Raw genomic sequence first — 61,051 nt, 5'->3', positions numbered from 1 at the left:
CTTTAGTGTTTTTTTTACTAGTAATAATAAGTACATGAAGAGACAAATAACTTCCATATTTTCCAATTTCTAAACATGTCCAATTTCTCAAATTTCTTTAGGTCCGAATTAGTTTCGATAAACTGAGAGAAACTAAAGTAACAGAGATTGACCAAGTTATATGCATACATCCCCAATATTTTGAATTTAAACTTAGTCAAATTGAAATACTCCATAAAAAACAGAGTAGTCTACGAGACAGGCAAACATGTGGTTAATCAATTAAAAGACCAATGCACAGTATCAGTCAACAATTTTTTATGGTGACCATAAAACTCTTGTATTGTCGATTTCTATGATATATATTTTTATTTGGAATAAATATAAAATGTTCTTCAAAGATTTTATAAATTGTGTTTTAATGAAATAGAATTATTCCTAATTGATGTTTCTGTATCTATTAACTGAGAAATTTTCAGGTGAAAATATTTGATATGACAATTTTGTCATTTATTATATCCAAAATATCGTGCATTTCATGTTTAATTTAGAATATATGCATTACCACATATTGTCTGTAAATTTGAAAAAAATATATAAAAAGACTGACCTTTAGTTGACTTTTTGTGTTTTTTTAATTTCAAAAGCATATCGCCGTCATATGTAGCATTGTTTAAATTAACGAACGGTAATGCATTATGTAGACTTTACAGATTTGAGTCTTAAACAACTTTTTGAAACATATTTTGATCTATCTTATTAGTTGTCAAAGGCCTACAATGTATTCGGGTGCCACATGTGCTTACCCTTCCGGAGCACCTGAGATCACCCAAGTCTTTTTTGTTTTTGTTGGGGTTCGTGCTGCTTAGTATTTAGTTTTCTATGTTGTGTCTTCTGTACTAATATTCGTCTGTTTATCTCTTTATTTTTAGCCATTATGTTGTCAGTTTATTTTCTATGTATGGGTTTGATTCTCTCTCTGGTAGCTTTCGTCTCTCTTAGATTACCTTAGCCATATTTGGCACAACTTTTTGGAGTTTTGGATCCTCAATGCTCTTCAACTTTGTATTTATTTGGCTTTTTAACTATTTTGATCTGAGCGTCACTGATGAGTCTTGTGTGGACGAAACGCGCGTCTGGCGTATAAAATTATAATCCTGGTACTATTTACACCACTGGGTCGATGCCACTGCTGGTGGACGTTTCGTCCCCGAGGGTATCACAAGCCCAGTAGTCAGCACTTCGGTGTTGACATGAATATCAATTATATGGTCATTTTTTTTAAATTTCTATTTACAAAACTTTGAATTTTTCGAAAAACTAAGGATTTTCTTACCCCAGGAGTAGATTACCTTAGCCATATTTGGCACAAATTTTTGGAGTTTTGGATCCTCAATGCTCTTCAACTTTGTATTTATTTGGCTTTTTAACTATTTTGATCTGAGCGTCACTGATGAGTCTTGTGTGGACGAAACGCGCGTCTGGCGTATAAAATTATAATCCTGGTACTTTTGATAACTATTAGTACGCCAGACGCGCGTTTTTTGTTTACATAAGACTCACTGATGAGTCTTATTTAGACGAAACGCGCGTCTAGCATACTAAATTATAATCCTAGTACCTTTGATAACTATTTACACCACTGGGTCGATGCAACTGCCACTGATTTTCTTATCCCAGCCATATATTACCTTAGCCATATTTGGCACAACTTTTTGGAATTTTTGATCCTCAATGCTCTTCAACTTTGTACTAGTTTGGCCTTATAAATATTTTGAAATGAGCGTCACTGATGAGTCTTATGTAAACGAAACGTGCGTCTGGCGTACTAAATTATAATCCTGGTACCTTTGATAACTATCAGCATTAATGTATATAAGCATTCCTCTATAAATTCAAAGATAACAAAAGACCTTTATCAAGGACGCCGTTTTATTTTTGGTTATGAGTCCTCAAGCTCCATTCTGAAGTAAAATCGAACTAGTGTATATATACTTATAGCCATGTAATTCTAACAGCCGCAGTAGTGCTAATGATTTCTTCATTGCAAAAGACAAATCAGCTGGAAATTAAAACAAGAACAGAAACTTGTATGTCATTTCTGTTTGGGAAATAAATACTTAGTAATAATGTACAGTTTAATTGTATTATAATAGACTGTTATGTTCAGAGCCAATAAATTGGTGTTATATCTTTATGTCATTGTCCCTGAAAGAAAACATAGTTTCCCACCGAATGTCTTACTTCTGTGTTATTTGGTCACTCGTGGTCAATTATCTCACTAGCAATCATACCATATCTCCTCATTTTTATATTGGCATGTTCATTCAGCAATTTTCTGTCGTTTATTATTAGTTATAATATATTGAGAAAGAACTCTATAATACAATTATTTACATAGTAAATTAGTTATCTAAAACGATATATACGAGGTCAGTAAATTACATATGGTGTGAGAGCGAACGGGGTCACTGACACACTATTTAACGAATTTATCTCACCGACTATCGTTATTTGTTGCATATAGACTATAGTTGTTTCATTTGCAATTATATCACATGTACATCTTCTAATTCCTATATTAAAGTTTTTAAGTGTTCAATTCTAAGAATCTACTTCCATTGGGTCTGCACACAAAAAAAGGAATATCAACAATAACAATTTATTATAAACAACCTTGATATAAGTTAATAATAATACAGAACTTTCAGTTCATTTAAATAATCAAATAGTGCCAAATTCGTAACTACACTACTAAGCGTGTATAGAATAAAGCCTCGCCCCCTACCAACCTAATATAGAATATACACGGTTCCACGCGGATGCTTTTAATTAGTTATATTCCTCGACATTTATAGGTGGTAAGATAATATAAAGTACGGTTATATCAGTATTAAAATCTTTCCTGGCCACATTACTTCATACTTGTTTTTGTAGGATATTTGATTTTTAAGTTTTCTTATGCTTCATTGACCATTAAACTGTTTTTATATTAATTTTGCTTTTACCATGTTTTTGAGCTGTATTTCTTAAAATTTCTCATTGTAATAATCTCCCTTTATCGTCACACTTTATTATTACTAATAAATCATAGAAATAATCTAGTGTTTAATATTTATTGAACACTATTGTGACAAATTCTTCCAGGAGTCGATCGAAAAGTACAATATGTGCTCTTATGATTAATTTCTTAGTGTGTTGCAGTGTGGTTTGTTGTTTTTGCACTTTATTGTTTTTGTTATTTCTTTGTGATCCTCTTGTGATTGATGTGTTAACCTCGGTTTTGGTTTCTGGCCCAGATTTAATTACTTTCAATCTTTTTGTGAATATTGAACAGCGGTATACTACTGTTACCTTTATTTATCAGTGATAAAGCCTATTAATATTTAAATCTGATTTTTAGTTAAATGATTTTTCTTTCACTTAAAGTTTTTTATTCCTCCCTGGTTGTCTCCTCCTTTTTATTTGTTTTTTATCTGTCCTACCAAAAATGACCGAAGAGCATTTTATATGGAAGACGAGTTTCATTTAAAAAACAACAACAATGGCAACGCTTTTACAACCTTATAATTCTGCTATAGAAAAAATCTTAAATTACCATCAATTCCATTAAGCACCAAACTACCAAAACCAATGAACTACGAGTGAAATCTAGATTTCTTTTTGTGTTTTGGTTTTAAAACATGCAAACACGTTGTTGTTAATTTGTTGTAGGAACGATGTTTTATCATTGGTAGAAACATAATTCATTCACATTTTGTTTACTATACTCTACCAAAAATATTTTGTTAAATCAATACCATACATAATTTTTTTTACATTAAAGTATTACTCAATATAAAGATTTGCAAATGAAGTATCTATTGTAATTGTTCACATTCCTAGTTGACGTTTCATTCCAGGGTATAACTAGCCCTCTTGTCAACACTCCTATGTCAGCATGCGACAACATTTATATGTTCACTTTCTGTAAATTTACTGTTTACAAATCTGTTGAATTTTTCAACCGATCATACCTTAAGGGATAGCACGACGGACACCGAACGGTTAACCTTTTTTCAATCCGTTCATGTCCGTAACACGTCTGTTCTTATCCGTCAATCGTATATTCGTTCCGTTTCATGTCCGTTTAGCGATCGTTTTATCCGTCAATGTCCATTCTGTCGGGTTGAAAAGTTTGAGCATGTTCAAAACTTTAAACGGAAGTTCAACGGATGAAGTGTACCATTATGTATATCAAACACGCTTCTGACGTACCAAATTATAAACCTAGCATTTTTTTACAAGGTTCAAACAAGACATGTTTACAGATTCAAGTCTCCCTTATTTGCATATCTTTACTAAAACACAAGCGAACTACTGAAGATATCAGCCTTACTTTCCAATAACAGTTTTACTATATTTGTCCATCTCCGCCATGTTTTACAACAAGAATGTCTACAAAGGATACGATATTTTTCATCAAAGTTGAGAATGACCACGTTCAGCATTGTTCGAGACCTTTGAACTGAAATAGATAAAGCCGTTTCATTTAATCTATTCGCAATATTACAATCAGCATTGAATTGTAAAAGATATTCAACGACTTTAATATGACCGTTAAAGCTTGCTATGAATAGAGGCGATTCGTTATCTTCATTACATATATTTGGATTAACGTTGCGTTCAAGTAATATCTTGACGATCTCTGAATGTCCTTTTCCTGCTGCTGCAAAAAGACACGATTCGTGATTTTTGTTACAAAAATTAACATCAGCTCCTTTTACTAATAACATGTCTACCACATCTTTGTAACCAATAGAACATGCAATGTATAAAGGGGTTACACACCCGATTGTGTGTTCTTCCATAATATCATAACTCTCAAAAGGCAGCCATAACATATCCCGAAAAGTGAATCTACTTAAAAATTCGGCTCTTCCAAATACATCACGAGCAGACATTCGCGTAAGACTGAACTGGGTGCGAATGTTTATACACAGATTTTTCTCTAAAAGCAACGGTAAAAGCTCAACGTCACCTTTCAAACATGCTATAAATAGTGGCGAATCATCGCGGTTTCCACACATATTAACGTCTGCCCTGAAATGAATAAGCAATTCAACGACGTTTTGGTTACTCCAGAAACACGCTATAAAAAGTGGCGAAATACCATCTACATTACAAAGATTAACATTTGCGTTGTGCTGCAAAAGAAGCTTAGCTATTTCCTCATTGCCATTTTTGGATGCGATGTACAATGGAGTTTCACCTTCTTTATTTTGACCGTTTATATCAACGTTTTTATTGATTAAATACTGAGTAATTTCAATATGTCCATAAAACACTGCTACATGGAGTGGGGTATATAGAAACAGATCACTGTCATAGGTTTTTGCTCCGTAGTCACACAATAACTTAACCATCTGAAGATTCCCGGTCGCAGCTGCTGCATACAATGGTGAGCTTGTTCCGAATTGGCAAAAGTTATCTGGATTGCAAAAATGTTTTAATAAAGTGCCTGTTCTTTCATTGTATACAGTAAACGACAAATCATAAAATCTAGATTGTTTACAGAATACATACTTGTCAGAAACGTTTACAGTATTACTTGGATGGTGATTATATAGCACGTCCATTATCTTTCTTGTCTCTTTAGATGCTATTTGAGTAAATTTGTTAACACATGTGTCATAAAATCCACAAATGCTACAGTTTTGCATAGGCTCATAATCTAAATCAAATAAAAATGTCTTTGAACGGAAATAAGTTAATTCTGTATTCGTTGGATTTGTATCTGATCCGTATTGCAGTAACATTTTCACAATCTCTATGTTTCCCTTAAATGACGAAACCAACAAAGGTGACAATGTATAGTAGCAACAATGATTAGAATCAGCCCCATGTTCTAATAATAGTCTCACAGTATCTTCATGTCCATTTTTACATGCCAAAAGTAATGGTGTTCTACACACAGGGTCAACACAATTAACACTTACACCGAGTTTTATTAAAACATCTACAACGTCCTCATAACCATCCCGTGCAACGAATAAAAGTGGACAATATATGTCATTGAACCAACGTTTCAAACTGACTATTTTCTCATTTGGGAGAACTGCAATATAATTCAACAGTTTGGTGCGATATGTTCTGTATTGTAACAGTTTGTTGTCGAAAACGATCATCGACCATTCTGTACATGTAACATCCTTAAACAAGAAGTCAAAGTAATCTCCTTCTTTATCAATTGGGACAATAATAGGACAATCCTCTTGGTTTGCATCTATTGACTGAAATTGAAACCGATTACGCAAAAAATCTAATCCACTATGTAAAAGAACCAAATCAAACATATGCTCCCCAAAAAATGATACCAGTATATCACAAATTTTATCATGTATTATTTTGTATGTGTCATTTGATTTTTCAACATAAGAATCTGTAAGCATGTCTAATTGTGATTTTACTACTTGAAGAGAAAACACATGACGTAAAGTACACCTATCAGCCAGTTCCTCTAGTATTTGTTTTATAATTGAGGAAGAAGAAAGCATATCGGTCTTTATGCAATTGTTACACAACACAAACAAAGCCAGAGTAGCGTAAGATGTTTGATCATCTGCGTCCATTAATGATTCCAAATCTTCTTTTATCACATCTATTGGTCTTGAAAAGAATGCGGTTAAGCTACCTGTGGGTTTTCTAGAGTAAAATCTACATAATAATGGAAACATGTCATACTTATCCAGTAATTTATGTCCTTTTAAAATATTTACGTCTTCTTTTTCTAGAAATTTTTCCGCTATCAAAATTCTTTCATTTGTAGTAAGGCTATTTTGATGTGAATGAAAATCGCACTGATTTTTCGAAAAGATCTTGATTCTTTCAAATTGTTTATTTCTTGAAATGTTAGAACGACATGTTGCTAAGACCCTAACACCATTAAGTGTCAACACTTTTAATATGTCAGGGGATAACTTTATCCAGTCATTAACTGTATGTATTTCAATCTCATATTTACCGCACACATCATCATAAACAAAGACCTGTTTCTGTTCTGGGTTTCTGTATTGCAAAATTTCGGCGGGATAATTAGCTGGAACTATATGATAACCGTGATTATTTTGAAGATACAAAGCAACACACTGACTAGCTGTACTTTTACCACAACCCGGTGGCCCCGTGATGTTAACGATGCTGTTTCTGTAAATTAAGTCTTTAAGGCTCATGATGGCTTTAGTTTCAACAATATTCGCACTGTTTTCCTCCCATTCCTGTATCTTGCTTCCATGGATACCTTTCATAATATAAAACCTTGCAATTATGAATTTATTACTTGAATAATAATTACTTTCAACAATATTTACTGCTGATATCTTTTTAGGTTTTAACTATATTGGTGTAGTTATTTTGATTTTCAATGATATATTTAAAAAAAAAAGATAAAAAATATTGCCCTATACATGTAATAACTTGATCAAACAAACAATAAATGACGTCACTTAATGATGTTCTTAGTTAATATTTTGCCCCATAACACCTTTATATCTTTTAACATAACACTAAATAACTCATAAAAGGTAATTTGACCAATTTTAAGCAAACTCTTGATTTTCTTTCTTTTGATTTGAGACTTGAATAATACCATTGCAGATATAAAGTCAAAGACTGAGTCAACATTTTCCCGAAATATTTTATAAATCAAAAATCTCTAAAAGATGCTCCATGATGTACCAATATTTTTAGCTAATATTGATCCTTAACCAATACTCTTCCGGCTTAAAGTATCACGTTTGAGTTCTTGATTCAATTTATTTAATGTTACCTTAGATCGCCTAAGTACATCCTTAATGATAAACTTAATTTGGGCAGATTTTACCATCATTTTACTTATTCTGTTTCTCAAAGAAAAGATATATGATATCCAATCATGAATCAAGGCATGTGTTTAGGACCTTCATATGTTTGTTCTAATAACCCGTTTAAATATCGAACCGATTAATCTTTGCTACAATATTTGATTTTTCATCTGAACAATAAAAACACAACAGACAATATCTACATGGTTTATTCTAAGTTCAATAATTCTAGTAAAAGTTGTTCAAGAAATCACAGATTGAAAAGGCCCTAGGGGACGTATATTTGTTAAGAGAAGTTGTAAGGAATACCTATGTGTATTTCTTATATTACAACACTTGCAGACTAAAGACCATAAATATTTCATTCATGTATGTACCCCACATCTCCCTTTTTTGTTTCAAAAATCCGTTCGTTATAACTACCGTGTGGCAAAAGCTAAAAGAGTCTAGCCTCGAACTAAAAATATGCACTACACAAAAAAAAACGTGTTAGTGATTTTATCAAATATATCTTCGTCACGCAGTACTATTATATTACTATATTTAAAAAAGATATATAAATTGTCAAAATGCAGAAAAATTGGTACCATTAATTTTACTACATTCTTGCAAGTAGAAATCCTTTCAGCAAGAAAGCAAGGGAACTATTTCTTAGTGCATATTCTAAGGTATTTGTTCACAACTATGTTAAGTTTAATAAATATCCGTTAAGCAGTAAAATAAGAGTTATGCCATTGAAAAACATTTGTCGCACATTGTAAAGATTGAGTAAACATATCTGCTGACTCCCTTTTTACGTGTGGGACCGGAACTATATTTATTGTATGTTGATTGTCAAGTAGATTTCTGCAATTGTTTTAAAGTTTCTTTATCGCTGCATCAAGCCGTCAATAATAGCTTGCATTTATAGATTACATAAGCGGTAATTGCAAAACTTTAAGGAATTTGTGGTCTTCTATGCTCTTCAACTTCGTACTGTAGTCGGCCTTTTTAACAATTTGTGATACCAGCGTCACTGATGCGTCTTTTTGGACGAAAAGCGCGTATTTCGCAAATATAAAATTTCAAGCCTGGTATCTTTGATGAGTTTATTTATTATATGACAAAAGGACTGGCAGACAGACGTTATTATTTCTGCGTTCCTCCAAAACTGTGTTTACTTGAAATATAAATGTGTGTGATTTATTTCTGACAAACTTTAGCAAAACATATTATTTTGGAAATATCATAGGAAATTTGTAATATATTTTTACCGAGGTGTTAGGAAAGAAGTAAATATAGTTGGTGATTTAATATCTATATACAACAGTTACCTAAAATAACTTTGGGAATTGTTTCCGTGTTCAAGTTTCTTATTTCTGTCAACATTTCTTTGTCATTTTGGTCAAGTTTACTCATTTTGACATCAACGCAGATCTGTTCATACATCGGTCCGCCAATTCGTATCAAAGCCTGTGTGTTAAATTGCAAAACAAAATTCATGTCAACCAGTATGATTTAGTGGGAGTACATGTATCATGTTGCCGAAGACTTGTTTTACTCTGTTGTAACACTGCTCTCTCTAAAGAAATGTAATATGTCCTATCAAAATAATTGTGTTTGCATCATAAAAAGTAGGACCACGTATTGCTATATTAAACATAGGTTTAATATATTGAAGAGGTTTCAGGAAACTGACCATTCGCATTGCAGTTTATCCCTGTCTACATCACATCTCATCAATCTCCTTGATTATTTGAATTATGGTAGAATCTTTCTATAAAATGGATTTAGTCGAACGAAATGGATCTCTCACTGCATTTACTTCCTACTTTTAGTATCAATATAATTTGGTGATTTTCTCCATCAGTATTCATTTTTCGGGATTTTTTTTTTTGAATACTTGAAGATTTGCATTCATGGTAAACACTATCCTTACTTGCATGCTATTAATTTTTGTATTTTACGTATTTCGTATGAATCACTTTTCATCATGCAAGAACAAATCTGAATTCTTCTGTTTTGTATTTTTTTTTTAAGTCGCATGCTTGCAGCCTATTAAGTATGTCGATTTGCATATAGGGTTAAAAGGAACTCAAAGGAACTCAAAATGGGCGAAATATATTTAATGATCATTTACAGCCTTGAAAGTCGAAAATTACCATCTCATTATTATGTGTGGCATATGATGAATATTTGAGGATAAATCAGTATAGGCAGTTTTGAATAAATTTGAGAGAATGATTACAAAAGTTTGCCGTTCCAGCTGCACATCAAAATTTTACGCACCTGACATATATCGCCCCAACATGTATGAAATGTTAGATCATCAAGGATGCCATCATCACAGTGAGCAATTTGGTTTCTATAGTACTTTATCCGAGATAAATCAGCCCCGAGAGTTGTGTCTTCTGGGAGAGGGAGGGCGTCACTTATCTGTACTGATGTGAGGTTCCGTATCAAACAAATCATCAAGGTGATATCGAATGTACTGGAAACTGGTATACCTATGTCAAAATAATATGTCAAACATTGATATATTATCAAGGTGATATCAGATATACTCGATACTGGTATACCTAAGACAATTAATGTCACGAAACAGCGATGTGGAAAAACAGTATTTTTGGGCGTTTCAAATTAAAACTATATGTCTCATGTGACAAATTTGTCTCACGATTTAATAATCACAATGGATATTTCATCAGAGTGTTACAAATCAGTTTAAATTTCTTGTCTTTATATATGTTCCGGACCATATGAGTATCTGGACCATACGCGTATGGTCATGACCATATGCGTATACTCATATGGTTCGACCATACGCGTATGGTCTGACCGTACGTGTATGGTCGGACCATATGAGTATATACTCGTTTGGTTATAAACGAGCCGGACCATATGAGTATTTGGACATACAGTTATTTTTTTCAATAATATGCATTAGAAAACTTTATAAAAAAAAACAATGATTATTACATGCAATTGTATTATTTACAATTCAGATAACATTAAATATCGATGCTAAAGTTAGTTTTCATGGCTAAGTTGTATTTCTGCATATATGCGTAGAGTGACATTAATTTCCACACGGTACATGTACCATAGCTGATCATAGCTTTTCTTGGGGACTGGGCATTTCCGATGTGTCTATGGTGATTTTAAAAACCTCTAGATCTCCAATATGGTAACATGAGTGAAGTACATCATATCACCAGACAACTTAAAAAATGAACTAGTGTCCTTGCCGTTGACGTCAGTCATTTTTTTTTTAAAACAAAACACTTATAAGTATAAAAATTATGAATATTGCACTTCTAATGCTATATAAGTTTCAAAAGTGAGCAAATTATCAGACTCTTTATCCTGTCGACTTTTACGTCAGGTTATAGTAAAAATGTGATTTCTATAGTTTTGACTAGTGATGAAATTTACTGTGTGAAACTGCTTATTTTATTCTGTTAATCTTGTCATTATTAATTTTTAATAGATCTATGATAAAATGACTTTTGGTAGTGTCTTTTTAATGACGTGACATCTAGAAGGGTTATCTGAAGAGTTAAGGATATAAAGAAAGTAAAAAAAAACAAAAAATACTAAACTCCGAGGAAAATTCAAAAAGGAAAATCAAACATCAAACGACAAAATCAAAAGTCCAAACACACCAAACGAATGGATAACAACTGTCATATTCCAGACTTGGTACAGGCATTTTCTAATGTAGAAAATGGTGGATTGAACCTGGTTTTATAGCTAGCTAAACCTCTCACTTTTATGACAGTCGCATCAAATTCCATTACATTGTCAACGATGAATGAACAAAACAAACATACTCAAAGAGTGAAAATGTCAAAAATAAGGGTACAGCAGTCAATAATGTGTTATCATCTTAATATCACTGTAAAAACAACAAATGTAACAAAGAAGCACAAAAAGGCATACATCAAATTTAACATATTAATTTAGTTTTTCTTATACGACTTAATTTATGTATGTAAAGTCTACCTGTAAAGGATAGAAGGTTTTCAGTACTGGTTTAAAATTGCGCGTTTGAAATTCGCACAGGTAGACATAAAACTAATTTTGTCGTTCAAAGTATGACGGCATGCATACATGCAGAGTCACGTAAATGTACCTGTTAATTACCCCGACCATACGCGTATGGTCGGACCATATGAGTATATAACCATATGGTCATGACCATACGCGTATGGTCCAAATACTCATATGGTCCGGAACATATACATTATTTGTGCTATAGCATAGTTTTAATTTATTTCCTTTCAACGCATATGAATACCCCCAACACATCTCTTTCTCTGTAATCTGTTACAAAATTTCAAAACATTCCTATGATAATGCGCTCGGTACTAAGATCTTTACAAATTAAGCTCCCTTGTTAAAATGAGCATAGAGTATTGCATTCAAAAATGGTTTATTAATCCAATAGAAGAAAACATACAGTTAAACATTCTGACATTTTTGCAGTTGAGTTTCTGTTTTTATGTGACGTATGCCCCGCATCGTGTTAACCGCGCATGTTATTTCTGTCTTTTGAAAACTTCAGATCTATCTCATTAGATTTAACGTAATTATCTACCTGTTCTCGGAAACAGCAAATCCCATTGTTTTGAGTTGATTATCCCTTTTTTTCTTAGTTTATCTAGTTTTTGTGTTCTACTTTGGTTTAGAGTTTTTTGCAGCATTACTGGATCAAATTCGCTGTCAAACTTGACCCTTACAGCAGTTGGTGCTTTTCTAAGTAGCAAGTTAGCTATCCGTAGATAGTTTGTTTCCTCTTTTGTTACTGTAATATCCATCTCAAGCATATCTTGAAGTACAAAACTTTACATTTTGATTATAATATATACATAATATACTCATGTTAAAATGTCTGATAGTAAATAATAATAATTTGATGGTAATACACTTTTTTACCGATAATAATGATGTGTTAAATTATTGACATTTCATATTTCAATAGAACCAGAAAATTTATAAAAAAATCAATTATGAATTTTAAGAAATAAACACATGTAAATTTCTATATTTTTTATATTTTACGGTCTTGTTTTTTTTGGCAGATCTCTTTCTCTTTTATCAATTAATAAAAACTTCAATTGTATTTGACACCCTTGTTTCCTTTCTTCATATCTTTATTACGTAGCGAAATCTGTATATGGATATATTGGAGAAATCTTAATGACACAACAATAAATCATGATTCAGTAATGAATCAATACTTTTTTATACATTTCAGATAAGTGCGTTTTACCTGTTAAACATGGGAATATTGATTACTAATAGCAACCATTTTTCTTCAATTCACAATAAATGAAAACATCATGTATAATTAAACTATTGTTTAAACATAAAAAATATAAAATGTTAACTAAATCATAATGTTTCTTACAACAACAAATATCAAGACCTCATTTTATGTTTACATGATATGATTTCAATATAAAGTAATAATGATAATGATAATAATACTTTAATATAAATTTAATACTTGAGTAAATTGTATAGAATATGTTTACGAATGTATTATAAGTACGGTCGTTATAATTCATCTAAGCACATGATTTTTCATTGACAACAATCGTTGTTCACTGAATACATTAAAGCTTTTCTATAGATGACTGTAGATATATTTTGATTTCGAATTTTCGATTTTCAATTCTCTTTAACCTTTCTATTGAGTTTGAGTTTCTACTGTTGTGAGTCGAGCTCACTCAGATATCGTATGTAGAAGTAATGTAGTTCTGCGGAACTAATTTAAAAGCCTTGTATTTTTAATGAGATGGATTCATCAAATACAACTTACATTTCAATATTAAAATAATAAACACAAGTGCGGCCACTTTCATTTATGACGGAAGCCGTCAAAATCTAAAACGCTAAAATATGAAGATTTCTGTAATTAAGCATGACTTAATGATTCTAGTACCCGATAAATGGGCATTGTATTGTTAGATATAGCCCATATTATGTAGCAGTAGCATTATACTTTCCAATAAATAATTTAAAGTTTAAATTTGAAATTTTTTGTAAAACTGTTATATTTTGGGACCAAAAAGGGATGTAACTGGATCTACTCCTGAAACATCAAGTATGCTTCTTCCGCTAGGTATAACTAGACTAATCCAGATAAGACACATCTCAACTTTTTTGTTTATGATAATTGTAATCTAAAAATTATATAATCATGGTTTTTTTTTCTTTACGAAATATTGTTTAACCGTTAACATTCGAAAATCAATGATGTACACGTACATATTATCTAAAGATGCTGGGTATAACAATATTTTTGTCGCGAACATATATAAAACAATAGATGTTCTTGGACGAAAGATAAAGAGTCCCAACCGATCATGAAAATAAAATACAAACGTTCATGGTAAACATTTATTCTTTCATTGCTAGTTGGATATAGAAATTGTATGATGGGTAGCACACGAGATTAACCCGTGGTTTCGTTGGGGTTTGTCATGTATTTATATTTTGATGTTGTGTTTTGTAAACTGTAAATTGTAATATAAGTCTGTTCTCTTGTAATTTGTAATGGCGATGTCAGATTGTCTTCGACTGATGATTTTAATACCCCTTTGGTATTTCCTTCTCTCATTACTAAACGAATAATAATAGTTGGTGTAATGAATATTTATGATCTATGAAAACTATATAAAAAAAATAACATTAAAGAGTTCGTTATATATACGATATTATTCTTACCGAATCTGTGATAAAAGCAGTGAAATTCCCAGTCAACAATAAATGCATACAATATTTATATGAATCAATAAACGGATTTGTTTTATCACACACTAGTCTCTGAGTCATCGTTTAAAAGTCTCGATTTAAAAGGACATATTTTGGTAGTGTTGCAATGGTTGAATTCAAATATCAATATCATACACTGTTTCTTTTCAAAGGTTGCACTGTATATACTTGACATATTGATTTTATACTATTTCGCAATAGTTTACAGAAAAACATTGATAATACTGCTTGCTGACCAATTTGTCTTCCTCCTAAATCTATAAGTCTTAAAGTAATATATTTTACATATTCGAGTGTCAAACTAAAAATGTATTGTCAAAACTTAATATAAAGTATCCTTTATCTCTAGTTCGATGGGATAGATGTTTAAAAAAGATATTGCTAAATTCTTGTCTTTTTTCTTAAGAAGTTTCTGCATGAAGTCAGCCTCAAAATAATAAAGAAACAAGTCGGCAAGTAGAGATGCACAGTTTGTTCCCATTCAGTCTGTTGAAAAACACCTCCTCCAAACAATCATATGGAATGTGGAGTACTTGTGTAAAGAGTAGAAAAGTCAAGTGTTTTAATACTGTTACAAGATGAAAGAAAGTTAGATTGTATGTACTCTTAAAGATCTTTGGATTTTTTAAGCATCCACATCTGATGCCACATTTACGACACCTCTAGAACAGGCAGTTTAACAATAACTTTGAAACCCGTCTTTGATTGCTGATAAATAAGATGTTAATAATTTCGAAAGAGGTTTCGTGGTGCACTTGGAAAACCCAGCAATATGCCGTTGTTTGTAAGGACACTTATGTATAAGTATGATTCTAATATGACGTCCTTCAAACGCTTTGAGTACACACCCGTGGTAAAATATGAATATATTGCCAGTGCTGTTCCGATCGTACTCCAACGTCATGTGCTTTTTTAAGAATGCGATACCCGACGTCATAGAACGATGACGTTAGAATAGAAGCATTTTACGGGAAAAAAACATGCTTGTGAATCCGAAAATCATCACAACAAGGAAACGTAAACAAACGATGGTAAATATGGTAAAAGTCCTTTTCTATACATCATATAAGACATATAAGTAAATTGTTATTTAAATTCATCCAAAATTGTCTAAATACGTTATTGTAAATAGTTCAAGCATGTCACTAATTCAGTTTGCTCTGTTCTTTTACGCCAGTTTATTAGTGCGATTATTTATGGGAACGGCAAATATTTGCCTCCACCTAGAGCGCTTCGATTCATAAGAATTGTCGATTTGTTCTATCAGAGTCGAAATAAATCATGGGGGGCTTGAATGTATCTAGATTTTACCACGGATTGTCCCTTTATGCTGATATTTTACCCCTCACTATCGGGTAAAATATTTTATATAAAGGGCCAACCCGTGGTAAAATCACGATATATTCAATTGATTTAACTTGATCGGTCATTCTGAGTCTAATCTAGAATTCGAATTTGACCAATTCCCAGAAGAAAGACTTTTAACTAAGGAAATATGTCCAAGTTGTCAACATGTAACGAGCATTATTACATTGGTTGTAATGAATTACATTGATTTCCCAATTAGATAAAAATCGATAATTTCACATGTGAAATCAACGTGGTTATTTCACTCTCTGACGTCATACAACAATAGGCGTTGTCAAGACGGCGGATCGAAACAAATTGTGAATGCGTAGGAAAAAAATATAGTTCCTTACATTTTCTACATAAATTTCGTAAAAGAAAGACATTTGCCAGTGTAATAAAAAGAATAAATTATTAAAGAATTCAAATATCGAAAAATATTCAACTCGTGACCAAACAAGACTGATAATTAAATCATGCGCTACGCGCATTCGTGAATTAATGTGTTGTTCGGTCACTCGTTGAATATTTTTCTCTATTTGACTTCTTCGATTAGTTATTCTATAATTAATTACGTTTAGAAATGAAACATCCGGAAACATTCCGCATTACTTGTGTTAAGAAATAAAATATATCAACTTGGAAAAGAATAACTACCGCTTGATAAACGACTGTACAGAAAAAGGTTTTAAAGAATCTACAGTTTTTGACCTAACGAACAATGAGGCAAATATTTGTACGTTTGGTAGATGATATTGTTATCTTCCTTTTATAGACCTGTTCTGTTATATCTACTAATACAATTTACTTTCAGTCGTTGAGTCAATGAAAAACGCTAATTTTTCTTATCCCAGCTTAATATGCAGCCACCGAAAATGAAATTTGACGAAAGAACGAATGTAAAGTCGCAATATATAACCACGACCTATACGAACATAGGACTTTGTGTGAAATGAATACTGATTTAATTTTTAAGTGTTTAGTATTAGCTAACTTGAATCATTGGGGTTGTATGAACAGCATGCGTAAAGTTAAAAAAAACATTATGATTGATACATGAAGACTTATGTCTTCTTATGTTATACTGTTATACCACTGTCCTAGGTTAGAGGATGGTAGGGATCCCGCTTACATGTTTAACCCTGCCACATTAGCTATGTATGTGCCTGTCCCAAGTCAGGAGCCTGTAATTCAATGGTTGTCGTTTGTTTATGTGTTACATATTTGTTTTTCGTTCATTTTTTTGCATAAAAAAGGTCGTTAGTTTTCTCCTTTGCATTGTTTTACATTGTCTTTTCGGGTTCTTTTATAGCTGACTATGCGGTATAGGCTTTGCTCATTGTTGAAGGCGTATGTCGGTGTCATTTTGTGGATAGTTGTCTCATTGGCAATCATACCACATCTTCTTTTATATATATACTACCTCAATTTTCACAATAAGACAATTGCCGATACACGTCTAGATAAAAACTTTTTATAAAATTAATAAAGCTTTATAAATAATGTATTTTAAATTACAAAACTGTTGCAATGAAATGATTCAAATGTGTGGTTTTCTTATCTGGATATATCGTAACCTTGAACACTTTCACCTACTTTCTTAACTTTATTCCGTGACAGATAAGTACCGTAAGCGTGATACTTTATCTTGAATCGCCTTTCGATATAATCTGTAGTATCCATACAATGAAAATACGACCTATATATGAGTTTGCGATAGAATTTCCAATACATGTTCCCCAAGATAATTCTTGATAAGGCATAAGTATCATTTAACCTTGTTTTTAGAGCTAAAGGCACATTTTCAAAAAAGGGGGCTTGCGGGTCTAAATGATTTTTTTTATTTAATATAGGATTTCGCTATACTTTTCTATAAATGAACTTTATCTTATGGAAAAATGAAATAAAAAAATGGGGTCACCGTTCATTTACGCCCACAATTTGCCTTCAAAAGAAGCATACATTTTGGGTAATGTCCTTTTTTTCTGTGGATCTAATAGAAGAAATAACGGTAAAATAAAAATAAAAAAAGAACTAAATTACAGAAATCGCTTAAATTTTACAATTATTTAGTGTATATACAGCTTATTCAAAAACAACAATAAAAAATATAGGTCACCGATGATTTAAAAAAGATATTTCAATTTTAATGCCAAAAAATGACATTTTTGCACCAAAGGGAGATAATTTGGAGCTTTTTCAATGATATCTACATTTTAAAAGTCACCTGGAGTCAACACGAATTGATTTTTTGGATTGATTTTTGTACCATATGATAAAGTAACAACTACTAAAGGTAATTTATAAAATTTATAATGAAAAATAAATGTTTAATTTTTTTTTTAAATCTTATACCCGCGAGCCTCCTTAACAACAAACATTTTTTAAATGACTAACTTAGCTTAATGAACGGGTGTTTTTCTCTTTTCATCTCAAACATGTGTATTCTCCTGATGCAGATCACGAATCATACTCCCAATTTCATGCCTACCTTCTATTACTTAAAAACTTTGAATTGAACTTGATTTGCACATAATTTTACAAAAACATTTCAAAAAGATGATATACTTAGGCACTGGAATTCGATATAAATTGGTCAACTTCACAAGTAAATAAAAAATACATATACTATAACATACAGTTTTCTGACAAGAATATATTGTATGAAATAAAAAATAACACTGAGTACTGATATTCCATCAACAGTCAATTATTCAATTAAAACGAAAAAGAATCCGTCCACTTGAATGTTTGTCCATCTGATGAGTTAAGCCTTTTCCAACTGATTTGTATAGTTCGTTCTGATGTTGTACTGTTATACAACTGTAGTGGTTGTCGATTGTTTATGTGTTACACATTTGTTTTTTGTTAATTTGTTTTTACATAATTAACATCGTAAGTTTTCTCGATTGTTTTACATTGTCATTTCGGGGACTTTTATAGCTGACTATACGGAACGGGCTTTCATCTTGTTGAAAGCTGCACGGTGAGCTATAGTTGTTAATTTCTGTGTCAGTGTGGTCTCTTGTGGAGAGTTGCCTCATTTGCAATCATACAACATATTCTTTTATTATATTAAATGTATACAAAAGAGGTAAAGAGCAACCCTTTTAACGGATGCTTTTAACACATAACACTCGACGTAATTACGAATGCAACGATTTTCCAAATTTTGATCGCATAAATCTTACCGTCATACATTCCGTTCAGTCTGTCAACATGTTCCTAGTTTGTGTGAGAAATTTGTGCTCTTTTCATCTTTTCAATGGACGTTCGTACCCTTCTTTCAAATATGTCAGCACATATGCTCCTATTCTTTTGTCCAACACCCGTCCATATGTTATTGTTCAAGTGTGTGTCATATGACTAAGGCCGTGTTCACATTGACCAAAATTCGGTGTTGTGTTAGTGTAACTCACACGTAAACTAAACACTATTGCGTTCCCATTGATAAAACTCAATGTTTACATGTAGTTTAAATCATGTTTTACCTACACACAGTCGATAGTCAATGTAGACCTTGTGTAGGTTAAGTGTACACAAAACTAGGCATTTAGGACATTAGTTTTATCGTGTATATATTTAAGGAGGAAACTATTTTTGAGTAAAATTGATATTTTTGATAATTATTATTTGTCGAAATATTACCGATTTTTTTTGTTAAAAAAAATTAACGTACTTTATTAACCCCTAATCAAGACTCAAAGCAGCATCATTGCCGAACCCATAAGGCAGCAAGCTTCATTGCCGAACCCATAAGGCAGGAAGCTATCATGGATTTTGTTTTGGCCCTGAAATTTTTTTTGTTTGTTTTACCCTCAGCGGCCACTATATATAATGCTAAAATTGATTTCGACTTGTCACACCCAAATTTGTCCGGGAAAAAATCAATAGCTCACGCCCCCCTCCCCCTCCACAAAAAATGAAGTAAATAGTTGCTGCCTAATTCATTTGAAAAGGTCTTCCCGAATCGACTTGACGTACACAGAAATATTCGCCACTGGTCTTTACTCAAAAAACGATTCACGCATAAATGCATGACTTAAAAAAGTGTGAGGTAAATGAAATGTTTGTCTAGTATCTCAGATCTGTTAAATAACACGTAAAATAAATTTAAAAAAACGTTACCCTATTCCTTTACCAAATACTCCTTGGAGAAGAAATACCATTTGAAACGAACAGAAAAAATAAAAATGTAGTGATCCCTAATACCTCAATCCTTTTTTTTCGGCTGTAAGCACGCTGTTGCAGCTAACGTTTTCTAATGCGTTATCGAGACATCTCTAGTATATTCAAACTACTGCAAATTATAAAAATGGCTTTCAAAAAGTAGCAACCGCTTAACTTAAAAAAAGGGGGTGGGTTATTTTTTTATCTGAGTCAGATTTATTTTCGCGCGTACGTTTTTATTCCTTTTTTTTATATGCTGGTGATCAAATACTTTTTTTTCAATATTTAACACTATAATGTATGGGGAAACTCTTGATTCAGAATGATTTTTTTTATCATCTGTATGACCATTTTTTTTTTTATCAAATTGGGGATCGGAATATTTCCATTCCCATCCCCCACCTCCCTTTTGAAGTCAAATGGTTGTTCCCTTACCGCTAGAAAAATTTCCAAAACTTTTGAATTCAGTAATACGCAATGAACATTTAAATGACATATAGTTTACAAGTGGGAACAAATCTTATGTACAGGTAGCTAAACAAGGTGTATAGATGTGAACAAATGTAATGTGAAACCAGTGTACACTACACTAAACTCATTGTAAACATGTTTACTCTACATGGCGTTTGGTGTGAACACGGCCTAACATGGTAATCATACATAGAATATTTATGTACAAGTTTCCACATATAAAATGCAAAGTAAAAAAACTACGCAAACGTTGTGAACAAAACGAAAGTAGTATAGAGCAATATAAAATATATATTAGTTTTCTGAAAAATCAAGGCTATAATCTGCTAGAAAAGTTATAGTATTAAGACAAATTTTGAATGTGAAAAAATTTTCTTTACAGCATAAGGAACATATCCGATATTATTTGTATAACGAATATACGATATGATGATTAAAACTTCATCATTTGGATCTCTTGGTTTGAAATTGAAAAGGTAAAAATTGACAATGAGGGTCGGTTGAAAACAAAACTTTACGACAAAAGACATGATTTCAGCTTTCCGATTGTGAACTTTCCATTTCTAAGTAGCAACATTCCAGCAGCACCTGCATACGGGGTATATATTTCCTAATTGATACGATATTCCCGTGCTTGTATTTCCTATCATTTTCTATGTCGTAAATCTTAATGTGGAGTTTCCCGTTTAAAACCGAAATATCTAAATCCACGAAAGGACAGTTATTACCGAATAAATTTCATTTATTTAAAGTAGGTTCTTTAGGGTAAATCTCAGCAGTATTTTGAGAAAATTCTTGATTATTTAACGAACAAATATCATATCAAAATAACGGTTAGTGTTGTTGAATTTATAAATTAAATATATAGCATATATACCTTTCTCATTACAGAAGAAGGCTTTAAATGAGTTGCAGCAAATAAATCTACATTCAGCTTTACCAAACGACGATTTAATTAAATAAACACTTTTGTTTAATAAGACATTGTGGAAGTGTAGTGTAAAGAGTAGAAAAAACTATTCACAGAATCAAAAGGACCATCAAAAGCCCGTTATTTATTTAAAACATCCATAGATTTTTTTACCCTCCAAAAATGGTGTTTGCCACTATGTTCATATATTTTATTACAGTAGTTTATGATAAGCTCTTTGAAGGTAGTTAATGTACTAGTTAAGAGCACTGACAGATTAGTTGTAGAACACTTAGTAGAGGCCGAGCTGAAACGATATTTAAATGTTTATTTGTGTAGTTTAGGTAGCCAATACATAGTAGGGACCTTCAAATGTCCAGAAGAAGCCTTAAGCTTTGATGTGGTTGTGATATGCTTTTTTTTTATATGACTCTCTCTTTGGAGCGGATGGACTTGAATAAAGATGAATTTAAAATTTCATTCATTCGGCAAATACCACCACCACATTGTTGGCTGTTATGTCGGCCAATACAAACAATAACCGCTTTGAAATTATTTGAAGTTTATTTCTTATTCTTGAAATAGGTGTATTATGTATTCTATCTTTTACTTCTAAATTATTTCCAAAATGTGATCATATTCTCTTATCTACTACATTCATACATTTATTTAAATAAGAATCAAGAGATTTTTTATCAGATGTTTCACGTTTGCACAATTTTTTACAAAACGAGGAAAGAGCATCTTTGGTGACTTGACGACACTCTTTCCAGTCTATTTTAGATCGAGGACGATATTTTGGTCCTTTTTTCAAAAAGTTTTTAACCTCTATGTTCTGGACGATATTGAGGTCCCCTGTAATAACATGGCCATATCTAAACTTCGACGATTCAGTTTCAAGTTAAGGGAGTATTACTATCTATATTCACGTCTGATGTAACCGACGTATAATTAAAACTTAAACTTCTGCTCGTTTTTTTGTATGTGTATAAAATTATAGGTGGTTCTATATTATCAAAATAGAGAGGTATAACGTTTTGAACGGTAGAGACATTAAATATACTAGATAAGTTGATAAAATCAATACCTCTGCTAATATATTTAATTTTCAAAAAATGACGTTTATGATTTTCAGGTTTATAAACTTTTATGAAAATCATTAAATTATAGGTAATTGAGAAGTTTATTTTAGACCACTGTTTGTTTGTGTATTTTTTTTATTCTAAAATTGTAAATTGATTTTTTACACATTATTCCTATCAAGATTTACAGTTCGTTTCGATGCGTCTCGGTTTATCGTTGATACTTTTATTTTTATGGGTTTTAATATTGTAAAATCACAAATATTGGAATTCGTTTGAAAAATAATAAATTCGAGAGCATGAACGCTTACGAATATGTTGAATTGATGAACAACTAAAAAACAATGTTAACCACTTGTGTTTGACACATATTATTCTATTGAAAAAGATATCATTAAACAGTCAAAACTTATTTATCGGAAATTTGATTTTATATTTTGATAGCTGTATGTTCCATCGTTTTCAAAAGTTGTGCATTACGTCTCCTGCAATATCGTGTGCAAAAATGCAATGTGTTTCATTCAGATATAATTATATTCGCGTGTTCAATAACTATTGATTATGAAATACTCTAATCCATGCAATTGGTTAATATTATGTCAAATTCGACATAACATTTACATCTTGGCATCGTTCGGTTTACTACATTGAACAAAGGGGTCATAATAGAAAACTGGTGTGTATGAATCATACAGAGCAATACAATTGAGAGATACAACACAATACCAATGTGACATTAAATTAAACCGGCGGCAACGAGAAACGCTTCCTCATGTAGAGCTATTTCTTTATATAGGATATACATTGTCCTAGTTTACTTAATATGTCTGAACTGTATAATGATACTTCCGCTATTATTTAGCCTACTTCTGCTGGTTTATTCGAAGTGTATAATCTAAATTCCGTTAAGTGTTACTAAAAGGCACTTGAATCATTAATGTTGCCAATAATGCTGTATCCCGGCCAGACCAGACATGTTTTTAGTATAATGTAAAATATAGATGTTGGTCAATGTCAGAAGGTATATCCTATTTGATTTAGTATTGAATTACTATGATTTACTCAGTTCATGTCAACATTTTAGAGAAACAAGTATTAATATTGAAAACAATGTCAAAATAACTTTCTATCTATAAATAAAGATTTAAAATAAGTTTACGCCATGTTACAAATAAAACAATATTTTTAGGCGTCTAATTATTTGGGCTTATATATAAAAAAGAAGATGTGGTACGTTTTCCAATGAGACAATTACATTATTTTCTGATAACCTTTACAAAAAAATCATCAGTAACACGAGGTAAACATTAAACATTAAAATATAGTCATTTTTTCTAGCAAACAAGTGTAAATTTCTCATATTTCCCTTACACGTATAATGGTCGTTAAGCACTAAGCTCAATTCTGGATTATACTTGAAAATATGTTTTCGTTATCAGAACATGACTCTAGGGTAAACATTAAATAGAAATTCTATCGGAATCTCATAATAAGATCGTGGTTACATTGTAACGATATTACAGAATGGTTTAGAATCTATTTAGGAAAATATATCAAGGTTATTAGTTTTCATGAACACAAGCTATGCTATCTCATTGGAGAATATATTCTCAGTATTTATATTCATTCCAGTATAGATTCAAGGAAAATCATGTTTCCTGCCTTGAATTCGTTGGATAAAGTATAAGATAAAAAAAATACTGAAAATTATAAAAGAAAAATCCCTCATCAAATTAAAATATCTAAAGCTCAAACACACCAAACGAATGAATAGCAATCGTTTTACTCCTAATTTAGTTCATGCATTTTATTAGGTAGAAAATGACGGATGAAACCTGGTGGTTTAGCTGGCTAAACCTCTCACTTGAATAACAGTTGTTTCAAATACAATTATATTGACAACGGTATGTAAACAAAACAAACACACATAACAGGCATATAGATCATTGGTTTTCCCGTTTGAATGGTTTTACACTAGTAAGTTTGGTGCCCTTTATATCTTGTTGTTCGGTGTGAGCCAAGGCTCCGTGTTGAACGCCGTACACTGACCTATAATAGTTTACTTTTTTAAATTGTTATTTGGATGGAGAGTTGTCTCATTGGCACACACACCACATCTTCCTATATCTATATAAATGTAAAAAAAAAACAGCAGTCAGCATTGTGTTATTATTTTAATCACTATAAAAATAAAATAAAATATATAAACAAACATTTACCTTGGTACAATAACACAATGACGGGATTTATAAGTAAAGATCCACGTCATTTGTTTTGTAACAAAGAAACACAAAAAGGCATATAGACAAAAGTTAAAAAAAATTAAAAAATACTGAACTCCGAGGAATATTTAAAAAGGAAAGTCCAGACAGATAAAAGAAAAAAGTAAAATCACAAAAATACTGAACTCAGAGGAAAATCACTACGGAAAGTCCATAATCACATGGCAAAATCAAATAACAAAACGCTTCAAAGACGAATAGACAAGAACTGTCATATTCCTGACTTGGTACAGGCATTTTCAAATGTAGAAAATGGTGGATAAAACCTGCTTCTATAGCGCTAACCCTCTCTCTTTAATAACAGTCTCATCAAATTCCGTAATATTTACATGATGCGTTAAATAAACAGTTACAATTAATAAAATAGTCAAAATATGGGTACATCAGTCATCACCGCATAACAATTTTAAAAGGGACAATTTAACAGAACACAAAAACATCTATCTACGAACACATGGATTGACTTGAGTGTCTGACGTCATAAAATGTGTATACGTCACATAAATTTGTCGTTCAATGTGCATACAAACAGTTTTAAAATTTACATAGGCAATGTAAGCATACAGAGTTAAAATCAAAAGTATGTAAGAACAAATTACAGAAATAGACCGAGATTTGAACTAGTCCAAAAGTTATAGGTAGAATTTATGAGAATTCAAAAATAATTAATTCCACTACGCGATTGAATGATTTTGACGTTTATGGTTCAACGTATATAGTAATTCATAATAGAAATATATCATAATGACATATAATAGACCAAAATAATACTGACGAGATCTTTTAAAGTACAGAGTCACGTAATAAGAACAAAAGAAATACAAAGAGTCGCATATACAAAACAAACCACCAAAAAAGAAAGCCAATACACACACATTGACGAGATGTATAAATACCGAGCCACGTCAAACGGATATCACATAAAACCATTTAATAGTAAAAGTAATATTAATAATAGAACAAAGACAAATGAAAGAACAGTAAAACACGTTATAAAGATGATAAAAAACGTCAGTAACAAGATTCAAGACCATCGTGTTTCATTTTTAAAGTTGATGCGGAATATTAAACAAAGTCGTGGTCAGACACGTAAACCTTGTTTACAAATAGGACAAGACTTTTTTTTTTGTCTTTTTTGTCTTTGACATACCACTGGTTCATCAATTTTATGTATAGATACGGGTGACATTTTACACTTTCAAGTCTGAGTAATTTCTGCATGTAATGAATACCGAATAAGTTGGGGAATGAATATATAATATGCAGGTGAAGTTGTTAATGGTTAATAAGGTGGGGAAAATTGATGATTTCAATATCAAAATCGTCTCGTTTGTCATAGATTCTTGAAAAGAGGTGATCGGGTATGTCAAATTTGATGTATAAGTCTAAAAATGAGGCGGAGAAAGCAGTGTCTCTTGTGTCGGTAGTTTGTAAGTCTATAAAAAATCACAAAAACGCAATAAATAAGAACTGCTATATGAACCATAAAACACTTATGATGTGAGAGAAATTTCGACAAATGTTTGATCAGTAAATAGTTATCAAAGGTACTCGGATTTGATTACTGGGCTGGTGATACCCTCGGGGACGAAACGTCCACCAGCAGTGGCACCCACCCAGTGGTGTAAATAGTTATCAAAGGTACCAGGATAATAATTAAGTACGCCAGATGCGCGTTTTGTCTACATAAGACTTTTCAGTGACGTTCAGGAAATTTATAAACGTGGATATATAATTGTTGTTTATGTCAACACAGAAGTGCTGACTACTGGGCTTTAACTTACTACGTGTACTTTGGAATTATTCGTTATGAATCTCACAAAAGGAGTTAGTACATCAGAAATAATTTACCTTAGCTAAATTGGTCAAAACCTTTCGGATTGTTTATAACTCAATGTTTTTCAACATCATTATTTATAGCGCCGTTCATTAATCTTTCCGATCATTACTTGTGAGACTTTTACAGACAAAAACGCGTGTCTGACGTACAAAATTGTAAGCTTGGTATTAATGAAGAGAAAATCACAGGGACTGCATTTTTCGTCTCTCCCTTGACAGCATTTTCGAGTATGGTCTTGAACAAACGACGATAGCCCGTCGGAAGGGGTCGATAAATGGCAGACCCATGGTAAGAGAAAGCCATATATCTTGCACGTAAAAGACACCCTAATTAATTTCAGGGATTGAATTTTTCGGCTCTCCCTGAACAGTATTTTCGAGTATGGTCTTGAACAAACGATAATAGTCCATCGGAAGGGGTCGATAAATGGCAGACCCGTGTTATGAGAGAGCCAAATATCTTGCACGTTAAAGACACCCTTATAGATTTCGAAAAAGAGTAGGCTAATGCAAGTACAAGGCTTCACTCGCACTCGCAAAGTGAAAAGGGATTAATATACGTTGTAAATAAACCCATCATAGATACCTGGACTAAATTTAGTATATACGCCAGACGCGTTTCGTCTACAAAAGACTCATCAGTGACGCTCGAATCCAACAAAGTTAAAAAGGCCAAAAAAAGTACGAAGTTGAAGAGCATTGAGAACCAAAATTCCTAAAAGTGTTGCCAAATACAGCTAAGGTAATATATGCCTGAGGCAGAAAAGCCTTAGTATTTCAAAAATTCAAAAATTTGTAAATAGTAAATTTATAAATACATTGTATAACCATATCAATGACAATTCATGTCAGCACAAAAAGTGCTGACTAACATGTTTCCCAATCCACTATAAAGAAATATTTTTAAACTAATGATAAATTTGTTATACACTGCATGTATTTGTAGCTGATGGGAAATCGGTAAATATTTCTTTAAATCTAGAATTCATTTTTCATATTGGAACTTCTAAACCTGAATTTTTAATATCACTTTTTACGGTGTTGACATGATTATCAATAATGTGGTCATTTTAATAAATTTCCTGTTTACAAAACATTGAATTTTTCGAAACACTAAGAATTTTTTACCCCAGGCATAAATTACCTTAGCCGCATTTGGCACAACTTTTTGGAATTTTGGATCCTCAATGCTCTTCAACTTTTTACTTGTTTGGCTTTATATATATTTTGATATGAGCGTCACTGATGAGTCTTATGTAGACGAAACGCGCGTCTGGCGTACTAAATCATAATCCTTTTACCTTTGATAACTTTTACCTCTCTTTTCCAAAATATTTTATAGAAATAACAAATGAAAAATTATGGTATTTGAACACCCAGCATATATGTTGATGACTCAGATTTTTTATAAAATGTAAATATAAATTAGTGATATTATTGTCAGAGACCAATTAAATTAAAATAAATAGGATCCTGTATAGCATTCATCAGGATGCAAACCACATACCGCAAAATAAGCTATGAAAAGAAATGACAAATATAAAACAATTTCAACGAGAAACAGTTAAAGCAAAAAGTATTGACAAAACAGTTAAACGAATACAATTATGACTGTCTGTTTTAAATTGCTTTGTGGTTTATGATTGTCTGCTTTGTACATTTTCTTAGTATTTTGTGCCCAACTCCTAGAACGTGTACTACTTCTAAGACTTCTCATTGTAATCAATTAATGAGGAATGTATATTAGACTATGGATATATAATACAATCAGGTAAAATCGGTTTTACTTTTTCTCTTTGTGGGGTCTACCTGTATTTCCATTAGTAGTTCGATATCTTTGGGGATAATTGGTAACAAGATCAACATGACGGTGATTTATGTCCACTTGACCTATATGAAGTCTTGGTCTTCAGTCTTAAGTAAAAAGTAACATCACAAAATACTGAACTCCGAGGACAATTCAAAACGGAAAGTCCCTAATTAAATGGCAAAATCAAATGCTCAAACGAATGGATAACAACTGTCATATTCTTGACTTGGTAAAATATGTGAAGCTGACATGGATGCGCAACATATTTCGTATTTTAGCATTAAAACGTTAGATCATAACTTAAAAGTGTTTTGTTGGTCATAAGTAAAAATCCCTTAGCGGAATTAAATGTTTAAACCAATAGGTCAGAATATACGTCTGGCTATATGATATTTGATTTGTCTCTGAAATGTAGTAATACAGACTACCATGCTGATATAGACGGAATTGATGACACATTTTTATATCATTGTTCCTGATAGAAGACACATATCTTCTTTAAAATGTATTGAAATGTTTAAAAATTGCAGTAATAAATAAACTAAAACATTTTGAGTTGTTGCATTTTCGTTTTCTTATCATCAACTATGGTATCCGTAACTATATGTATAGTTTTAATATCATGAGCATTCCGTGTTTCTATATATAGCAAAACGATACCAAATTAACTGCACCAGGAGATATATAAAGAACCCGTAAAGTTAAAATATTAGCATTCCTGGTTCAACTTATTTCATAAAGCGGACCGGAAGTTCGCATGATGACCGTACGATGCTTTTTAATAGTTTACATGTTTTGTAAGAATTATTTCGCTTTTTATTTGTTTACGCCAATTCCTTTTAAATAAAAATAAAACGTACACTGCCAATATAATATAACCATATAAAAAAATTAAAAATCTTCTGCGGGGAAAATATTTTCAAAGGATGATTTATATTGTTGAATGCTATGAACAGAATTAGTATCATCCGCAAAATAATCTAGTTCATCTTGGTATATTGATGATAAAGTACATTTATTTTCAAACATCGATTAATTTCTACATAAAACTTTGTAGTAGATGTAGGTCAGATCAGCTGTACTCAAAAAACACTATTTACGGTTTGCATGATGTGTTAAACCTTGCTTTCAGCCATGCTGTAAGTTTTGTTTCTGCGAATTGTGGTTCTATTTGTTTGGATTCTTTTTATTGAATCTTAAACTCGCACTTCAATCTATATTTATTATGGTATACCGGGTGCAGCAATGGTTTATCTTTAATCAATCTTCAAGATGTCAACAAAATCAAGGAATTAATTACGAACAAACCCAAAACTTTAAAATTGTTATTGTAATTATGGCATTTATAAATGTTAATACGATCATACTGCGTTTTATTTTGAAATACAGAAATCATCACTTACAAATACTAAGTTATTGTTGTCTTAGCAGTCGAAAAAAAAAGAATATTCCTAAAAACAATCTATGAATCGTAAAATCAAATTTCAACTTTAATGATTCTTTTAACTAATGTTGATCTGATGTAATTTATTTGATACTTCAATGATAAATAAAGTTTTTGGAATGAACTCAAAACTTCATCAGCATTGATGATGAAACCATTCCCAATACGTGTATTTCTCTCTTCAGTGTGAGCTAAGAAACGATATCAACAGATCTTCAGTAAATTGCTCATGTAGAAATTACTAGAATTAAATTTTTCGAGAGTGACTTTTCCTTTTTTGTATATAATTTTTTTATTGTCTATACTTGTTTTCATCTCAATGCCTTCATAGTTTGCTTATTTGCATATTTATTTTAAAAATCAATGTTTAACTTATTGGAAACGTTCTAGTCGAGGCATCGAAAAAATAAGTTCTTAATGTGTACAAAGCATGTACTTAAAATGCAATGATTTTTCTCGAATTACATTCCAAATTCAAAAACATTGCAGTATCAAATGCACTCAAAATTTTGTGTTTGTGATTTTCGTTTTCTTATCATTAACAATGGTATCCGCATTTATTAGTCTTAATATAATTAGCCTGAATCCAGATTGGCAATTAATTCAATTTCAGCTTGACTAGTTATTTCGTACTTCTGTTTATCAATACCTTAATTTCAAACTGCGCAGTTGAGTCCAAGAATATGCGTCGATTAGAAATTTAATCTCTATATTGCTTTTGAGATTACTGATATAGTTCCGTGTTTCTATACATAACAAATACAAAATACAAAATAAACTGCACCAGAATATAAATAAGTAACCTGAATCTATAGTTAAAAAACGAGCATTCCAAGTTTAATTTATTCAAGAAATCGGACCGGAATTTTGCATGCTGACCGTTCGATGTTATTTTTTTTCTGATTCACATGTTTGGAAGAATTGATTCGCATTTATTTGTGAATACACCAATATCTTTTAAAAATAAAACGTATATTGCCAATATAATATATTTATTTCAAAAATAGAAAATCTTCTGCGGGGACAATAGATTTTCAAAGGATGATTTATCTTTTGTTGAATGCTTTGAACAGATCTAGTATCATCTGCAACATTATCTAGATCATCTTGGTTTATTGATGCAAAAGTACATTAATTTCGAAACATCGAGAAAATTAATTTCTAAATAAAACTTTGTAGTAGATGTAAGTCAGACCAGCTGTACTTATTAAGTTTAACAATAACGAATGTGTTGAGCAAACAAAATACAATAAACTTCAAATATTGCTCACAGTTCAACTAAAATGTATGTTAAGCACTCAACTCAATTTATCAAAATCAAGTCTCAAAGAAAAAACGACGAAAGAAAATTATAGTATAGGTCCTAGGTTTAAAGTATAGATATAGCAGATTATTTTGAAAAGCAATGGAAGAAAATGTATCACGTTTTAAAGTTTTGATATATTCAAGTAAATAAATATCATTCGATGTAGAATGTTTTTGTTTATCGGGGAATGAAATGCAAACGAGAATCCGGCTCAGTATTCATAACCACTCAAAGACCTATTGGTGGGCTTCAGCTGTTGTTTGCTCTATTGTCGGGTTTGTTGTCGCTTTGACACATTCCCCATTCCTTTCTCAATTTTATTAAGAACAAACTACAAGTATGTATTGTCTAATAGAAAATTTTAAGTTGTTTGAAAACAACTCCTTCTGAAATGACATATACACCACGCCAACGCAAATGAGTGTATACTATAACTAAATTATTTCTTTGAATTGAACCAGTTGTAACCTGTTATATTTTGTAAACCTTTTGATGCTCAGCTGTTTCAACACAATTTTTCTTGGAAATCATTTAATTGAATGCAGAAAGAATATGTAAAAGAATCAATTATGACAACAACAAATTTGGAATTTTAAAATCCAATAAAAAAACAGCCTGACCAATGTTTGTGTACCGATAAATACCAGCAAGACATTAGAAAGTGAGGATTACTTGACATCTGTTTTTGTCAATTTAAATATTGTTTAGAATTCAATTAAGCATTGATTTTTCTAAATGTTTCAGTAGTATTGTCTCTTATTGCGCCGTTTTAACTGAAAAGATACACTTTTTTTTAACAAAAACTCATTAAGTTTACTATTACTACTGACCAAGTCGCAAGATGCCTTTTTTTATTTTTAAAGCAATTGTGAATCTATCAATTAAACACAATTGTCACCGAAGATACATATTCCCCTCTATACCGATCAAATTGGAAATTGTTAACAAAAAAGAATATCTGATTACTTGAAATAAAAAAATCAGCATAGATAACAGGCTGACAATTAAGTATGGAGAACACGCGTTTCTTTTTCGTTAGAGTTGCAAATGTCGCAGATATCAAAACAGTGGGAAAGAAAAATAAATACGCAAAAAATAAAAACAGCACTTTATTAAGTATTGTATCGTGCCCTTCTGGAGATTCGTGCGTTTTGTTGAATTTCTTTTAAAAAGAATAAGTGTTTCTTGCATCTTTCACACTCGGTCTCTGTTCCTTCCAAACAATACCTTAAATTCTTTTTTCTAAATCTGATAAAAATTCTTTTTTGGTCAAAGTTTATGTAATTAAGAATGAAATACATCTTCGTATGCATAATATATACTCACGTCATGGGAAATTTAACGTTTCTCCCACACAATATGTGTAATTCGTCGCTTCATTTTGTCATTGACTTGTCACCTTCCTGGTTGAATGTTTGTAGAAAGAAATAAGATAAAAAAAAATAATGCATTGCTGTCTCATTGACGTTTATATCTATCTTGTCAGGAGACGTACACAAACTCAATCCTGTCTACGAGAGTAAAAAGACCATACATTGAACGATGAACAGATTATGTTTTCGACGACTTGATGACAATTTGACGACAATCGTTTTGTTTTATACGCTTTAACTTCACTGTGCTTAAACGGCCGTGGGTAACTTAAGTTACCCACAGCCCAAGATGGAGCCGCCTGGCTTCGGTTAGGAAGTTTTCTCCTATATAATTACAATACCATGAATGCAAAAGAAAAGTTCAGTAATTAAAAAGTTATATAAATCTTTTAGTGAAACTCTGCAATGTAAAACGTGGTTAGTTACTACAAAATAAACGATTACAGCACGATTTGCCAAAACACTTATGATGTCCGTAACTTCAAAACAACGTGTCCGTAACTTTTTCCCTTATACCAATAGGGATGTCCGTAACTTTACCATGATGTCAGTAACTTTAAAAGAGGTCAATCCTTAGCAAAAATACAGATGAATCAGTCCAAACCTCTAAAGAAGATATGTATGATTTGATACCCGATCTTATTGAACCCCTGAGGCCAATGAAACTGTTAGAAGATTTTAAATCTACCTTTATTACTATAATAAACTGACACATGTTCAGCAATATAGCCTTCCATCTACTCCTAGATATTGGCATTTTTTTCTCACAATCAACAACACATCACACTAGATATAGTAGAGACCATACGTTTTTGGCTAACAATTCAGAAATTATTTAAAGGAAAGAATATCATTTTTTTCCGCCAAGGACTCATCAGTGAACAATCAATAAAGCTAGAAGAATGTTAGATAAATTTTGCCGTACCGTCAGATCCCGTTTTATCCCGGGAATATTTTTTCAAATTTAACGGAAAATCCGTGACACTCTGGTTTACTTTTTCTCTTGTTTAGTTTGAAGCAAAGCGCTATTGTATAAATATATGTAATAATTAAAGGGTTTGATAGTGTTTATTGTCCTTTAACTGTTGAAATTGTTTATCTTACAATTTTGAAAAAAAGTTACCCACATCCGAAAATAAAGTTACGGACAGTCTGATCATTTTTAACTTATAAGTTACGGACATCTTATGCATTTTTAAAAGTTGGCCTTGCGCTAAAGTGAAGTCAAAATTAACGAATTTGAGGAGATGGTAGGTGATTTCTTTATTCAAAAATCCTATCAATATTTGCATAGTTCGTGAAAAACTTTGCAAAAAGTATATTTCGTATCAGGTGTCATCTCAACGAGTTTAGAGTCCGCCATCTTGGGCTGTGTTAAGTTACCCACGGCCGTTTAAGCACAGTGAACTTGTGCATATCAGAACTCGATCTTTAAGTAGATGTAACAGGGTTTTTTTGGAACACAATTCGCAGTTATGGACAAATATATACATACATATGTACTAGAGATAATTTTTTTATTTTGTTGGAAATTACATTCATAAATTCAGCCAATATCAATTATCAAACACAAATTATCTAGTAAAATAAAAGTTCAATTGCATTATACTATTTGAGTATTCATTGTCAAGACATATTATTTATATTTATCAATGAAAAAAAAATATAAATTAAATAATTAAATTAAAAAAAAGATGTCCTTCGTGATTTTTTCAGTCGTGTCTCTTGTTGGTGTATAGAAAAGTGTTATTATCACATGATATAAGATGCCAGTTCGTGTTAAACTACTTTTTCATGATTATAAATTGATAATTTGTTTGTACATGTACTACTTCACAAACAACAGATAAACGCGAGTTATGCTAAAATATGTGCTAGTTGTCGTCCTGCAGGTAGGCAAGTGTTTGCTCAATGTTGAAAGCCTTGTCGTAACTGTTAGATGATGAATAGCAATACAAGTTATGTTTATTAGTTTAATATTGTTTTTCTTCATGTACACATAGTAAATCTTTTGTTTCATGAATTGATACACCAATATGTATCCTTTTGTTCAATTATAGATTGCCTAACGATGTTATTTTAACACACTATTTAAATATAAGAATGTTTAAAATATTTACAAAATTATGAAAATAAACCCAATATTTTGCTAGACCAACTAGCTTCTGTTCAATTATATATGTTTATGTTTGTAACCGATCTCAAATGAGATTCATAGATTCAAATTTCGTTTTTTAACTGAAAGAAACTAGCTATTTATTTAGTGTAAATAAGTGATAAATTAAATATGTGAAAACTGACAAAAGTCTATAAATTGATTGAGAGACGCATATACTAACAAAATCATAAATTCATTGAACAGTTTATCATTCAAGGGCGTCTTACTTTGTTTCAGACATCGTTCGTTAGACGAGAAGAATTATATCGTTTTATTTCATTTAGGTCTGGGAGAATGAATAATTTGTATCAATTTCTGTGCTAAGTCCTGGCTTTATCGAAAAAGTTCATACTATTATGTAATTATATATTGACTAAATGATGTTATAGACATTCTAGCACTTCAAATTCTTATGCAATACTAAAATACAGACAATCATTTTCTGATTTTTTAGTAAATTCTTATGTAAGTCATATATCTCTACAACTAATGCTTCATTTGACCGTTATAGTTTTATATAGTACAGAATTAGATTTTCTCGAAATAACTCACTTACACAAGTGCAAAAGTATTAATCCACCATTTTCTACATTTGAAAATGCCTGTACCAAGTCAGGAATATGACAGTTCTTTTCTATTCGTTTTTGATGCATTTTGTTATTTGATTTTGCCATGTGATTATGGACTTTCCGTATTGATTTTCCTCTGAGTTCAGTATTTTTGTGATTTTACTTTTTAGTACCAAATTCATATGTTCTATATAAAATGTTCATATTTAACTAGATAAAATTAGTTTCCAGGTACAATATATTTCAAGGGAAATAACGATATCACAACTTTCCTTCCCTAAATTTTAATCAAAGATACTAAGACTGAAATTTTGCATTTGCTCCAGACGTGCGTTTCGGCAGCAATCAAATCAACATCTGGCTAATAAGTTTAAAAGGCCAAATGACGTACGAAGTTGAAGAACATTGAGGAACACAAATTCTTAAAAGTTTACTAACGACAGCTTAATGTTTGGCCTGTGCCAAAAGAGAACAAATAAGTTTGATCTATTTTCAAAGAAATTTGGCGAATTAATGTACCTCAACCTATATCAACAGGGACAAAACGTTTTTCATACTAAAGGTATAAATAGTATTTTTAACCAATTCATTCTTAATCTGTTACAGAATAGTTTCTTTATTTCGATGAACCTTCCGATATGTTTAGTATTCTTAATTTAGTTGCGTACATTTGTTTTCATTTATACTTTTTTACGTATTTTGAAAAAAACCAATACTGTTTAATAGCATGTGATATATTTCATAAATCATCTTCAAAAAGTTGTGTTGACAGTTATTTTCGATTCCAATATAATTCTACTTTATTTTGTTCCAATTTAAATCAAAAACTAATAAACTATGTAAATCTCCTTAATAGAAAAGAAAAAAAAAATACCGAACTTTAAGAAAAAATCAAAGCGGATAGTCCCTTATCAAATTCCAAAATAAAAAACTCAAACAAATGAAACCAATGGACAACGTCTCCTGATTTTTTACATTCATTTTCTAATTCAGAAAATGAAGAATTCAACATATTGCAAACTCGGTGACGTGTAGTCTATATTTGGTTGAACCCAACATGGCACATTAAACAGAGGACAGATGATGAGTAAAAATGTCAGAAAAAAATTGAAAGATTCAAAAACCTTTTGATAGAATGGGGACATTCTAAAGCATCCATTGATTGTTTGCTGTAATTTTGTATTATCTTAAGAATTTTTATTGGCAGAGTATTTAGGCCGAATACCTTTTAAATCTCAAGAGAGAACATTTAATTTCTTGTATTTGTCGAAATTCGTTATTAATCCGGTAAACATGGCATGTCTGAAGTATTTTACTGACAATGTATTTACATTTGATGTTTTAATAAACCTATTGAATAGATATGGAACACGAGAAGAATGAATTAATACTTGAGAGTTTATTGTGTATTTCAATTGAATAATATTTGTTTATCTTTTGAAATAAGTACTGTTAGAATTTTATAAAGACCAGAGTACAATTTGACTTGAATTAAATTCAAATTAAATTGACAAACATATTGTAGAAAAAGGATTGTGTCCTCAATGACACCATGGATGCGATCAAAAGAACTTTTAGATATTATATCTTTTGATTTTGTTCACACACAAAAATGTTGTCAATAAAATGGAATGTTATGCGATTGTAATGCAGCTGAGTTTAGCTAGCTATAAAATTAGCTTTGTTGCACTAATGTCTACATAAGGAATATAACAGTTGTTTTCCATTCTTTTATGAGTTGGAACTTTTTGTATTCCAGAGTCACAAATAAGTCTTTGGTAGAGGAAACGCATGTCTGAAACAAATTCAAAATATCAATTCTGGTATCTATGATGAGTATATTTGTAAGGGAGTTATAATGACATAGTGCAGCATACATGGTAAAACAGCTACCACAATGTTTAAACCTTAGAACATATTTATATCAACTGTAGAAATATAAGGAGATAAGGTATTATTGCTAAATACACTCATAGATACCCGGACTAAATTTTGTATATACGCCTAATGAAACTACTATCCACATGTACAAGCAACCACAGTTTGACTGGTAATCCAGGCCTAACCTCCGTCGTTCGTTATGATTTTCTCAGCACCCTAATCACAAGGCAGATCTCAGACTCGAACGTTTTAGTCCTATTCATTGCCTGCATCATATTTGTTACTGAAACAACACTCTGAGCCGATTTAAAAACGGGTTGATTTACACTTTAAAGGAACTGTTCGTTGTCTGTCAAGCCATCTGATTACTCTGGCACAATTTGCTGACTTCGTCAACAAAATGTTTGCTCGTGCTTTGAAATACTGCATATCAGAAAAGCAGTACCTAGCAATTCAACAGTTGTTACAATACCCGGTCAACTACCTTCCGCACTCGATACGAAGACTCTTTCATAGTGCCACAGTGGTGGTCAATTATATAATCAGAGAGGTATTTCGAACAGTGCAGTGAAAGCTACAGATTTTTGATGCATAGATACATTAACTATATATCTTAATACAATTCAACGCTTATTTATGTGATAAATTGGGACTAAAATTAATCTCATACAAAAAGCAAATGCAAAAATGTGGAACACGAAAAGAATGGATTGACTTTTTCTACATATTATGTAACCTTATTTGAACGAATTGTATTCATCAGATGTATTGGCGAACAGGTTACGTCTAATGTAGGTGACTAATTGTAAAGCGAGGCATCAGGTGTGATAGCAAACAGGTGTAATCTTATATTATTGACAGTAATTAACATTTTGAATTATCTTCCTCAGATGAAATGGCGACAGATATAGTCTTATATAATTAACAGTCATTACGTTTTTAAAAGTAGTAAATTACTTAAATCCTCGTATGGTTATTAGACGTAAATCACATCTGCTTCGTTACTTTACATTTTTATTTTCTATATTTCTTCTGGTTTTATTACACTTACAGGTCTTGTACATGACCAAAAGTAGGTTTGTTATATTCACCGAGTTTGGTATAATCTTGAGCAATAACTTGGTGACCAAATTTCTACGATTGTTTTGAAATGCTAAATGTCTGTTTCCCTGTAGCGTTTTACAACTTTTCTAGAGATCAAACATATCTCGGTTAATATTCTGCCATTCAGTATTACTGAGCAATTACGATTATTTCATTCATAGATATTACGTAAGCAAATAGACACAAATACAGATATATAATTTGTTTGTTATGAAATGAAAGAAAAGGATGTGAAATACTTGTAATCCTAGTTGATGCTATTATTGTTCCTGGAAATTTCTTGTATTTAATTTGTTTCTTGGTATTAAAATATATTTTTTTTTATTTTTCAGTACAAAAGGACTTGATATCAAACAAACAAACGATAACTTTTTAATAACAGATATTCCAAAACGCTCCATTTGTAACATTAGCATGCATTTTTATTCAGCAGGCATGTGAGGCAATTTCCGTAACTACATCAAGTTTCAGTTACTTAATTATTTCTCTCATTTCATGAGCTATATGCGTAAACTATACTCAAGGTATTACATAATTTTCTGTTGATATGTTTACACTTTATTACAAACCAGGTATTGCCTCCCTCAGGCAAAACATATTTTGTTTTATTACCTTAATCTTTTATGTCCCTTTCGTCCCTTTCCAACAAGTACTACATGAAGTATTTAGAAAGTTATAAAAGATTTGACTTCAATTTTTTTGAGGTCGTAGATGCAATAACAAAGCAAATACAGAAAAGCATTTCAAAAGAACCAAATTTGATGATTTGACATTGCTAGATTTCAATGGTTTCAAAGGCATTTCGATAACCCTATTCAAAAATTATATGTCTGTTCACGAGAAAACGGATTACTTAACTCCCGAAAATTAATAATTTCAAAAAGCCTTCTTGTGTTAGTTTTTTAAGGCGCTCGACATAGTGCAGACGTTGTTACCATGATGTTTCAAACGCTTGGGTTTACATTCTTTTGAGAAAGGAATTACAATTTTCTGACGCAAATTTCCGGATTTAGCATTTCTAGATTTTAAACGAAGTACAATTGAATTATTGTGCTTTTCCTGTATAACTGCATGTAAACGATAGACGTACTTATTTCTATGAATATACTAGGTTAGATCGTCAAGAATAAACTTCATGAATGGTTTTGAATTTCGCTTTAGGTAAACAGTAATTCACGTTAGTTCGTAGACTAGTTATATTTTTAAAGTGCCCATTGACTGGCTTCAATGTAGATGAAGATGTCACAATAAGTCAGCATAGAGACGCAGGGTAGATGTCACAATTGGTTTTGTGGGAATATTTCTTTGGAAAGTGGCGTTCAATTTACAGTAGAACAGCCTCTGTACAAATATTAACACAATACTCTCATTAAGAGAATACAATAGCGTTTTTTCCTCTTTGCCAATATTGTAATGCGCTAGTGGAAAATGCTAGTGGAAAATGGTTGTGAATCCTTTACACATATGTAAGGTATATATAAAGTAAATGGCATATGTAACAGATTTCGACAAACTTTCGGACTATCTTTGGCTCGTTGAATTCTAACTAAAAATAGTTAAAAAAACAATTATTCAATCATCTTTTTGAATTAAGAAATATTACTAAGTTGACTTTTTCAATAAATGTCATTTGCATAGAAAGCCCAAAATATGGGCTAAAACGTACTAAAATGTGTTTTACAATCACGAAACATCGTTGCTTAGGCATAGTCTTTTCTTTAAAATTGAAATGCAAAGCATTTGTTAGGTGTAGAAGGATAATGAGGTCACCTACTTTGTTTTCCCGCGTTATCTTCAGTGGTATTCAAAATGAAAAATATCACCGTAATATTGCTTAAAGTGGAACGTCATCGCGTTTTTAAAATAAATTAGTTTTTTTAAGTTTTTCCCAACCAACTAGGTAAAAGATTAGTTTATACATTAATTACGAAAGTAGTCATTCTATGATAACGTAATTACGCTATTTTAATCAATAACACATTAATGTTTTCAAACAATATAAAGGAAAATCGTTGCATTTGTCATTGGAATATGTTAAAACTTGATCATCAATTACATATGCTATTCATACACATTTTACTAATTTATATAATTAGGTTAGTTAAAACATTTAAAGGCGTTTCCGTTTTCGGTGTCAGGTTTTAGTTCATTAATCCAAAGTTTCGTCCAAAGGTTCACCATAATTGGACATAGACTATTTATTGAATATTGAGAATGACAATTGGGAATATGACAAAGAGACAATAACCCGACATTATATCATAAATCAGCACAAGGTGACTAATGGGTCTTGATTACAGCGAGAAAATCCAGCACCAACAATAGGGCCTCGGGCGGTTCTGTATCTTGACCGCAATACCTAAAATGACCTATTTTCTTGAAAACAGAAAATGTTGGAAAAGATGCATGAAAAAGAAAAACATAGTTCTGTACCGTTGTCTCAAAACAGCAAATGATCGTTCTTTGCAAGGATTTAGAACGAGTGTTAGAACAGTTCAATGCCTTATTCAGAATGCCCTCAATAAAATTATGTTATTGATACTACCTGACTCGTTGCTATTTTGGATTTGAAACTATTAATTAAATTAAGATGACATAATAATTCAATCAATCAATTTTAACTGTTTCATTTGTTCTATTATCGTTTTGATTCCGGGAATTTTGTTTGCACTTTTACGAATTCTGACATTTATGATCTTGGGTTTTATAAATGTATATAATTAACAAAAAAACTACGGTTTTAGTCAATTTTTTACCCTTATGTTAAATATTATATTTTAGTTAGGGCAAAACCAAATACTGTATTAACTAAAATGTAGTCAGGGGGGGGGGGGGGTAAAAAATATAAATAAATTGTCTATAATGCCAAGAGAGTTATCAAATTTAAAGAAATAGTCTACAATAAAATAATATTGGCTGTCATTAGTAAATGTACAGCCAATAAAGTCAAATGGTCCTACATAATACAAATATAATTCTACAACTACGTACTTTTAAAAATATTTTGAAATCAAAACATTTGACCCTCGTTAATTATTTGTTAATAACACTCCACGTTGTCAATATAATGGAATGTTTTGCGACTTTCATACAAGTGGGTTGAGAAAGCTGTAAAACCAGGTTTAATTCACCATTATTGACAGAACTAAATGCATGTTCTATGTCAAGAATATGACAGTTGTTATCCATTCGTTTGATGTGTTTGAGGTATTGAATTTGCCATTTGATTTGGGATCCCGCTTTTAATTTTCCTCGGAGTTTTGTATTGTGATTGGATTGTGCTGTTCGTTGTTTTTTACTTATTGACTATACGAGTGACATTGTTAAGTTAAAAACAAAGGATCATTTCATATAAAATAAAGCCGTAATAAAAGACCGACTGTCTTAAAAGACAACTGTTTTGATCTCCCTTACACAGCTAATTTTGCAAAGGTACTATTTATGTACTAAATAAAGGCAACAGTAGTATACCGCTGTTCAAAACTCATAAATCCATGGACAAAAAACAAAATCGGGGTAACAAACTAAAACCGAGGGAAACGCATTAAATATAAGAGGAGAACAACGACACAAAATATGTAGTACTGGAAATTTACTTTTAATATTTAGTAGTATTTCTTCACTTTAAAATTATTGTAATATTTATTTACTTGTATTTTACAGTACTTGATTTGTACTTAATATTTTGATACAGAAATAATATTAAAAAAAAATATAGTATTTTCAAACATTATCTTCCATTTTAACAAAAATGTCCTTTTTTTTCCCGAATGTTGAGTCATTCAATGAAAAAAGGAAAAGGCTCTTTTTTATCGATTGCAATTAGCCCATTTAAAACGAAATGACTCCAAACATAACGACAACCATATATGCGTGTGCATGTGTAATATCTTATTTAAATTACTAGGTTATCTTCATCAGGTGCAATAATACATAAGTTGCAATTCTTAAACCAATTAAAATTAAAAACTCACGCAGCCTAAAAGGAATGTTCAGCGGAAAAAAAGTATGGAGTGGTATAAGTAATTAAAACTGTAATAAATAGCCAGTCAACACTTAGGTTGTGAGGTCAAACCCCGCTCGTGCTGTTACAATCAACTCTCATCAGAATTGACTAGGATAGTTAGTTTTCTTATTGATGGTCAATGGTTTTCTCCGGGCACTGTAGCTTTCTATATTTATAAAAACTGGCTGCCACGAAATTTTCCAAAAGCGGTGCTATAAGAAGGCAATAAGAAAATAGTAAATCAAATCATTTCAACAGAAAAAGTCTACAAAAACGTATTTTGACATATTTGTTAGATACACTTGTTTCTATCTTCCTAAATACCCACTGGCAATAATTCTATTTCTTGTGAATTTTTTAGTAATAATACAATATGAGATTCAAAAGGCCCATCTGAATTAGTACTTCTCAAGCTAAATGTTGTATAAAAAAATTGCTTAACTTATTTTGAAATTGGCACTAACGTTTTTAAACTATTGCACCAGAGCTGTGAATATATTAAAAGCTCCATCTTTTAAATGCTATGCAAGACTTACAGTTTTGTTTGTTTTGTTGAATTTAATATGATTTATCTAACAATCAAAACAAGAAAATACTTTTGATTAATATATACTTAGCATTAAAATTAATCTCATATACAGGAGTTGAAGGAACTGTATTTGAAAATTCGACGTCTTAAAATATAATAAAATTTCAATCCTGGTATCTATGATGAGTTGATTTACCACCACTGGGTCGATGCCACTATTGGTGTAGTTTTAATTTCCGTACGGTATCACCAGCCCAGTAGTCAGCACTTCTGTGTTGATTTGAGTTATCATTGATATGTTCAGAAGTATACGTTAAATGTTTACAAAACTTTGAATATTTGAAATACTGAGGCTTTTCTACATCAGGAATATATTTTTGCAAAACATTAAGAAAATTACTGGTTCTCAATGATCTTCAAATTCGTTCTTTATTTGTCCTTTTAAAACAATTTGATTCGAGCGTTTCTGATGAGTCCTTTGTAGACAAAACACGCATCTGGCCTGAATATGAAATTTCAATCCTGTTATCTCTGATGAGTTTATTTAGGGCTATTTGCTTTAAAGTTTTTGCATATTTTATGCAATAAAGTGCAAGACAACCATTAATATGGCCTGTAAATGCAATTAACTGATTCTGTTTTATTTAAGGATTTTTAGATGTCATCACGAGTTTCCTTTAAAATTTTGCATTCAATCATAATATCTTGAAGGCATCTTCAGTTTAGTAATATATCAGATTATAAGCCTATTTAAACATTACATGTCCTTTACTGTGCATGCATAGAACATCCGTTCAGACTTTAATTATATTCCATAATTAGTATCGTAGGGCATTGAACGACATAATGACATTTACAATTAGCTATCCTCCATTTATAGAATCTATATAGATTTGTAAATGACATACATTTTAAGTGACTATTTCACATGTTTCATAAGATGTGTTATAAGATTTAAGTTTCGCTCGCACATTAAATGTCTTGAGTCGTTCGTTTAATTTATTCTGTTGAATGCATTATTAAATATCTTTAAATTACTGTAAACCAAATGTTCTATATTTCTCTAGACTCTCTAAGTTTTTCTTCCCTTAGTCGTGAATTACTGGTGAAAGGTAAAATCACAAAAATACTTAACTCCGAGGAAAATTTTTAAAGTCCCTAATCAAATGGAAAATCAAATAATAAAACACATCAAACGAAGAATGGACAACAACAGTCATATTCCTAACTTTGTACAAGCATTTTGAAATGTAGAAAATGGAGGATAGAACCTGGCTTTATATCTCTAAACCTCTCACTTGTATGACAATTGCTTCAAATTGCCTTATATTTATAACGATGCGTGAACAAAAAAGACATAATTAGTTAAATTGTCAAAATAGGGGTACAGAAGTCATCACCATGTCATAATCGAAATAAGAACAATTGACTGATTGTTTTGGCAATTTTGATTTAATATTATTTTTTTTCAATGATCTCTAGCTTCATTATTTGTCTGACCTTTTGTATATCTCGCGTTATTGACGAGAAACCAAAACCAAGTCAAGCGTAAAATATAATTAGTCAGGTATCTGATAAAAAAAAAAATCTGTCTAATTATAAACTGTCTGCTATGACATTCATATTTTGACGAATAGCAGATAAAATATATATGCAAATCGATAGAAAACGTTTCCTGTACTATTCATCTAAATTCCAATATGATATAATCTTTAGCCTAAAAATAGCATCTTAATGACAGAGACAATAAAACAATATAATCACAGTTAAAACTGTACCCTGTTAATATGTAGAACAGTCAGACTGATACTTGGTCGTACTTCGTACTTTATTTGGCCTTTTATAATATTGACCTGTGCTAGTGTAAACATAATTACTCAAGTATCTGATAACATTTATAATATTGACCTTTGCTATGTAGAAACATTCACTAATGGACTCTTATTTTTTGTCTATCTGATGAGTTAAGCCTTTTTCAACTGATTTTTATAGTTCGTTCTTATGTTGTACTGGTATACCACTGTCCAGGTTAGGTTAGGGTTGGGATCCCGCTAACATGTTTAACCCCGCCCCACTATTTATGTTGGTGCCTGCCCAAAGTCAGGAGCCTGTAATTCAGTGGTTGTCGTTTGTTTATGTGTTACCTATTTGTTTTTCGTTCATTTTTTTACATAAATAAGGCTCTTAGTTTTCTCGCTTGAATTATTTTACATTGTCTTATCGGGGCCTTTTATAGCTGACTATGTGCGGTATGGGCTTTGTTCATTGTTGAAGGCCGTAAGGTGACCTATAATTGTTAATGTTTGTGTCATTTTGGTCTTTTGTGGATAGTTGTCTCATTGGCAATCATACCACATCTTCTGTTTTATATTGAACCTTTTAAATGGAAGTCTAACATGTATGATTAAAATCAAATATAGAGTGACAGCTTTAAAATCTATACCGAAGGGTTAATAAGTATTTCAAAAGTAAAAGTCAAAATTTGCAGTAAACTAATACTCTGGTATCTGGTAAAATGATATTGTTCTTTTCTTTTTAGAAACTTTTATCAATGAACTTGAAGCATAGTTAAGTAGTCTAATTAAAACATAATATACAGTGACAGCTTTCTTATCTCTATGGAAGAGTCTTAGGGTCATCGCAAAACTAAAACTGTAACTGAACTATTACTTTCAAAGTCAATAACTTTAACTCGAAATTTCAACATTCAAGTTTTTATATTTTGTCTTTCAAAATATTAAAATTTCGAATTATATCTCAAAATTTATATTTTTAATGCAGATTCAACCTTTTGTTTATGCATATAACTCGAGTCAAAAACAAATAAATCATTTCCCCATTGTTTTTCTATAGAATTTGATCAAACCCCTTCAGAAAAAAGTTAACAAGTATTAACATAAGGACTTATAGAGATATATTGAATATGCTTTATTTTTTCTCTATAGTACAATAGACGATTGAAACCGAGGTGACATGCCTTCCACAAATAGCCTATCGGTATATCAAAAATATCAGTCGATATCAATAGACATTTTTTTTCTCTGTCTAAATATAAACTCTCTGGTATGACATTCACATTTTGTCGAATAGCCGATCAAATAACTATGCAAATCAATAGAAAAAGTTGCCAGTACTATTCATTATATAATATTTAGCCTAAAAATAGAACTTACTTTGTATAGGATCTACATGACAGAGACAATAAAACAATATAATCACAGTTAAAACTGAACCCTGTTAATATGTAGAACAGTCAGACTGATACTTGGTCGGTTAGGTTTGTATTTACATTTCCGTTTAGAAGTGCAGATTAAGACCTTGACAGGCTGTATAAAAACCTAAGTATTTCCATTTTAACAGTTTCCTTGTTATTCATATTTCTTTTAACTGATACATCTCTTGCATCTGTTTTATGTTTGAGAGAAAGTATTCGTGTTCCTCTTTAAAATGTTGTATTTGGCAAGACAATACTACATGTACTAGTCAGATAAAAAAAAATGTAGTAATAATAAGTCCACAAAATAACTTAAAATTTTGAAAAATAGCAAAAATACCGAACTCCGATGAAAATTCAAAACGAAAAATCAAAAGCAATAGCTCAGATACCTCCAACAAATGTTATATTTTGAATTGGTAAAGGAAGTTCGGCTGCTGTCTGCTCTATGGTCGGGTGATTGTCGCTTTGACATATTCACCATTTCCTTTCTCAATTTTATTTCCTATGTTAACAATGATAGTTTGAACCTGATTTTAAGTTACTTAACATATAGAGGTACTGTTACAGATACCAATTATTGACAAGCCATATCAACAGCAGAAATCGATATATGTTCTAAATGAAATCTGCGAATGAATTCAATAGATAGGAACAAATACATGTAGCGATTAAAAGTTGTGAGAATATTTATTTTGAACTTAACATTCATGGCAAGGTTAAAGAAGACATTTGCATTGCAGCGATACAACTTTTATTTAGATATTTAAAAGTCTTGATTTTCTTTTTTCTGCTGTACTGCATATACCATCATCGCATTGCAAAGCTTTATCATAATAATAAAAAGCTGCGTCCTTATCACCGGATATCTCAAAACATACTCCAAGTAATGTTAAAGAATTCGAAAGTACATAATCTGACAAATAGCGTGGTATATCTAAATGACGTAATGCATGTTGTCTGCTCAGAGTATCACCAATATGATGATAACATAGAAATCGTAGACAGTGAGACATTAAAATAGGTGGCACTTTGAAGACCTTGTCTTCTACCTCCAGTTCTAGTTCTTTTGGTATCAATGATGAATGTCGTAAGTACCTGACTTCATCTACAACAGCTGTCTTCATCTTTGCATTCAATGACATAGAATAATGCGCATTATGTCTGTAATTATATATATCTGCTTCACTGTAGTTGGGTTGCTGTAACATCACCATATGAGATGAACATTTTGAAAGCACATATTCCGTAAGTCTGAGTGTAACATTGTACTGTTCTTTTACATAATAAAACGACGCATATAACAACCAACCTGTCACAGCATCCCTTGTTATTCCAGCTTGTAAATGTCTATGATAAATTGTGAGTATGTTATAGTTTTCTTTAATTGTTTGCGCTGATGGTAATCGTTGTGCTGCGTACTGACTAACGGTAGCATGATGGTACTTACACACATCAATATTAAATGTAGAAGATTCAGAGTTAAGTAAATGTTTAATAAATGTTAGTACTTTATGAATTATCGTAATATTTGCCATTGACGGCTTTCCCAAATTTGCATTTAACACCGGTTGAGATATTCTGTAAAACAGAAAGTCTAACATTAGTATTGATTGTTCATGTTGTTCACTTGTTTTAATAAATGGCGGACAACTTCTAATATTACATGTTATAGATGGAAATAAATTATGCATCAATCCACTGATTCCCCTATACTTTATACTATTCAGTACACAAAGTAGTGATGTATTGTTATAGCGATTGATCTTTCCTAAGAACATGTTGTGTTCAGGTATAAAATAGTTCGGACAGTAACAATCGTTTACCCAATATATCAGCTTATTTAGGCAGAGAAAAAAACAAATAAACAATTTAGGTAATTGAAATGTGTCAATATCTACTTCCTCTGAGACCCAGAATAAAGCCGACTTCATAAAGTAAGAACACAACAAATCTTTGACCTCGTGGTTTGTGTTTATGATACGCTTTAGTGTTAATTTAAGAAGGCAATAACACAAAAATTGGCTGAAATTAAACGAATGTACAAGTTGTTTTTCCGCCACTGAGAAGGATATTCTCCACAATAAACTACAATTTGGCATAATCCTTGGTCCGATAGGTACTATCAAACAGCCGTAATTTATTATCCTGTCAATAATGACATTAGAGGGCCATTGCCGTCGATAACGCAATATCCATGGCATAGCATTGGATGGTAAATATTTACTTCTTAGGCAGAATGCCATATCCAAAGTTAGATTTGTATCTGATATGCAGGGACCGTGAAGTGGGTAACTATTCGGATGTGCCTGCTTCATACGATTCACAAACTTAGTCGTTGATAAGTATACACCTGCTTGTGTATTGACAATACATTCATTCGATAAAAAATTATTCATCTGTTTACCTCCTGCAACAAATCTGAGTCTAGTAAATCCAGGATGATCAGTATCTGTTTCCATGACAAATTCAGTACGTTGTACCGGATGTTTGATATTCCTTTCAATTCGTGTTACATTCACAACATCATCGACAAACATTATATCTACGTCACTTCCTGGTAAATTCAGTCCTTCTGCTAAACTCCCACTGGATATTTGTGTTATATTAAAGTGATTTGCATTGTGTATTTTATCATGTAAGATAAAAAGAAGTTGTCGATTACGTATGTCTATTTCAGTACCTACTGTTCTGATCAGGTGTTTAACCAAGTGGTTTTCTGGAGAACCATTTTCAAACCAAGACAAATGCTCTGTAAAAGAAATACTTATAGATACTTATCATATTTGAACTATTCGAAACAGACGGTTGTATACAATTGGAATCGTTGATTAATTTGAGTCTTTGGTAGACGAAAAGCAAATGATAAAGAACACTGCAACATACATAGACACGAACTAGTATATATGGCAGTTGTTATCCATTTGTAAAATGTGTTTGAGCTTTTGGTTTTGCCATTTGGTTAGGGAATTTCTGTTTTGAATTAATCTCTTTGATGTTGATACCAACAGAGGAAGAACAGATGTGTGATTTTGCAAAATGTCACCAGAAAACTTAGATGTATCAAGAAAAATGAAAATACTTCTTTAATAAAAATTCTTACAACTTTGTATAGATTTCGCATATCTATAAGTCTTTCTATTTTAAAGACGAAGTTTTCGTGTACCTATTGTTAAGATCTTGGAGTATTTAGTTTGTGTCTTTGAACATATCTTTTAAGCATGGTATTGTCTATTTAAAAGAAGATGTATGATTATAAATGAGAAAACTATCCACCAGATACATTATCAATCTTTCGAATTCATAGATGAAGAAAACTCATACAAAAAAAAACAGCTTTCAATGGCCTTGGCATAACGGAGATAAGCGAGACAATCGATAGCTTGAATAGAACAATTTACCATACACTATAAATATGATGATGTACAAACACAAACGACAACCCGTGAATCATTTGCTCGTGTCAACGGTATATGGTTTTGGATTTAAAAACAGGTATTTCTTTCAACTTTCAAGATTTTTGCCATGTTTAATCTAAAGTGTAGCAAACAAAGTTAATTCTCTATTATGTGTTAGAAATGAAACAAAAGTATTTACCTTTATTGCAGTCAGTACAATTATTTAAGTATTCCAGATATTCATTTGAAGCTTTGTCAGGATATCTTAGATTCATTATCCAGCTTTCGTGTGTTTTTCTTCTATTTAAACAATCTTTATACATTTGTTCAAACTGTCTGATTGTCAATCCGAAAACATCATTTGAGATAACGATTCCTCCATCCTCAGACTGGTGAACCAATGGCGTGTATGTGCGCTTTCCACGGTAGGGAAAACGTTTAACTCCATATTTCTCCCAGTATGTAATTTTTCTTTTGCTATACATATGGTGTCTGTTGTCATCTGTCCGGTTTCTGTGATTTGTGTCCATGGTGAATCTAAAAATGAAAATTATCCAAGATTTTAAATTATAAATTTACATGATTTCATAAGAGCAGTGTATTCGAGGTTCAATTGTTTAACATCTTGTTTACTATTGTCAACTTAGGTCGTGTTTTTCACCAAGCTATTTTCATTGTTTTACCCGTAGTACATGTAAGTCTTTATTATTCTCAATTTAGATATACAGAGCGGGGATTAAATTAAAATTATGTATAGAAGAAACCTATTAAATACATATAGTTCTATACGTTAATACACACAGTCATAAATTCAAACAGATAGTCCAAAACTCGAAAAACTGATCTGTTATAAAAACAAGAGTTAATTCTAAAAGCGTTTTTTATTTCAATATACACTGACAACTGGACAAGGAGCAGATATTGTTAATTAGTCTGTGCAGTATTAAAGCTCATTGAAATTCGCATTTTATCAATGTACAACATTTATCCAAATTCTAAAAGGTCCAAATAAAACAGTTTACAGGCTATGGACTCGGGTGTATGTGGCTCCATTTCGCGAGTATTTTTATCTAGATGCAAATTAATTAACTATCGAGATGACACAAAAAAAAACCGACAGTCACATAACACATGATATAAACATGAATATCTATATATAAAAAAAGTTAAATTACAAAAAGAAATGAACTCCGAGGAGAATTGAAAGCGGAAAGTTCCAAATCAATTGGAAAACTCAAATTAGAATCAAAATGATTCTATGTCTGTTTGATTTCATTTTTAAGTTTGGAAAAATAATTAATCGTCCATATTTCTTATCTGATTTGGAAACATATTTGAACAATACTTGCTGATAATCGTCGATTGCACTATTTCACTTTTTATTAATGATTGAACAAAACAAAAATATATTTGTAATTTGATATAGGAAGATGTGGTGTGAGTGCCAATGAGACAACTCTCCTTCCAAATAACAATTTAAAAATTAATCCATTATAGGTTAAAGTACGGCCTTCAACACGGAGCCTTGGCTCACACCGAACAACAAGCTATAAAGGGCCCCAAAATTACTAGTGTAAAACCATTCAAACGGGAAAACCAACGGTCTAATCTATATAAACAAAACGAGGAACGAGAAACACGTATATATTACATAAACAAACGACAACTACTGTACATCAGATTCCTGACTTAGGACAGGTGTATGCATCTCGTAACTAGTGCCTCTTTAAAGAAAAACATACATATGGTAAATGAGAAAATTCTGTATTACTAAATAACTTATACCTTTCGATCTGTTTTTTTTTTTATCATTAGGCAGTTGCTGACTATTTTTCTGATAATACAATAATGTCATCCTTAGAACTCTAAAGGTACTTCAAAACAGAAGACATGTGTTTGTATGAAAACGATCATTATTTGTTTTAATACCAATTGGTTTTGACACTGATAAATTTAAAGAAACCGGAACAAACATTTTGAATTTAGTGTTCCCTTATTTTATTTAATGGAAATACAACCTTTCCTTCTGAAACTGCTACTTCTTTTAATCGAAACAGTTTGAGAAAATAAAAAACCAAGCACTAATTCTCAACCAGTTTTAATAACATGAAACTAATTGTAAAAAGGTAAAGAGTAAGAAACGTCTAGTATGAACACAACCTCCATTTTGTTTAGGCATTGTAAAAATCGGACAAGTATGCAAATTAGGAAGACGAGACATTGCAATGGTATGACTGTTTGTTTTGTTCCCACATCGTTGCCAATATCATGGAATTTGATGTGACTGGCATACAATCGAGAGGTTTATTTAAAATATTGAACACAATAAGATGGCAATTAACTCATCACGTCAGGATATGCCGTTAAATAATTGTACTAACAAAATGTAAATGCTACTTAAAATTAAATTAAATGTTATTCACAATTTAAGTGCTTTGTACTGAGGTGTTTAATTTTAATTAAGTACACATCTTTAAGAGTTGTGTAGGATTTATTAAGAAAAAGACGAGTCCTTATCGCCTTTTTATTTCTATGTTTATTATACATGTATTCATCAGCCCCTGACAGATTACAAACCTAATTGATATGTCACAATTGAGAGAGGAACACAATTAGTAAAATTACAGTTAATATGCCAAGTAATATTGATGTACAATGCAACAACTTGATATTCAGGATCCCAATGGTAGAATGATTGAGTTGATATGTTTGCAAGTTATGTATATCATGAAATGAAATAAGATTATATTTGAAAGGTTACAAATAAAATTGAAAAAGAAATATGTTTTTGATTACTATTAGAATTTACTGCATTACGATAAACTTTACCTTTCCTGCCATGGAGATACATCAACAGACCCACCACACAGCTTCTATGATTTAAACCTGAAACTGTAGAAAGATGAAAACGAAAAAAGAAAAACTTCCTGCTGGAAATTTACAACTGTGGGAATTGTCATTGGCTCATAACTTAACAAAGAGATAGAATGATAATAATCATAAGTGTTTAATACTAGTTCAACTTTCAGTAAGGAAATAAAATGAAGTGAAACAAGATTTACAATTATGTTTATTTTATATTGCGATGTTTTGATTTTCCTTGTGCTAATACAATGTAGTTTGTTTTCGGTGTCTGTTGTATTTTTTATGCTTTTCACCACCCTTACATATAAAACGGTTTGTTACATATACTTATAACTGCCAAAAACGTTGAACGAACTTCTTTTCGATGGTTGTTATAATAACACAATCAGGCTTAAAGGAATTATTCTAAGTCTTGCCTTTTTATTTTTCACTCTATTCAGTTCCTGCCTATATTTTTTTTATTCTTAGCGTTAACTTACATGTATGTGCATGCTTCAGGCCAATTCAATAACACACATATACAATTCACGTTCGAAATCGGAGAAATTGAATTCCTCATCTCCAATTCTAGATAATTATAAGAATTAAACGCATTTTTGAAGGACGGTATTGTTTACAAATGTGATCCAAGTCACACATAAACATAACATAAAGATCTTACAGACTTGCATTTGTCTGTGAGTGATTTGGTTGAGTTTATACACCAAACAATTCCCCAAAAAATCTATTTAATCATATAATGATTAGCCTTCAACAATGCGAAAACCCATAATTCGTCAGTAGCCTTAAACGGCCTCGAATATAAAATGTACAATCATTCAAAAGGAAAACAACTTTATCCGAACCCTGAATAAATATTAGTTGATAACTATCTCTTTATCACATGAGTCATTTATAGAAGTCGTTTAAGGAAGTTGATGAAAGGAGAAAATCTTCCTGGTAACGAGAAAAACCTTCCTGGTAAAGGAATTGTTAAGCACTTGTTCAGATGATATGTCGTATTGTTTTTATCAAAACAAAAACAAAAATCCTGATTAATAGTATAAAACAAATATACCAATTTAAAAGACACCTATCTTTATGAATCATCTTTCGAAACCCTTATTCACTCTTACTTTACAAAGTTTCAGGAAACTACATGAAACAATCAATTAAATGTTATTTACTGAAACAAGATAATTCTTATCTAATTGCAATGGAGATACATTCACTGCAGTGAAATGAACCTGACATTACCTTCAATGGAGATACATAAACTGCAATGAGATAAACCTTACCTTTCGTTCAATGGAGAACCTTACCTTTCGTTCAATGGAGAACCTTACCTTTCGTTCAATGGAGAACCTTACCTTTCGTTCAATGGAGATGCATTTACTGCAATGATATAAACCTTTATCTTCCTTTAATGGAGTTACATTTACTGCAATTAATTAAATGAAATACACCTTAAATTTTGTTCAATTTTCCGAAACGAAACAAAGTTTACCTTTTCTTCAAAAGAGATACATTAACTGCTTTGATCTAAACATGGCATTCCCACTGCAATTAGACATATCATATCTTCCTTTAAAGGAGATACATTTACTGTAATGAGATAAATATTACATGTCCCTCAATAGAGATACAATCATTGCAAATCTTATCTTTCCGTCAAAGGAGATATATTTAGTGCAATGAGATCAATATAACCTTGCCTTCAATGAAGATACATTTACAACGATGAGATAAACTTTACATGTTCTGTAATGTAAACACATTTACTGCAATGGAGATAAATTAACAGTCGTAACCTCTGCCCACCACACTACTTCTATTATTTTTAGCTGTAGTTCTATAAATAAAAACGAAAGAAGAAATACTTCCCGCAGGAAGTTTGCAATTCTTGTCCTAGGAAAATTCTCCATTAGCTGATAATCTAACAAAAAAGATCAAAGAAAAAAAAATGTTGTAAGTGTTTAACACTAACTCAACTGCACAGTCAGGAAATAAAATGAAGTGGAATATGAATTAAATTACATATTAACGCCAACTTCACATTCCTCTAAGCTTAAATAGTATAAATGTATAATAATACACTTATACAGAACTCATATGTAAAAAATTTCAAAAAAAGAAATTCAATCAACAACTCAAAAAATCAAACGCAAAACTTTATCAACTTACCACTTACACGTTTACTAGGTAGTAATGGTAACGTGTTGTCATGAAGGAGTAGGTCCGGCAAGGGCCGATTTTGGCCTTTAAGCTCAGGTTCATCTGATGAATGATTTTGAACACGTTTTTAAACACTTAAGTGTCTACTTCAGTCGATTCCATTAGTCTATGTAATACATTTGAACTAATTTAATCATTTAATATGCTGAAAATTAAGCTTAAATATGCAGAATCTATCAAATATGCTATAATATGTCCCTTTTCCGATGGTTTTTGTAAAAAAATAAATTGTATGTTAAGTATTATCAACAAATAACATTTGAATATTTTTAAAAATTAACACAAATGCGGCCACTATTTCAGACGGAAGCTGTCTAAAATGCTCATATTTTTAAAAGATTTTAGTAATTTAGTTTTTTATGCTAGTACCCGATACATATAATGTCAAAAACAGCCCATACTTGTCTGACAGAAGTATTCTTCTTTCCAATAAAAAGCTAAAAGGTAACATTTTAACAATTTTGTAAAACTGCCAATAAGGGGTCTTACTGGGGTACTCCTTACAGTTTACATAGACATAATTTAATAAAATAGCATGTACGTGAGCTAACAATGAAGTTAGGACTTACAGTACACATGTATACTAACAACAAGGAAATTGTTTTAGTAAATCTTTCATATTAATAGTTTGGCTGTTTTATTAGTAGAACATACTGATACTAATAGTTTATCTTTTAACTGATATAGCTTGTAAAAAGGTGACAATGCTCATTAATTGTTTACATAGTCGTCCTTTAGCATCTGGCGGATGATATTCTCACTAACAGTTATACTTTTCCCTTCATTCCTAACCTTCTCTAACAGTAACGTCAAATCTAGTTATTCATTTTAAAACAAAACTTTCCTTTATTGATATTGGGAATATAACAGGTTTTTTTTCCAGTTGTTAAATTTGTTGGTAAAGTCGAGCATTTGGTTTTGTCAGATTTTATCTACTTCCCCCTTTATTATATTTACTTTTGAGTTTTGATACTGCATTTGTTTATACATGCAAGTTTTCCCTCATGATAAGTTTGGTAGTTGAAGTTTTAAGGTGGGACCTTACACTACAGCGAGAAAACTCTGTAAAAATCAGATTAACGTTTTAATCACATTGTATTGTGAAGGAATCAAGAAGCTTCTCAATAATCAAAATAAGTGTTTGTGAAATTGCTATGTATCCAACCATATTTTCCGAGAAAGTGATTGGTTCATTTGTTTTGAAATTTTTATATTTATTTCAAGGATTAAAAGTAAACATGTTGTCAAAATTTAATGAAAATTAAACGAGTCAAATTAATATAGGTCAAGGTGTTGGGTACCACCTTAAATATACTTGCCTTTGAATCTGTTCAATTCAATTTTTACAGCGTATTGCACGTTTCCATGGTTTCATCTACATCAAACTAATCGGTGGAGCTCAAATTATTCATCATTAGTTGAAAGTCAAAATTAGACGAATAGCATTGCAAACCAATAAAAGATTTCCCACACGAATGCACTTTTGAGGACTCTATTTATGCTATATCATATTTATTTTAAAATAGGTGCTAAAGGGCCAATTTAGAAAGGCATTGCATTATTGGTATGCCAATGTTTTGCATGTTTTATTGATAGAGATTTTATTGGCGATGAAACTTAAAATATGTTATTTAACAATGAACGACAGATGCAAAACAAAAATAGTCCAGCATGTTAAAAATTGAAAAAAAACATAAATGTTGTAAGAAATGTCATAGTTTACTGCTCTGTCTTTAGTTTTCTATGTTGTGTTTTGTGTACTATTGTTGGTTTGTTGGGATTTTCTGTTTAAGCTATGTAGTTGTCACTTTATTCTCGATTTACGAGTTAACAATTCTATCTCATATTTCTTGCATCTCTTATACTGACTGGAACGTTGCATGATCAAACAGAAATGACAGGTATTTGCAGTCAACAGCCAGCAGAACATGGCTCTTAATAAGTTCAAACTCCTATTGAAACAGAACAGAAAAGAAGTACATACGTTTAGAAAACAAATCTTACGTGCAAAATTGTTAAAGGATTACTTAAGTATATCTGCAATATTTGCCTCTAGCTGTGCTTTCTACGTATACTTAAAACTAAGTTTAATTGAACACAAAGATTTTAGTAAATAGTAGGTACTCATCCTACAGGCAATATCGTTAGGAATATAAAATCTTGTTATATAGTTTGTAATTTTGGCTTCTTATTATTATAATTGACGGAAAGATATTTAAAAAGATCAAGAGAATAGAAGGATTGAGTAACTCGGGCTAAAATTGAGTTAATAAAACATATTGTGAATTTATCAAAAATAATTGTCCCATATATTAACTAGTCATTTTTCTATCAGTAAGCATTGCTTATTCATATTTACAGTTCCCCTTACATATTTACTTTAGCCACGAGTATCACTGAAGAGATATGTTTTGTCGAAATGCGCATCTTGTGCAGAAAAATTTGGTACCATTAATGTTATTATTTAGCCTTAGACGTATGAATATACATTTCATAGTTACGCCAGACACGCGTTTCGTCTACAAAAGACTCATCAGTTACGCCCGAATAAAAAAAATGTTCAAAAGTCCAAATAAAGTACAAAGCAATCAAAACTATAAGACAGACAAAAATAATGACATAAAGCAGAAAAATGGAACGACATACAATATATGCATTCACAGAGAACAAAAATTGAACAATAGCGCGGGGGCGTAAATAACCAAAGAATGTTAGTAATACAGACTACTTGCATTTGTGTACCCTTATTTATCAAACCACACAATGATGCTGAAGACATTTCTGACGAAATATGTACTTTTAGAATCCCTTTTTATTCACCGCGGCACGTCACCAATCCATTATATTCTGTATAATAACTCTTATATGTCTGTAAGGCGGATAATTATCTACAGTTTCTATGAAATTTATCACAAATATCTCCTCTGCAATCATTGTTTTCATAACCCATCAAACGATTATTGCTATTTTATTCAACATGTACGTTGAACTGGAAACTTAACGAGTTATAAATGCTTTTATAACAGAAAAAGTTTGTCCTCAAAGACACAGAGAGCATTTATTTGTAAATGACTTTTTGTTAAAGGTTATGGAAACTGGGCTCTTCTCTTGTATAATATAACTTTCTTTTGTTTTAACTTCCTCCCGCCAGGTCGAAATAAATTGATTTCATACGCGTTTCGCTACTTATTATGTTTTTTGTTACATGTTTTGTTTTGTTTTTGTATTGGTTTTTACTTTCTTTCTTTCCTAGTGTGTTTCGTTGACCTTTTTTTACTCTATGGTGAGAGGTAATTACAATTCTAAAAATTGCGGAAAGACATTAAAAACCTTTTGTCGCCTTTTTTTCCCGCTTTCTGGTCAGGTCTTCTGATATCACTTTGTTTGAAGATAGGTGACTATCCAATTGTTTGTTTCTCTGTTAGTCAGTATATTTCAAATGAATTAACTGGTTAAGAGACAGAGCCGAAATTGTCTCTATACAGGTACCTCTCGTAAATCTAGATTTAATTTTGCATGTTTATAATATATTATGTGACGTTTCTTTCTTACTTTACTTCATTTTTGGGGGGCATTCTATATTTTATCTCCAAATTCTTGACATGTCACTTAAGATCACGTTCAATTAAGTAAGCATGTTATGCAATCATATTTGCATGTTCATTTTCGATTAATAGATATTGATGTTATTCCGGATTAAATTGAATTCACAAAAATCAAGTTTCATTAACCCTTTCCGTAGAAATGTGAATAAGCAAAGGTTGACGATTTCAGTTTATATGTTTTACCGTTCAAAAATGTTATGTATTCAAAGAGGCGTACAGTTTAGAACTAAACCACGCATTTTATTATCGTAACGATTGGCCTTTTCATTTATTAAGTACATATGGCAAATTTCATTTTTCAGACACCAAAAAAAAGTAAAATCTTACAAATACTGAACTCAGAGGAAAATTCCAAACGGAGAGTCCCTAATCAAAATGATTCTAACGTTACGTAATTGGTTTATGTATTGTTATGAAGAACGTTTTAAACATATCACAACGCTTTGGTGTAAACTTTTGAAAATATTACCCATTATGCACATCTTTTTGAAACGGCGAATATCATTGAACAGTTTGCATGTTTAATGAATGTTCAACTTTGATGATAAAAAATATATATATTTACAAGCTAAATGTCGAACCTTCCACAGTACGTGATTTACGCTATTCTGTTTATGTCCGTTTTTGGTGATTAAGTTCGTAACGTTTCTACATATTTACACATCCCCGAAAAGGCAGTAAGTGTATAAAGTAATATAACAATAACTCTGAGGAAAATTCAAAAAGGAAAGTTTCTGATCTATGGCTTTATCTATTATTTTCTAACTATGAAAACAAAGTAAAAATTTGTAAGCTAATCGATTTTCTTTAAAATGACTTATTATCAATATTCTGGTTGACCAGCCCATCTAAACGTTTATAATGAATTCTAATTGGTACCTTGCTACAATGAATCAACTTTATAGAATGATTAACCGAAAAGCATTCTTGATATTTTTTTTCTTAATTATATAAACCTCTTGACGAGTTATTCATTTGGCAAACTAATGCTTGAAATGATCGTTTAGTTGAAATTACTTCCGTAATCATTGTCGTCTCTTCGTCGGAATTTGATCTTGTATAACTGATTAAATTCAAAGTCTTTACTTATTGATTTAATATGTGAAACACAGTTATATATTGTAAACTAATTAGAATGTAATTTGATCATGCACTTATGCTCAACTAATAAAAATAAACTGTTCTCTAATAGTATGAACGTTAACGGTACAAATTTAACAGCATCAGATTAGTATTTTGGCAATAAATATCCCTACAATGTTGCTTAATATACAAAAAGAAGAAGAGGTATGATTGCCAATGCAACAACTGTCCGCAAGAGACCACAATGAAACTGACATTAACAACTATAGGTCAACGTACGACCTATAGTTGTTAATGTCAGTTTCATTGTGGTCTCTTGTACGTACGACCTTTAACAACGAGCAGAGCCCATACCGCATAGTCAGCTATAAGAGGCCCCGATAAGAAAATGTAAAACAATTTAAACGAGAAAACTAACGGACTTATTTATATAAAAAAAAATTAAGACCTCTATGCCAAACAAGCCCTAGTTTACGTTTTTTAAAGTACATATGTATACCGCGTTAGGAATAATAATCGAATATTCCAATGTTTGGATATGGAATAAATTTAGTTTTTATATTTTGTACTAGTTTTTTATTAGCACCTTGGATCATCTTTAGTGATTTTGGGTTGGTGTTGTTTATTCTGTAGTTTTCTATGTTGTGTCATGTGTTCTTTTGTTTGTCTGTTTGTCTTTTTCTTTTTTAGCCATGGCGTTGTCAGTTTATTTTCGATTTATGAGTTTGACTGTCCCTCTGGTATCTTTCTTCTCTCTTTTACAACATTGTATTCCTTTGGAGCAAACACATTTTACCATTTCCATTTGGATTTTTTTTTTTTTTTGTCACTTATTTTCTTAATTACAAAATCTGATATAAGTGCCATTATTGATATCCTCATGTTAAATTGTATGGATACCATAAACTTAATGATGTAAGATCTTAATGGAGCTTAGTTCAATTTTTGCCTTTCTAAATTAACTCCTTTAGCTAATTGGAATTAAGGATATTAGAACGGAACATTTATGCGTTTCCTGTTAATGAGTTTTTAATGCACAAATTAACTGCTTTTAAATACTGACCTAACCAGGAAGTTGCAACAGAGTAAAAGTGAAATGAAGTTTATTTTTGGCGCTTTCAAAGAGATAAGTACTAACATAATTGCGTTATGGGTTTTTCTTTTGATTAAAACTTTCGAGCCATTTAACATCGTCCTATATATGTCTTCACCACACAAAAAGCAGGTTAAGAGAGCAACCTCTGAAACCATTTCAAACCCCTGATTAGTTGTCTTCATTTATCTTCATATTACATACTGTGGATTCATTTATTTTCGTGGGTATTAATTTTCGTGGATTAGGGAAAAATTGCCGATTCGTGGATATTTAATTTCGTTGTTTTGCCGAAGTCTGCATACAAGTCAATAGACAAATTGTTTTTCGTTGAACCTTTAATTTCGTTGTTCACCAGTACCCACGAAAACCACGAAAATTGGTATCCAACGAATAATAATGAATCCACAGTAGTATGTAAGTATACAATTGTGTTGAAGATAGATAATCTAATATTATATGTTATTCAGGTCTCAGAAAGGGTATATACTGTGACATTCCCGGCTTAGAGTTTATATTCCCTGAGCCGGAGGCGAAGGGGATATAAGCCCTAAGCCGGGAATGTCACAGTATATACCCTTTCTGAGACCTGAATTTCACATATATTACGGATTACCCCTGACCTAATGTTATTTTCCAGTGCAGGTGTTTGTTCACAACACATAAATAAGTTGAAAAACCTAATATATTCGACATACGTGAAGGATTTGCTAATT

At 31.3% G+C, this 61,051-nt stretch overlaps 2 protein-coding genes across 2 annotated transcripts; both read right to left on the bottom strand.

The window, feature by feature from the left end:
- Positions 1-4,319: 4,319 nt before the first annotated feature.
- Positions 4,320-9,248, bottom strand: LOC134681531 (ankyrin-1-like). The gene is made up of 2 exons (XM_063541172.1): positions 9,134-9,248; positions 4,320-7,258 (listed from the first exon to the last, which is right to left on the bottom strand). Exons 1-2 carry the CDS (start codon positions 9,246-9,248, stop codon positions 4,320-4,322), a joined length of 3,054 nt encoding a protein of 1,017 aa, XP_063397242.1.
- A 37,518-nt stretch (positions 9,249-46,766) lies between these two features.
- On the bottom strand, positions 46,767-52,413 carry LOC134728148 (uncharacterized). The gene is made up of 3 exons (XM_063592616.1): positions 52,305-52,413; positions 49,675-50,012; positions 46,767-48,829 (listed from the first exon to the last, which is right to left on the bottom strand). Exons 2-3 carry the CDS (start codon positions 50,003-50,005, stop codon positions 46,836-46,838), a joined length of 2,325 nt encoding a protein of 774 aa, XP_063448686.1. The 5' UTR covers positions 50,006-50,012; positions 52,305-52,413; the 3' UTR covers positions 46,767-46,835.
- Between the last annotated feature and the right edge of the window lie 8,638 nt (positions 52,414-61,051).

This window comes from Mytilus trossulus, chromosome 8, assembly GCF_036588685.1.
Source record: "Mytilus trossulus isolate FHL-02 chromosome 8, PNRI_Mtr1.1.1.hap1, whole genome shotgun sequence".
NCBI classification, from domain to species: domain Eukaryota; kingdom Metazoa; phylum Mollusca; class Bivalvia; order Mytilida; family Mytilidae; genus Mytilus; species Mytilus trossulus.
This window is presented reverse-complemented; position numbering and strand designations above follow the sequence as displayed.

Bases quoted from the DNA above. Each gene is read 5' to 3' on its own strand.
- LOC134681531 (XM_063541172.1), bottom strand. From the start codon at position 9,248: ATGTATGAACAGATCTGCGTTGATGTCAAAATGAGTAAACTTGACCAA. The intron at 7,259-9,133 runs GTAACTGTTGTA...ATATTATGAAAG, and splicing joins AATTCCCAAAGTTATTTTAG to GTATCCATGGAAGCAAGATA.
- LOC134728148 (XM_063592616.1), bottom strand. From the start codon at position 50,005: ATGGACACAAATCACAGAAACCGGACAGATGACAACAGACACCATATG. The intron at 48,830-49,674 runs GTAAATACTTTT...TTTCTTTTACAG, and splicing joins TTGTACTGACTGCAATAAAG to AGCATTTGTCTTGGTTTGAA.